A 72,089-nucleotide genomic window follows, 5' to 3' on the forward strand; every position below is an offset into this window, starting at 1 on the left:
GGGGGGCTGTCGCTGGGCCGGGGGGGCCTTCGTCTGTTGTCAGGGGTCTAGCGCCGGTTACCTGCTGCCTGGCGGTGGGTGACTGTGTGCCGTGGTCGGCCGCGTTCAATCCAGGGGTCCGGTCGGCGGCTGCGGGGCGTCTGGTTGTCAGGGAGACACAGCTGGTAGCGTCTCGGGAGCGCGCACGTTGGGCTACAGCAAGCGACGGGAAAAGAGCCGGCGGCCATCTTGGGGAAACTTTTTATAAGTTGCTGAAACGCTGGAACTGTAAGTACAAACCAGCTAGAAAAGTCATTTACGGGGGGGGGGGGGGCTTAGTAATGTATGCTTAATTAGGGGGACTGGGCAAAAAAAAAAATTCACTGCTTCCTCGAGACATCTCCCTTAAGGCGAGTTCCAAGCCCAACGCCATCTAGTTAGCATTTATCTCCACTGAGGACATTATTGCTGGTTTACGGCTTCTTCAGACGACCATATTTGTGTGTGTAGAATATACGTATGCGCACAATGCAGAGAGAGTAGAACCCCTTGATGTTATGGACAAGGGCATAACTAGATTCTTCTACGTGGGGGGCACTACTACAGCTACAATACTGCCCCCTATGGACAAGTACATAACTAGATTCTTCTACATGGGGGGCACTACTACAGCTACAATACTGCCCCCTATGGACAAGTACATAACTAGATTCTTCTACATGGGGGGCACTACTACAGCTACAATACTGCCCCCTATGGACAAGTACATAACTAGATTCTTCTACATGGGGGGCACTACTACAGCTACAATACTGCGCCCCATGGACAAGGGTATAACTACACCCTTCTACATAGGGGGGGTGGCAATACTACAGCTACAATACTGCCCCCTATGGCTAATATAATACTGCCCCCTATGGACAAGGGCATAATTATATTCTTCTACATGGGGGACACTACTACAGCTACAATACTGCGCCCCATGGACAAGGGTATAACTACACTCTTCTACATAGGGGGGGGTGGCAATACTACAGCTACAATACTTCCCCCTGTACAGAAGACTAGAACTGGTATAAAACTGCTCAGATCCACATCTACAGGCCATCTGTAACTATATATGAGGCGACGAGAGCGCTGCAGAAGTGACAATCATCTCCCCAGAGGTCATCGTATCCCCCCACATGACAATGGGTCTCAATGGGATCTTTCATAGATCTTGTGAGAGTGGCAAACATGGGATTCTCACATCCCCAGCATCTGCCAGACATGAATAGCAGACATCTATGTCCCACACAGTGGGCCATTGTTGTGTCCCAGCGAGGCTCTCAGCAGGCGATCCGTGCATCACATAGTGGGACAACATCCCTTTACAGATATAGCAGAGCTAAGGGTAAATGGAACTGACCCATAGAGATAGCAGAGCATGCATGTTCCCACAGAAAGCGCTGGACTACAGACTGATGCATTGTAACAAGCGATCAACGTAGGATGATGTGCTTCTAATGTAATCACAAAGGATGGTCTACACTGGATACAATTGTAACAAACCCTCAGGTGTGAAACATTGTTTAATGACCCTTTTACACAGGCGGACAGTCGATGAAACGACTGCAGCGGCACTGATGTCACGGCTCGTGCAGAGCGTTTAGACTGTATAAAGATATCGCAGGCTTCTCGATCATCGCTTCACCTCCTATATGAAGCGCTGCGAGGGGAGAATTTACACGCAATGAGAAGCCAGCGTTCGTTTTTTCGCTGACTGGAAGTCATAGAATAGGGAGCGATTTTTAGTTTAATTTACAGTGAACGGTAATTATCGTATGTGAGGATTATAATCGCTCAATAAAACGTTACGTGTAAACGGGCCCTAGGGCTGCTTCCCTACCTGCGTTGGGGTCAGTTCCGGGTTTCTGTGTCTGCTTTGTTTTAGGAGGAGAGAAACTAAGAAAATTGGGGGGGTGGGGGGGGGGGGGGGATCCGTGTTTTTGGATGGAAAAATAACGCAGGTGCCTACGTTACCTTATATAAAGACCTCAGCCAACGTATATCGTGAAACCTCACTCAGTACATGCGGTAATACAACATCTACACTCGTTACCGCAGTTGTTTAGTCACAGAAGACAATGGTGACACGAGCAGCGAAGGCGTTCAGTATGGCGGACAGAATGGCAATTTCCACTGCATTTCACGTGTTAGTGAGTAACTGGCGACCTCCTTCCTCACTTTCGCCAGGCCCCGGGTAGACAGAGCAGCCAACCAATCAGCTTCCTTGCTTTGTGTTTATGCCATAACAACCAATAGGCTCACAGCTCTCCTATTTCTGCATCGGCTAGAGCAACCAATCAGCTTGCAGCTTTCTGTTATGGCCAATGCACATCACATGAGTCACCAACCCAATTTTTTTTCTTTTTTTCTGGACAACATAACCAAAAACTCAGATATACAACTTTTTTTTATGGATACAGTGGAAACCCATAAAGAATCATAAAAGATCATAAGACGATTTCTATCCATAGCCGAGATTCTGATATGAACCTGAACGGGCTGTACAGAGGAATACATGAAGAGGCGTATTATTCAGCGCACTGTGTATGTGGGGAAATTAGGCCAAGGCTGGTGTCACACGGGCGTAAACGCGTTTAGGAGTCTATTTGCGCGCGTTTTACTGAACGCTTTGCGCGTTCAAATTGTGTGCGTTTGCGCACAGAAAAAAAAAAAAAAATCACACATCCATCCTGCCATTCATTGAAATGGGCAATTAGTGTCAGCACTGATGGAAGGGGAGCTCTGCTTTTCTGCTCTGCTCAGCTAACAGGAAAGGGGAATCCCCGCAGCCGACCGTCCCAGTCTCTGGCTGGAATGAGTATACGAGTTAGAGGCATTGTCTCCATCGTAGGTTAGAGAACTTATGAAACGCCGGCCATCACCCCAACATCCATCATCTACAATGGAGAGACCCACATGCATGGTCTTCTCTCTGGGGTGCCGATGGGGGAAGGGGTGGGGGACCTCGATTAACTCAATAGGAGGGAGTCCTGAAAGTGGAACTTACTCAGGATATAGCATAAATGTCTCAGATGGGAATACCCTTGCGGCTCTGGGAAGTGGTTCAATGTGACCCTCAGACCAGAAAAAGTTGCTCTCCCCTATTCTAGACACTGGATAAGAGGCTGCTGAATATATGACCTAATCATCACAGTAGCCCCTGAACAATGTCAGGTCAATTAGGCCCATAGTTAATTAAAAGGATTGTGGGAGGGTCCAACTGCTGGGACCCCACTGATACTGAGAACAGAGGTCACGAATGTCCTTGCATTAATGCAGTGGATGACCCACATGCACACCATTGCTCTATTGATTTCAATCAAAGCGTTGCAGATTGCTGAGTACAAGAACTCTAGAACTCCCAGTGAAACAAATTCACATGGGGACCTTCAAGACCCCAGTGCTCTTTGGGATTCCCAGCGGTCAGACCCTCCCCAGCCATAAAGTTAGCCCCCATCCAGCGGGTATCTTTATAACTTGGCCCTTTTAAGTAGTAATACGTATAGATGATGTCAAAGGGCTTTCCAATGTGTGATATTTGTGGTGAAGGCCTGAGTTCCTGATGTTCTCCATTACAAACCAGTACGCATTCATTGCACTGCCACATGGTGCCGCTGCACATCATACATGTACATTCATCCAGCGCCGATTTCCTGCAGATTTTGTCGCACATCTGCAGCGAATGTCACCCTTAATTCAATGCAATGAGTGAAATCTGCTGCAAATCAGCAACATCTGAAAACACCCCAATACCAGCGACCCCCCTTCATTTTGCATCTGTATTAAGTAAATGCATAAATGCATAACGGCCCAACCGCAGGTTCCCGGAAAAAACTCCAGACATCATAGGAATGTATGATGCTTGGAGTTCGGGGCAGGAGACCCGCGATCGAACCAGAGTGCACATCCGTAATAGACGCAGAATGGCAGCCAAAAGCTGGCAGTGTGTCATCGGCCTAAGGGCATGTTTAATAGGACTAGCCTTTCCAGTTGTTATGGCTTCAAAGTTTCTTGGAAGCTTTCCAGACAAGACTTGATTATGTCTAGAGGACTATTCGGACATTGTTCAAGAGGCTCATCCTCCATGGAGGAAGAAGTGGAAACGATGACAACCCACAGAAGGCCCAGCTAGACTTTACCACCCAACTGGTCCACAGGGATACAATGTCACAAGTGTCATGTGACATGTCAGTGTGATGCAGTCCTGTTTCTACCCTACATTGGTTGACCTACAGCTATACAGCTGCATACATTAAGGCATAGGCTAGAGCAGTGTTCCCCAACTCCAGTCCTCATGTTTCCTCAGTGTTGCACAGGTGATGTAAATATTGTCGGTGCCTCAGACATTGCCACAGGTGTTCTTACCATAGGATATCCTGAAAACATGACCTGTTGGGGGCGCTGAGGACTGAAGTTGGGGACCCCTGGTCTAGAGAATAACATACAGATACTGTGATGTGAACAGAGCCCGATACTTTGGGCATCTCATGCATTGCAAGCTGTTGGGGGGCACTGCAGCCTTATAGCTGGTGACCGCACAACCCTTCCACCTCCCAGCATGGCGAACCCGCGCCCCTCCGCCCAAGAATCAGACAAGTTTTTCTTTTTATATATTGGTTTTTATTCCCTTCTAAAATTGCCACCATTTCCAACAGTCACAAACCATTAAGTCACAGACCGGTTCGGCTATTCGCTGCGCCTGTGAAGCTCTCGCCCGCTAGTCTTAGAACATGCTGTATAGAATTTTCAATAAATATAGAACTACAAGCCCAAGTTATGTACAAACATCTTAGGCAAAAAAATATTATGTTTACAAATCTATATACAATAAAAACAAACAAAAATGTAAACAGTCATATCACAACGCCAACGAGAAGAATAAGCGGGACGGGGGCGGGATTCTTCGGAGGGGGTGGGGCTAAAATTAAGTGTGCTTTAAAACAACTTGTGGGAACAATCCAAGAGAGAAAAGCAGTGGTCGTATGAGAGAAGTACCCGTGTAGCAAACTGATCGATGCCCTCATCAGTCGAGGGATGGGGAAAGGGGACGGGCCTGAAAGTGCTTGTTGCCTACTGGATTTGTAAATGGAGGCAGGGGCCTGTTGACTCCATTATAAAGTTTTCAGCTATCATGGTATCAAAAAAAAAACAAAAAAACTGCAAAGCCTCTCTTTTAACCCTTGCATGTTGTAGTACAACGGGACTTGTAAAGTATTAGAAAAAACACGATTTTTGTACTTGCCGTAAAATTTTTGTCTCGTTCATAGCTTAGACCATAGGTTTAGCTTACTGCCATGGTCAATGATCCGGCCGAGAAATATGGTTCCTTTCCTCCAAGAACGGCGCCCCATCTGTGCCTACTACTTGTATTTGGTATTCAGTTAAGCCCCATTCAATTCATTGGAACAGAGCTGCAATACCATCCACAACCACTGGCAAGAGAGGTGCTGTTACTGGGAGAAAGCAGCCATGTATTCTAATCCTGCACAAGCCCTTTAAAGGGGGTTCTTTGCTTTCGGTCCCTTCTGACAACATGGGCAAACTGCTTGGTTGGTCTAAAGATACGTGCTATACACAGAAGGCCATGTTGTTATATATAGGTAGAGATGACCTATATAGAATGGCTCTATGTAATCTACCTTCAGCTATGTGGGTGACCAAAAGTGAAATATGCGCTCAATCAGCTAATCAATGCCCTGCACCATACTGAATATTTCCTGTGCATTAGGGGTGCCCATGCATGCCATGTGGCCAACTTGCAGTACGTCTGCTGTGGGGCAGATATTCGGACATGCATGGGCACCCTAAGCCCATGAAATCCACGCTGGAAAAATCTGATGCGGATTTCGCTTGTGACAAAAATTAAGTGAGCTTTAGGCTATTTTGGTCAGGAACGCTATATTTTCTCCTTAAGGAGACACTTAGAAGGCGAGTGAGGAGACTTCTAAGGCCATTCATGCTCCTCTGGGTAATATGCAAATAAGGCAGATGGAACAATACCCCTGCAGCGCCACCTATTAGAAGGCAGTATTCCTGCAAGTCAATGTTAGATTCTTTATACAAGCCTTGCAACAATGACTGGGAATTGAAAGCCAATCCAGAATCCATACACAGACAGCTGTTTCGGGGAGTTTGCCCCTTATCAGTGTGCAGTAGGCTTCCGGCTTGGCTAGCGAGAGGCCTGCGATATGGGTCAAGAAAGCACCTAGAATATGAGAGTCTGTGTATGGATTCTGACTTGGCTTTCACTTCCCAGTCATTGCTACAAGGCTTGTATAAAGAGTCGAACACTGACTTGCAGGAAAGCTGCCTCGCAATTGGTGGCGCTGCAGAGGTATTGTTCCATCTTCCTTATTTGCGTTAGGCTATACGTTCACACGGGAGAGAAATGCTGTGAAACCCCTTTAAAAAGGAGATCATCATTACCGGACACTATTCTATAGCAAAAAACATAACTTATAAAAATTGAGTAACTCTGTAGACACTTTGCTTACCTTATGTCTTACACTCCATTCACACCCAGAGCTGCAGACTGGTGGAGATACTAATAGGCACCACAGCAGCCAACAGATACCATGAGAGCTTTTAATTCTGCTTAGGATGTGACTGAGTATAAAATGCGGCAAGTAATGCCAATTCACTCCATGTTATACGCCATTGATTTTCCAAGTGGTGAGCGAATGGGTACATCATCTGTGCGATGGTGCTTAGCGATATTGACCGTCTAACCCGCAAAATGCTGCCTGCGCTATTTGTTCGGGAACTGGGCACAACCGTGTAAGTTGTATGTACATATCGGGGCGTGTGTTGTGCATCAGGCATCACAGGGATAGAGGCACAGAACAAAAGGCCGGGGAGGTATACGGTTTTACAAAGGATCACAGCCCTGTTGGGTGACTTGATTGACGTTACATGGTCAACACTGTTTAAAAAGGCGGTGAGGAGGGGAAAAAAAAAAAAAAGACGACAGACACTCTGACAAGCCGACCCTGTAATATAGACCTTGGGGTGGAGTGAAGGAGCGAGTCGGAGGACCCAAAGTCTGGTGCATCCTTAGCAAGTGCGGACCGCCTACGACCGTCTTTCACCTGCTGCGTTGTAAAGCCTTGGAGGGCAAGGTACGAGCGGAGGACATACTTTAAGCCATGAGTGGTTGTGCCGAGTCTCCAGGATGATAGCACAGCCAATTCACAGCAGTACAGTAAACCGAGACACGAAGAAGTCGCAGAAGCCGTGTCCGGGGGGTTATGAAGCATCCAAAATTGGCGGCGATAAAGTATATATTACGCAGCCTCAATTGCAGCTCAAGTAAATATAGTTGAACCCCTTTTCCCGTCCCTGGTGGGAGCAGCATCTCCTCCCTCGAGAAGGCAGTGAACAGGATAAAGAGTAGCGAATTTGGAGCTTTTTTAGACAGAAGGTCATGAGTCCGATCTCAGGGTCTCTGTGCTCATACACTGAGGGGAAGCATTCCGGGGGGAGACGCAGGCCGCGAGCCTAGGATTCCAGGGGGGTCGTATCCGTTCATTGCCCTGCGGATAGAAAAGAAGGAAGATTAGTAAACTGATCGACTGCAGTTAATCTGAGAAAACTGGACACTTTCTGGAGAAGCAATTCAGGTACCGCCCCAAATACAAGCAGCAAGTTTCAATAAAGAGGACCAACATCTACGAAAAAGAGTTTGGAAAGAATATAAAAATTGTCATTATTACCCGCTTTGTCTCCATAAAGAGTAAGTTCACCAAACCATGCGTAAAACACAACGGGGAAACTCCGCCATGAGGATTTACTGCAAGTGTCTGCTCAGAGTCAGTCAGTCCCCATACAGCATATTCAATAGAGTAGTTCTAGGTCACTGCTACTAGATATGCCAAGCCGGACTCCATGGAGGGTGTTGGGTTACAGATACTGGCAGCGGACAAAAGGGAACTTTACTGGGGAAAACCTTGTGTGACGGGGCAAGTGGAACTAGTACTTGGGCAGGTGTCACAAATGCGTAGGCGTATTTGCACTGTGTTATTGCTCGCGGGTGTATTTTACTGTATGCATGCCCCGCATATTGGCGCACAGAAATAAATGGCACACAAGCATGCTCCCATTGATTTCAATGGACAATTAAGTTTAGTTTAATATGTGTTTTTTTCATGCGTAATACACAAAAACCACATGTGACCAAACCCATTCAAATCATAGCAATCCTCAAGCTAGAGGCGGTACAAAAAGGTACTGGAGCCTCCATGCCCTCCCGTATCACATCTTGTATCCAAGCTAGAGGCGGTACAACAGGGTACTAGAGCCTCCATGCCCGCCCGTATCACATCTTGTATCCAAGCTAGAGGCGGTACAACAGGGTACTAGAGCCTCCATGCCCGCCTGTATCACATCTTGTATCCAAGCTAGAGGCGATACAACAGGGTACTAGAGCCTCCATGCCCGCCCGTATCACATCTTGTATCCAAGCTAGAGGCGGTACAACAGGGTACTAGAGCCTCCATGCCCGCCTGTATCACATCTTGTATCCAAGCTAGAGGCGATACAACAGGGTACTAGAGCCTCCATGCCTGCCCATATCACATCTTGTATCCAAGTTAGGGGCAGTAAAACAGAGAACTAGAGCATCCAAGCCCACCCGTATCACATCTTGTATCCAAGCTAGAGGTGGTCCACCAGGGTACTATTGCCTTCATGCTCATCCATATCACATCTTGTATCCAAGCTAGAGGCGGTACAACAGGGTAGTAGAGCCTCCATGCCCGCCCGTATCACATCTTGTATCCAAGTTAGAGGTGGTACAACAGGGTACTAGAGCCTCCATGCCCGCCCGTATCACATCTTGTATCCAAGTTAAAGGTGGTATAACAGGGTGCTAGAGCATCCATGCCCACCTGTATCACATCTTGTATACAAGCTAGAGGCGGTACAACAGGATACTAGAGCCTCCATGCCCACCTGTATCACATCTTGTATCCAAGCTAGAGGCAGTGCAACAGGGTACAAGAGCCTCCATGCCCACCTGTATCACATCTTGTATCCAAGCTAGAGACGGTACAACAGGGTACAAGAGCCTCCATGCCCACCCGTATCACATCTTGTATCCAAGCTAGAGGCGGTACAACAGGGTACTAGAGCCTCCATGCCCGCCTGTATCACATCTTGTATCCAAGCTAGAGGTGGTACAACAGGGTACTGGAGCCTCCATGTCGGCCCGTATCACATCTTGTATCCAAGTAAAAGGTGGTATAACAGGGTACTAGAGCATCCATGCCCACCCGTATCACACCTTCTATCCAAGTTAGAGGTGGTACAACAGGGTACTAGAGCCTCCATGCCTGTCTGTATCATATCTTGTATTCAAAGCTAGAGGCGGTACAACAGGGTCCTAGAGCCTCCATGCGCTGGCCATATCACATCTTGTATCCAAGCTAGAGGCGGTACAACAGGGTACTAGAGCGTCCATGCCCGCCCGTATCACATCTTGTATTCTAACTAGAGACGGTACAAAAAAAAAAAAAAGAGATCTAGAGCCTCTATGCCCGCCCTTATCGCATTTTCTATCCAAGTTCGAGGGGGTACAACAGGGTACTAGAGCCTCCCTTCAAGCGGTTAGTTTTATGCAATAAATGATGCTGTTGCTCTGCTATTGTAATCAGTTACTTATAACAATGTTATAATCACACAGAGAAAGTTTCATCCCCTCTGACAACTTCTAGGGGAGGGATTGGTGCTGGCAATGAGTGTATAGATTTCTTTCTGCATTGGGACCCAGCAGCCAGCGAGTCGTGTTCACAGGAGTGGGTGGGCATTGTGCGTCCTGGGGTCCGTGCCCGTATACAGCGAGCACAGAATGGGGGCTGTGTTCTGTCAGAATGAGGTCACAGAAGAGTGTGTGGGAATGGAGGGTTAATCTGTACCAGCCCCTTGGACGTTGCAGGGTTCCCACTTAGTCACAAAACCTGTAGAATATATTGAAGATGTCTCCAGTCTGAAAGATGGATGTTTTGTTTTCAGGACCTAAAGACATTGCTTGCTGCAGTCGGTGGTAAAAAACTGGGAGTGTAAATGAATGACCATTCTCTTTTTGAGCAGTGAAATAAATTCCAGGTATGGTCTACATGCGGACACTCACGTGCCTTTCCACGGATGCACCAACTGAGCCTTTAAGACCTCTTCCTCTGAGCTTCCTCCTGAGGTTACACAAGATGGTAATGTACTTATGTAAGACCATTAGGTCATCTAAAAGGAATGACACAGCGGTCTCCCGTGTTGATAAGGCTCACGCTGCGGACACTTCACTTGTGGTCACGTTGGAAGCCTGACACTTAATTCCCCGACCTTGCTTCAACCGTATAATCTTATTACAGCTGAGAAGACAAGAGCGGCCAAGTTGGGATTTCTACGCAGAGAAAGCAGACTGGTACTGAAGATAAAATGACAGTATAGGAAGCCTGCGAGAATTGTGCCATCACACAATGTCAGGCGGCTGCCCTGAAAGCCTGGCTCTAGTCCAAAACCAGTTCCAATTTGATTAGCGACCCCTTCATCACAGTAAAAACAGATGCTACTGGATTGATGGATTGAAAGCCATCACCCAGCTCACACCAAGGGCCCTTTTACATGGAACGAGCTGGCAACGTCATCCCTAGCTCATTCACGCTCGGGCATTCCTCAGGCACTTCTCCTTCAGTGTTTCGCTTTCCTATGTCAATCACTGAGCAATTAGTGTTTAAATGGCACGAGACAGCTGAAACTGAACAAGCGAGAACCTCACGATTCTCCTTCGTTGCTCAGTCGTTTGCCCGCATATACACCGGACGATCATCATTCAGTTTTATTAATTTGAATGAATTTCTGAACGATCATTCCATCTAAAAAGGGCTTAATAAAGGGTGCACCGATCAAGAAACCCTCCCCCCACTCATACACTAGTGGTGGCCATACACAGATACAAGTAAGCCGATGGTGGAACAATCATTGAACGACCAACTGAGCGAATGTTACGACGGTGCAGCCATGTATACTTTAGTTCATACTGACGTTAGTTGGACAAACTCGTCCTGTCAATGACTGGGTCAGTGTGATCAAGGGCCAGTAAGCCCAGCGCACCAGTCCCTGATGGTTCCATACTGGTCAGACACACCGCTGGAGACATTATCATGCATTCAGCGAGCTAGGAAACCACTAAAATCCAGAGGTTGTCCACCCACAGGAGGCATGCACTACCATTACAGACCAGGGTCAGATGTACAGCCCTGCGTGACGAGGCACAGGAGCTATTGGCAAAACCACAAGAAACATTCTGCAAAAGCAGGAGCCTCGGCAGGAACCATTAACCCCTTCAGTGGCAGGTTTATTATTACTATGTCAGCGCAGCAAGCCCTGGAGAATATCCTGAAGTCATTCGAAGTGGCGAACGTGGCGCAATAACTGTGTGTCCTCAGCACTAGAGCTGTCCACGGAAATCTTCGGGGGTTTAACTACATGGTCAGTGCAGCAAACCTCGGAGATTTCCCAGGTGTGCCACTAAAGGGGTTAATACAGGAAAAATGTAAATTGCTTCAACTTTAACCCCTTAAGGATCAAGTGCGGTAAATATACAGAGCTTGGTCCTGGGCTTTAATCTTCACCGATAGCAGATGTACGGTGTGGGATTAAAGCCTCTGCTCCAGCAATCAAGCAGGAGCAGGTCGGGTCCTCAATGGTTAGTCCCAGACGAAAACCCAAACAAGAGACTGTTTTAAACTGCTTCTGTCTTCTCCTTTTCTGGGTACATAGGGCTCAATGAGAGCTATGTAGTAAGTGGAAGTATAACTTCTAGTATGTGACCGCTGTTTCACCTGCTACAGCAGAGCTGCAGGTCCTAACAGACCCTGATTACCTTTGGTAGTGATTGATGTCACACTAGGGGTAGGTTTTCCCCAGTAACTGGGACTCGTATGAATGTGGCTCCTACGGACACCCCAGCTACAGTGGGAAAGAGTCAAATGTGACCATGTGAATGTCCCCCAGAGGTCTTATATGACATCATGGGGGTGATCGATGGTAAAAAAAATAGTTACAAAAATAAAATATAAAAAAAAAAATAAAAATGTACAGAATAAAATAAAAATATATGCATAAAAAAAGAAAATGATCCACCGCGATGCGAGCCAAAGCCATCGCCATGTGTGCTCTGTAATCCAAAACTATACAAATTATATAGCAACAAGTCTGAAACAAAATGAGGAACCCAATCCCATGCTGTATTTTAATGTAAAAAAAAAAAAAAAGTTAAAAAATGTATCTTTTACCTCTTTACCCCCAATTAAACTAAAAAATGGGGGGGGGGGGGGGGGGGGAGTCTGTGAGAAAAAGATATAAAAAAATAGCCCCATATGCGACGGGAAAAAACATTAATAAAATTTGGTAGCTGAAGGAAAAAAAGAAAACACCACATGGGTAAAATCTCTAAAAAGAGCCTGGTCCTTAAGGGTCATTAAAACTGTAAAAAAAATGTTTTAGGAAAAAAAGTGTACCGAGATCTGTTCCAGACTGTGGATCCTCCTGGAAGATATCTACCACAAGGGGCGCACTAGACAGGCTTCAACATTTCTGCTCATTCTTCCTGGGTGAGCACCAATATCCATGCCTTTCATTATTTGTATTAAATTTCTGTGTGCTTCATATGGTCCTTGGTTTTAGCTAGGGGAGTGCGAGTGCGGCAGCATAAGGCCTCCCTCATACAGGGCGTTTGCAGAAACGCAGCGTTTTTCAACGCGGCGTTTACTGCAGATTCTGCCCCGTTTCAGCAGCGCTGGCATACGTTTTGGCTGAGTTTTCAGCTCGGCTGAAAACGCAGCCAAAAATGCTGAAAAGAAAAAAAAAAGTAATACTCACCTAGCCGCTGCTCTCTGCCGCTGATCCGGGCTTCCTCGGCACTCCCAAGTCTATTGCCGGAGGCCAGGTTTGAGAACCCGGCCTCCGGCAATAGAGCACTGTGATTGGTTGTCGGTGCTTGCTCGATGCCCAATCACAGCCCTTCATTGACTGTCTCAGCCAATCAGAGCTTGCTGGCGCTGATTGGCTGAGACAGTCAATGAAGGGCTGTGATTGGGCATCGAGCGTGCCGATAACCAATCACAGCACTCTATTGCCAGAGGCGGGGTTCTCAAACCTGGCCTAGGGCAATAGACTTGTGAATGCAGGGGAAGCCCGGATCAGTGGCAGAGACCAGCGGCCGCAACCCGGACTGCAGCGGCTAGGTGAGTATTGCTTTCTTTTTTTCCTCTAGCCTAGCTGGGACTGATTTTCCGGGTAGGGCTTCTGTTACAAGCCCTCACCCCGAAAATCGGCGAGCGGTTAACGCTGCCAAAAACGCGGCACCAAGTGTTGCTGCGTTTTCAGCAGTGCTAAAACCGCTGCCTATTCATTTTAATGGGCGACGCAGGGCTGAAAACGCCCCAAAATAGAACATGCATCGCTGTCAAAGCGCAGCGTTTTCAGCACTGCCTTTTCAGCCCTACTGAAATGAATGGGAGTGTTGTACAGCGTTTAGCGCTGGGCTGAAAAGGCAGCGCTAAACGCTGTATAAAACGCCCTGTGTGAGGGAGGCCTTAGGGGCTCTTCTCTGTACGCCAATACTATTAATCAAAATGGGGGTTAGATTCCCCTTCAATTGCTCAAATAAAGCACGCCTGTCTGGAATTCCTGCTCCAAACTTAGGAGCATTTTTTTTTACAGTTTGACACGTAACTTTGCAAATACTCCGCCTCCTCTTGTACCAATATAGAATGTTACTACCTCTTATACTCCGTTCACATCCAGAGCAGCATTCAACTTCTTGCTAAGGCTCCAGCCAAATCCCCCTGATCCCCTTGCTGGATCCCAAGTTCACAGCAGCCTCTACACAGAAGCCACATTCACAATAATGGATTGCAGATTACAGTCCACCTAAATAGTTTGAGGGCAACTCGTGGGACCGCGACGGCAACTCGTGGGACCGCGACGGCAACTCGTGGGACCGCGACGGCAACTCGTGGGACAGCGACGGCAACTCGTGGGACCGCGACGGCAACTCGTGGGACCGCGACGGCAACTCAAGATCAGTGCAGTAGTACTAAACAATGCCTGTGCAAAATGAGCATAGAGCTTTACCTCGCAGCATGTGGTTTTATTACCAGAACCTATACAATGTGCCGAACACAATGCTGGGACTTCTAAGGATGCACAACGCACTTCATTAACCCCTTAAGGCAAAAGCGCGTTGAATATATAGAGCTTGGTCCTGAGCTTTAATCCTGGCCGATAGCACAAAAAGGCACAGTATTAAAGCCTCAAACAGGAGCGGGTCAGGTTGCCGGCTGTCAGACACAGCTGAGGAGTCTGAGAAGGGAGAAGCATTTTTTAACCATTTCTGCCTTCTCCTTTCCCGGGTACACAGCGCTCAATGAGTATTATGTACTAAAAAGTGAAAAAGTGTTTCTTCCACTACACGAGCCGGCGATCACCGGGAGCCCCCTGTTACAGCGGAGCTGCAGGGTCCTAGTGGGCCCGATCAGCTCTGACAGTGACTATTCTCACACTAAGGGGAGTTTTTTCCTGTAACTGGGGATCCTATGGATGCGGCTCCTATGTATGTCCCAGCTACAGTGGGAAAGTGGGAGATATATATATATATATATATATATATATATATATATATATATATATATATATATATATATATATAAAAAACAACAAACAGTGTGAATGACTCCTAGAGGTCTTATCTGGGAGGAGGGGGGAGGGTCATAGATGGTATAAAAAAAGCTACAAAAAGTAAAAATAAATAAATAAACAGTACAAAATAAAAATATATACATAAAAAAATAAATTAATATTTAAAAAATAGCCCTATATGTCACGGAAAAAAAAAGCAAAAATAATTAAAGAAAATAGGGCAGTAAAACCCCACATGGGTAAAATCCGTAAAGTGTCTGCTCCTTCAGACACTTGGTCCTTAAGTGTTCACTCCCCACCGGGCGCAGCCTCGATAGTACCCGGCGTCAGTCAGAAGCTGTAACAGTACACACCATCTATAAAGAGCCGCCCCATGCAGTTAGTCTTGGCTTTACGGAAAGAGGAATGGTTATTATGCAGCGCCACACAGAACACCAGCATGCAACCTTATCACAACGGTCAATTACCCATAAACAAGGTGGGGAATATGATCTTTTCCTGCCTAGTGGGGGGAAAAGAAAAACAGATTACTCCAGCCATCCTGAAGCAGTTCACATGGCACAGAACTACCTGACAGCCACCTACCTGAGGGTCAGGACTGGAAAGTAAAGCACATCGTCAATGCTACTTAAGTGGAATGTGTCATCAGAAAATGACCTACTGGTTAAAATATTGGCAACTTTTTTTTTCTTCAATTTCCCATATTATGTATAGCTGAAAAGAATCCTGAAATCCTGCAGTTTTCAATTTGGCCACTAAGCCCAAGACTTCCTGTTCTGTAGAGGACAGCCATCGCACACAGGATCATAATGAAAGTGAACACCAATATATAAACAACATAACATCAGCTATTCACAATAGGTGATCCTACAAGCTCACCTCCTCCCCATCCCTGCACAGATCCCAAAGCATGCTCACTACATATTCCAATAGGACTCAATGAGTCCACCCATCAATGGTGTCTACTATACAAAACAGGGTATGTTAGACTATTATAAGGGTGGTTTCACATCGGTGGCAGGGATTACGCTTTCCTGCTCTGTTCGGGAAAATCCCACAGCCAACTGGCTCCACCCCTGGGCGAAACAGAACAGTGATAAGGGGATCCGCCTGCTTTCCACGCAGTTGCCTAGTTTTTGGATGGAAGAGAAATCACTGCATTTCGCGCCTTTTCTTTCAGTATTTTCAGCCGGATCTGCGTCTGAACCTACAGCCGGAGATCCCAACGCAGATGTGAAGCGGCTTTAGGCCTCAAGTCCACGAGCAGGTCGGATTCCGCATCCAGGAGCCTGCAGCGGAATCAAACCCTGCCTGCGATTGGCCAACCTGCATACCTGTCCATGTCTGTACTGTGGATGCGTTCGGAAGGGCTGGCCGGTGCTAAATGGGGCAACGCAGGGATGAACTCTTACCCCTGATGAAATGTCTCCATATTGTTTCTACTATCAACTCCGTCCCCCCGTGCAAATTAGGTGAAAAGCAGAAGTGGTAGAGTCATGGCTGCCCGGCAATGGATTGGCCATGCTGATCTACAAAACTCAGGAATGCTAACTTTTCTCCTTAGGGAGAGCACCTAAAAGGTGAGTGAGTGAGACTTCTAAGGCCATGCATGCTCCTCTGGGTAATATGCAAATAAGGGAGAAGGAACTATACCTCTGCAGTGCCACCTATTGGAAGGCGGCATTCCTGCAAGCCAAGCCTTGGCACACAGATGCAGAGTATGCGTCTCTTTATTACTAAGTAGCTGTTTGCATTGCAAATGTATTCATAATGAATAGTTACATAAAAATGTCAATTTGCACTGAAGATCCCTTTTAAGTAGGAAGTGGAAACACAATGTGAATGAGACCCCGCAGGGGCGGACATCCAGGCAAATATGTATTACACACAAAGGGGTTTCTGAAATATCACAAGTCATCAATGTGTAAACTCACCCTTTATCAAAGTATGTTGTGTGAACTGGATGGGAGAACTTTGTTCCGCTGTTTAATATACTGCTATTGCTGCTACTATTGCTGTTCAAGCTACCAGGGACGTAGGATTTCCGTGAAGCCTGATCCTTGGCAAAGTTCCTGCATGCTGCAAGCTTGGATTCTAAGGCCTGCGGAGAGAAGGACATCAGAAGTGAGTTGTACGCACCTAGGAGTTCGGGGAAAAAAGTCTAGAATGTTACATGTGGGACACACATATACCACATGTCCGAATAAGGAGACCCCTATGTTCCCCAGGGCGCATGATCAGTTTCCCCCTCAGTAAACGAATGGGAGCTAGGAAAGCCGTTCTCAGCACTCGTCACTAGATAAGACATACAAGTGTTTAGTAGGAAAAATCTGTTCCGGGCACATGTATGGGCAGGTACCATTCTTCCCCGAAAATCTTATTTTCGGGGAGGCTTGAAATATAAGCCTACCTCAAAAATAAGCCTTAGCTGCATTACCTTAAGAAAAAAAGGATGAATACATAACCTAGCAGGCTCGGGCCAGGTCCCTCATGCTGCTGTCCAGAGCTCCGGCGTGGTTCCCACTGTCCTCGGCCGCTCATACAAGATCACTTCCTGGTTATGGGATTCATAAATCCCACCTCCAGGAAGTGATGCCTGTGATTGGTTCTCCGAGCGCTGCTCAGCCAATTACAGCCATTGCTTTATGAATCGGAGGCGGGATTTATGAATCCCATAACCAGGAAGTGATCTTCTGTGGCAGCCGAGGACTGCAGGAACTGCGCCAGAGCCTTAGAATCATAGTATGGTAAAGTTGGAAGGGACCTCCAGGGTGATCTGGTCCAACCCCCTGCTCAGTGCAGGATCACTAAATCATCCCAGACAGATGTCTGTCCAGCCTTTGTTTGAAGACTTCCATTGAAGGAGAACTTACCATGGTAACCTGTTCCTTGGAGAGCAGCGGGAGGGACCTGGACCGAGCCTGCTAAGTAAATATAAGACATCCCCCGAAAGGAAGACCTACTGCCTCTTTTGGGGCAAAAATTTATATAAGGCAGGGTCTTATCTTCAGGAAAACACATCATTAAAAAAGGTCTTTGGTTTGCCATGTACACTAGTTGAGCTAATAAACCGCCTGCCTCCATTACACGTGTGAAGGTCCTTTTACATGGAATAATCATCCTTCCAACAAGCGAAAGTGAGCGCTAATTTTTCATTCTAAACACAGTCAATGATTGAATGATGAATCGCTTACTCTATGCAGGGATTAAAAAAAATATTGGCTTTTTCACTATTTGTTCAATTTAAATACCGATCGTGCAATCCTTCATACAGCGGATATGAACGAGCCAATGATGTGTCAGGCTGCGTGTGTGAACTTGAACATAATTGGGGGGGAAAGGCTGAATTGGATGGACATGATCATTCAAAGAAGAAATCTGCTCGTCTGAACGGACCCCAAGCAGTGGGTTCACTGTTAAGATTTGGCACCTGGTGATTAATAGGCTGACCATCTCTCCTGTGCACCAACAGGCAGTATTACAACTGCTGGAAGCTAAATAAGAATTCAATGTAAAATGAGAATACTTACACCCACTTTTCGTAAGAGGTCCCCTACAATGTTCAGGGCAGAGATCCTGGCGGACGGAGTTAGTGGGGTGGTACCAAATCCATTTGGTATACCTATGAACAGTCCATACAAAAAACAGGATACTTAAATAACATTAAACCAGAATTCACAAACCTTTACATCTTGGTTTACTGTCTCAGGACAAACATTAAAGACTACCAATGGGGGCTGCCAATGTGTGTTTGCTAGGGGATCAGAGCACTGCCCCCTGCAGACTGCGAGAATCAAGTGGCAGCGTGCCAGGAAAGCACCATGTCATGTTGTCCCAATGGCTTCCCTGTCTCTGGAGGCCACATAGTTAGCCCATTATCAGCAGTTGACAGTATCTATCTATATGTACGTCTGATGTAGGTCCATTAATGCAGAGCGGCGTCCTGGTGTTCCACCTCGGCAGAGGAAGACCTACCTTTCGGAGAGGTAAAGCTGTTGTCGGAGATCTTGCCCACAGGGGTAGCGGGTAAGGAGAGTGAGGCTTGCACGGCAGAATCCATCTTCTCGCAGTCTAGAGTCGGGGAACTGGGTGCGGACTTTCTTGTCCCATCGGTCTGTCTTTCACGTACTGCGAGTTCCTGCCGTAAATCTACCAACGAAATAAATATCAAATTTACACGGATTTCACTAATTAGAGGAAACATTGACAGCGGCTTCAGGATAGAAAGATCTGATGATTAAAGAGCCATCTGGTAAAAATGTTCCTACAGGACCAAAATAATCTCCTTCTTTGAAGTCCTGCCAGGTTGTGAGCAGCCTGCCACCAGCTAAAGCACCGCCAGACAGGCCGAGTATATACTGTATATACTGAGGCAGAAAATGTTACCGATTGTGAGAACAGAAAGTTATCTTATCGTAACCCTGAAAAAGCTATTAACTTAACAAAACAATACCCTAAAGCAATCAGAGTGTAAATAAAGCACCCCGATAGGACACTATATCCCGATTCAAGGGTGGAGAGGAAGAGGCCAGCTTGGTCTATGCTATTATATGTACGCCCCTCTCTCAAAGCCATGATCCAGGAGAAAAAAAAATTAACACAGTTTTAACACATTGTAAATAAACGGAAAATCTGCACTACTCGTATACTGCAGTTTATAATGAGGATCCCACCAGTCAGCTTTGCCTGTGATCTGATCTGCATGATGTCTATTAAAAGTGGCAGACGGCACAATATGTACAATCAGAGTGCGGCTTTTCATGCAGCTCTCCGATTATAGCCGAGGCTAAATGCTGACATTTGGTCACCTTTGAATAATGGTAAAGTTATGGCATTATGGCCTCATGCCACCCCGGCTGGTCGGATGCCGCATGCGGGAGCCTGCAGCGGAATCAGACACAGCCCGCGGCCAAGGACCGTGCTTATCTGCCCACGCCATCAATTTTCTTCACTGCGTATGTGTGCAATAGCGCCAGCCGGCGCACCGCCGCACTGGCACAGGGGATTTTTTTTTTAACTCCTGCTTTCCCGCAGAATCTGTAGCTCATACTTGCGGACAGGCTGTGGATTAGATGGCTTCCAATGGAACTTTCCGTGCAGGAACCGCACTAAAATGGAGCATGCTGCGATTGGTTTTCCAGATCAAAAGGTCAGTAAAACAAATCTGCATGTTTTAATTTATGTATGGACGCCCATGCTTCCCTATGGGCGGCTTAATTTGCGTATCCTCTGTGTGGGATTCCGCAAATCAGATCCACCTGTGGACATTGCGCCTTAAGCCATCTTTTGAGCGACATGTTTGGATGTAAATGTGCCCATCTTTCACTTTTCAGCCACATGATGGATTTCAGTTCTGCATGAAATTCATCGTTTGGCAGAAAAGCTGATAATACGGACTGCACGCTGTGTTCTACCCGGGGGCGCTGATAACTGCTGATTACATTGTCACAGCTGGCAGAACAAAGGGAATGTATTCAGCGAACAGCGGGTGGTCTGCTCCCTGAATACAGCTCCTGGAGGCTTACATAGCTGCTAATTGGTACTAATAGGCATTAGTACCAATTAGTAGTGTATGCAAAATGATCGCTCAAAAGCCACATAAAGGCAAGTATCAAAGATATTTCGAAAATTGAAGGTGTTGTGGCAAGTACTTCTGAAGCACAGCCAAGGAAATACAAAATTTGTGCATTCTGTCCATACCAGAAGCACAGGAGGACCACGTTCTCCTGCCACTCCTGCAGCAAGGCCATTTGTGGCAAACACACTGTTCCAGTTTGCAATGAGTGCAAGGAAGGAGTTTATTTAGTTTGACGATAGTTTTTAGGTAAATTTAATTGATGTCCTTTCATATAAGTTACTTTTTCACTAATAAATAAAATCTTGAAGTTTAGTTTTGTTAGTCTGTGAGACTAATATGTGGTGATCGTGATCTAGGGTTAATGTGCCTGTACAGTGCCCCCTATTGGAGAGTACCAGATGTTGGAGGGACACACCTCTTTACAAGGAAAACAATCAATTCTTTCATACCTTGCCAGGAGGAATTAAGGCGGTTCTGCACAATGTAGATGTCAAAGACAAGACACCACAAGATTGGTAATTCAGGGGGTGCAAATATTTAGTAAAAAACAGATAAGGCCAGGCTCACACGAATGGGTTGGACTCCGCATGTGGATTTGCACAGCAGGGGGCCTGTGATTCATTACGGAAAGTAATTGCGAATGGTCGCAGAAGATCGTGGATGTGAGCGTTTTTTTCGCACGGATGTATGCGTATAACCAGCGTATTGTCCACGCAGAAAGAAGAATGCAGACAGGGAAACTGCAGAAAGTAGTAGAACATTGTTCAGGTGAGCGAGTCGGCCTCCATGTCTGCTTTTTCTTTCTCCTCTTCTAGACGTTTCTGCCACCCTGTACTCAATGTTTAGCGCGTCTGGACGGCGATTCCCTTGCACCCATAGACCTCAATGGAGTCCATCTGCGCTAAAATAGAGCATGCTGCAATTTTTATTCTGCACGTGGAATCCGCAATTCTTACCCACGAGTGACCCGGTGAAATATCATGGCTTTCAATGCCCTCAAATCTGCCTGTATGAGCCCGGCCAAAGTCAGAAAAGCCAATGGATCGTTTGTGATCATAACATATGTATCACATGTTTACGTAAACCGATAACAAAACAGTTCCTCCAGTTTGATCCGGACTCAGAGCCTCCTGCTGCCCGGATGTAGTGCTTCCCATTAGACAGCTATATTTGGCAGCTTGTTAACACCTTTGGGTGTGTATAAGGAAACGTTCACATAAAGAGTATTGTGTCCACGCCGAGACGGCAGTGAGACTCCAGATATATAATCTTACCTCGTGCCTCATCCTTTAATCTCTGTACCGACACCAACAAGGACTCCTTCTCATCCAGTTCACTCTCCAAGAATGCATTCCTCTCAATAGCCTGATTCAAGCGCTGCTCAAAGTCTTCCAGCGACACAATTGTGGCCCTGCAGATGGGAGGTTGGGAAGAAACAGTTGCCATCAGTCTCTTCTCTTACATACGTCCCTTTTCCCGAATCAGCTGACATTACAAGATAGATTAAAGGTCGTCTTGTTGCAGCGTTTAGTCTGTAGTGAATTAAACAATGGCGCTGCTGGAAACTCAGTACCTTAAGTTGGTCAATCACCTTAGACGGCTGTGGGCCTGATCATCAGACAACTATTCTTCTCCAAGCGCCAACTCCCTCAATTATAGCGGGGGAAGGGGGGAGAAACGCCACTATCAAACTCTTCTGGCAGCAACTTACCTTCCTCCGGTCCAAAGGACAGGGCATGTTGAAAATGAACATACGTGATCCCTTTATCTGCAGTCGGGATATCCCCGTACACTTTAGACAGTTCCACTGAAATCGTGTTCAGCCAACTTACATCTAATGTACGAGCATCTTAATGGGAGACTTATGGCATGTCTATAGGATATGCTAAGGCAGTGATAGATGGGACCTATGGGACCCACACCCATATCTAGTTTTGGCCACTCATGGCCCTCAGTCCAGCTCACCGAGTAGAGTGCACTATGCTACACCATTCCCACATCTCCCAACCACTGTACCCAGAGACCCCCTCATCTATCAGACTATTATGGTATACGCCTGGATATACCAGAAAAGTCTGACACTGCAATAAGCCCTTGAAGTAACGATCATTGATCCGTTGAGTCGCAGTAAAGCCAACAATCCTCTCATTTGATGTAGTTGAGAATTGCTTTACTGCAGTGTTGTGAATGTGTGAAATGCATGACAACTACAACTGATATATTCATCCTCTATGGCTACTACCAAAGTGACTGTCCTCTAATTAACCTCCTAACATCATTACCTCGGGGAACAGATGTTAAAATGTTAACATCCATCACAGCCTTGGTTCCTGGTTTTCCGCTCTCCTTCCTACAAGAGTTATTACAAGTATTCACCCATTCCAACTCATTTCCCGGATCATTGCTTTGTATCATTAGAGATGCAATGACTATTAACTTTGCTTACACAACTGAATGTGTGTTGCACCCCCTGCAGCTGATTGCATAGGTTGGAAAAACTAATTACAATCGTGGGAGACACACTTATTAGTCTATGCTTCTAGCTCGTCAAGGTTGACCTAGTGGGTAATAACACTCCCTGAACAGCCCCCTTGATTTGTCATTGTGGAAGGGGACCAGTAAAACTGTCCTCCCCTTCAGTTAAGACTGATTTGACTCGTGTGGACAAATGAGAACCCAAGAAGGGGAACGGCCATATTTGCTCACTCCCACGTCCCAGTCATTCACGGCGATTGTGCAACTTACCGTTTGGCCCTCTCCAGGTCATCGTTGGCCTGTTCCAGTTCCCTCACGTACTTGTGAAGTTGGTCCTTGATGCTCCGGGCGCGACTCAGCTCATCCTCCAAGAGAGACACCTGCTTGTAGCTTTGTGCGTACTGATGCTCAAGTTTCTCCTGTAAGGAGGGACAACGTAATGCTTTTTAGTTCCGAGCAGTGGCCTCCAACCTACGGCACGCCAGCGTTGTATGCGGCATGGGACCCCTGGATAAGGGGGCCTCAGAACTTCTCATTTCTTTATCCAGTGATTGATGCATCACCCAACCCATCGGCTGATGGAGAAAGGTGCACAAGTGCTCGTCAGAAGACATTTGACCCCATGATTTACGATTACAGGACCCCCTCACCCCACCATCTCTTATACATGTATGTGCTGGCAATGCCAATCCATACAGCTGTACACCCTCAATCTAATAAAGGAAAATGGTTTAATCAGACTTGCACCTTTAAGGATTCCACCTCATATTTAAGTCTTTGGTTATCTGCCAGCAAATCTCTGTTCCTCTGCTCTGCCTGCACCAACTGAGTCTCCAGTTCGGCCTCCAACTCTCGGCTCCCTTCTTGAAATTCCACCAACTCGTCACGTGCTTCCTGGTAACTAAGGGTTAAAAAGAATTAAAATAAAATGAACCGCTCATTTAGATGAAGTTCACACAGGACATTACTTGTGGAGGGGGTTTCTGACCAAAAGTTTAAGGAGTTTTCCAAATTAATATTTTTTTGTCTTAAAACAGTTGTCAAGGATGAAAAGGACTTAAAGAAGATCTATTTATTGCCTACAGACTCCCCCGCTCTAGCAGCACATCGATGGTTCTCCCCACGAGTTCTGTTTACATTAGGTAGTCTGTGATGTTCCAAATAGAGGCTGACTGCTGCAGCCAATCAGATGTCAGAGGCGGGCTGCGATTGGTTGCAGTGGTAAGCCTGTATACAAAATACAAGATGGAAACAGCCTGCAAAAAAATATTACCTTGGAAAGCCCCTTTAAAAAAAGGATGGTACGATACAGGCGGCATTTTTTCCTTCCACAGAAATAAATTGTCTGTATTGCAGCTCAATCCCATTTATCTGAACACTGCAATACCAGGCAAAGCCTGCGGACAAGAGGGGTGCCCTTTCTAGAGAAAAAAAGTAAGTAAATCTTTGACTCTAGTCACTTTGTGCCGGGCATGTGGATGTGTGTGTACTACCACCCGCACAGGGGGTTTTTGAGGTTGCACTACACCACGTGTCAAACTGAAGGCCTGAGGGCCGAATCTGGTCCACCACATTATTTTATGTGGTCTGTGAGCTCTGGACGTAGAAGGACCTACTCTCCACCTTCCCCGGAAGATGCAGCCAGCACTTGGTAGAAGGGGCGATGCCATCTTGGATTCTGAGCTCGGACGTGTACCGTTCTGTGCAGCAGCTCCCAGGTGGTGGCACAGCTCAGACCAGGCACCCGAGCCACCTGCCAAGATAGGAGGCTTGGTGCTAAAGAGGCAGAAAGGGAGAATCTCCATAGAACTCCATAGCCATGTTACGGAGTAGTTACAGTTAGGGTTCGTTCACATAGGCATATGCAGTTTCAGTCTGTGAAATATGCCACGTTTTTAGACAAACTGGGCGTATTCACAACATATTTGGACTTTCTTGCATTTTATTTGGTGCGCGTATTCACTTGAATTTTCACGTGCGCAAAAAAGTTTAAAAAAAAAAAAAATGCAAGAAGGTCCCACAGATTTTTCTGCCTACATGTATAAGGAGGATTTATTACAGACATACATGATCCCACTGACTTTAATAAGCAGTTTAGGTCCGTGATGCAGACTATAATAGGACATGCTGCAGTTTTTTTCACGAGCGAGAAAAATACCTGTTCGAGTACGCCAATGCAAATGAACGGCGTTTGAAGCCGTCCGTATTATGTATGTAAAAAAGGACACGCATAATACGGAGCTCAAATACGCTGGTGTGAAAGAGCCCTTATAAATGGCCCTTTGAAGGCAACCATAATGCTGATGTGGCCCTTGGTGAAGTTGAGTTTGACACCACTTTGCTGCACTCTACATGTAGTGTGGACTTCTGTGCTGGTTTTACCCCACAACATACCAGAGTTATCATACTTAAAGGCAATTTTAAGTCCCAACATCACAGAAGAATTTGGGAATATAAGTTTATATCCATCTTTGAGACTATCAGAAACAGTATAAATCTTGGAGGGGGGCTTCTACATCACTGGAGATTATGAGATATGAGAAACCCAGAGAAGAGGTAACATGTTGGTCTGGTGTTGACCCCCTATCATCAATTTAGAGACTATAAACTTTCACATTCCTTGTCACTGGACTAATTATTTACTGTTATGCTCATCCCTCCCTGGTATTTAAGTGCTATTAATCCCAAAATGTCTGTGCCCTCTTACCCTGTCTCTGGTATTAATCTAGTGCAAATTAAGTACCCCATGTTTGTACATTTCCATGTGATCATGTATATTTATTAAATAGGTCTTTAGATTTGTTCCATATGCCTTAAGCCTCATGTCCACGGGAAAGATCAGGCCCGCTACGGATTCTCCATGGAGAGTCCGTAGCGGGTCCCTCCTGCCCCACGGACATGAGCGCTGAAATCAGAATATTCTCACCTGCTGCGGGCCATGCGTGTCTTCCCATCTTCACGGCCGGATCTTCTTTCTTTGACCCGGCGGATGTGCTCGGCATGCTGGCTGCGTGCCACGCGCATGCGCCGGGCCGAAGCAAGAAGATCCGGCAGGGAAGAAGGGAAGACAGGTACGGCCCGCAGCAGGTGAGTATATTCTGATTTTAGGTCTCCCACGGATCCGGACGGCTTCCATAGGCTTCAATAGAAGCCTGCGGGAGCCGTCCGCGCGGGAGACCCGCACCAAATGGAGCATGGTCCGGATTTTTTCCTGCACGCGGATCCGCGTCTGCAGGGAAAAATGACATCCGCAGGTATTTAACTACCTGCGGGTGTCTAATGCATCCCTATGGGGCGCGGATCCGCGTGCGGGAAAAACGCTGCGGATTTAAAATCCGAATTTGCAAGTGGACATGAGGCCTAAGGAAGGACCCTGCATAGGTTCAAAAGCTCGCTATAACACCATGCATTTTTGTTAGCCATTAAAAGGTATATCTACAAGATGACTTGGTTTCTCTTACCGAGTACAATCACACTTCGGTTTTACTCCCCTGTTGGTCCCAGTAAGGTATCATAATAGTAACATATATGGCTGCTCGCAGCTTTCCCTATCATTAACAACTGATCGCCGGCAGACATAATGGCTCAACCCATTAAATGTCCACCGAGTCAGGCATCACATACCTCTGCTTATAGGTCTTAGACAATTCTCTCCAGTAGACAATTTCTTCCTTCGGGCTCATGAACTCCGGGACTTCTTCATTGTCCATGTCTAGAGAAATCTAAGAAAAAAGAAAAGACTTTCATCACGGGAGGAATAGAAGTATGTGAACCCTGGCATCACAAAAGCACAATGCAGAATCTGACTCCAGTGCGAGCGGCTTTGTCATGTGGAAATAAAGTTTTGCTTCTTTTCTCCTAATGAGGGAGAGATTTATCAGGAAGCCTTCGGACTGGCACAGAGCTCATGAATGAGAGTCAGAGCCAATTAGGAATGCCTCCTGCCCCGCGGGCTTATGTCTTCAGAGAGAAATTAGGAGATGCCGTCGTCCTTGCCCCTGGAAGCCGAGACGAGGACAAAACGAGAAAACCTATAAAGATGTATAAATACACATATTATAGAACATTTCCGAAGCGCACAATGGCGGCGGCTCACTGGAGCCAAGACGTGTAGTCCCAGCGCCCCCTATGGAGTGCCATGATATTCGTATGGCTTGGATGGCTTCCCAGTGTTGTAGAACTACTAATCTCAGGATACCCTGACAGCCTGCAGCTGGAGAGCAACAGGTTGTTGACCCCCGGCTTACCTCATCTGTCAGTGATTTTACACGTAACGAGAAATTGTTCGCCCGAGCAAACGATGTCGCAGTTTGCCCAGGTGGTCAGTTAACTCCTTATGGACCAGACACTTTTTAGGGATTTTACTGCCCTGTTTTTTTCTCCAGCTACCAAAATTGTTTTTGCTGCATATATATTCACACACACATTTTTTTCATTTCACACTTTTCCACTGTAGTTGAGGCATCTATAGGAGCCCCAGTTATAGGGGAAAACATCCCCCTGTAGTGACATCAGTCACTATCTTAGCTGACATGGCTCTGCTAGGACCCTGCAGCTCTGCTGTGGCAGGTAACACACGGCAATCACGTGATTGCCGGGTTGAATGTCTCTCTGTACTACATAGCGCTCTTGGAACGCCATGTAGCCTGTAAAGGAGAAGGTAGAAACTGCTTTTACCTTCTCCTCCGGGTCCTCTGCTATGTCTGACAGCCGAGGATCCAATCTGCACCCAGATGGATTGCACAAGCTTTAACCTCGTGCCATATTTTTATCATCAGCTGGATTAAAGCTGAGGACCAAGTGTGGTATATATTTGCTGCGCTTGGTCCTTAAAGGGTTAAACACAAAGATAAATCGTTAATTCTTTCTTTTTTTTCCTTTTTTTATAAACGGGATGGTTCAGCCCTCTGTACCAGTGAATAAGAGCGACTGAACAATCGGCATTCAAACCGATTAGCGAACAAGCCAACAATCATTTTTAGGCTTGCATTAAATGATCAAAAAGCGCACAGATGATCATTTATCGCTGGCCGTGTTTACACTGGATAATTGGTCAAATTCTAACAATCCAGCGATTTTTTGAATGATAATCGTTCAGTGTAAAAGCACCTTAAGACCCACCTGAACTAATGAGAGGGGATGACCAATCAGGGACACAGAGGGGTCTTCCCCATACCTCGTTGGGTCATGTGACCCTTCTTGAGTTCTTACAAGTGATGGGACCATTACTTAATGAACTTGCCTTCCAGAACTGAAGGAAAGCTGGATGAAGCCAACGCGAGGACTCCTGATGGGGTTCTCTCTCCTCGACTCGCACACTAACAACATTCAGGAGTCTGTAGAAGTCCTCCTCTATGGGAGCCGCACCGTGCTGGCTGTCACCCAACTTTGCCGGAAACAGATGAATAGAATTTATGCTAGCAGCTTGAGGACGAGTCAAGGACTCCTATTTACTGGCCATGTTTAGAACTCGCTCGTTAAAGCCGCTTAGCATTTCTTTCCCATATTCCCCCGTTTCTAATCCTATATCAGTGAAGTGTTCCCATAAATCCCCATTTAGCATGTACTGAGAGGAGGATTCCCCGATGGTCATTACGTCAGGGCAGCATTCCTGGAGACGAGCGGCAGGAATCCGAGCCGTGGAAGCCGCCCTTACAGAACAATGCAGAGCTATCTCACACTCATTTCCTGCCCGGGAGGAGAAGTCACCAGATGTTATTTCTGATGGCCACTTCCTTTTTCGACTATCCCGCTCAAAGTGACATCATTAGAACTACGTAGCCTAGATTTTCTTCTTGGGTTTATGAAATTCCCATAACGGGCAGATACGAGACTGCATGATAAGGAGAGGAGGTCACTACTGACCGACAGATGGCAACAGATGGGAGCACCGAAGAATCTTTGTACATAAGGGTGTAAGAGGGGGTGGCCTGCATGGGCAAGGGGCACCCAATTTATCAGCAGTAGGGACAATGGCCTTACTAGCCTGCAGGGTTGTGATACTACAGCTCACTAATTCCTTCACAAAGCCTTTAAAAGGGGTATTCCCATCTCAGAAAGCCTATCTCAAGGTGTTCGAAATCACAAAACACTGTACTCACCCATGAGATGTTTATTTCCAAAATGCTCCGTTCTCCACATACTGCAGATATTGATTCCTCTGGTTGTTTACTGCTTGTTGCCAAGGAAACCGACCAACTCTTCTAAGGAAAGAAATGGCAGAGCACAACGTAGGTAGTGGCCGGGCCGGGGGCTAATGAACACGCACCTCTTGGCCTTCACATTTAGATAAAAGAAGTGCACAAGTACCGGCGTCCTCTGCTATTTCTTTCCATAGAAGAGGTGGTCCGTTTCCTTGGCAACGAGCAGTAAACAAAGAGGGCAGAGGAATCAAAATCTGCAGTATCTGGAGAACGGAGCATTTTGAAAAAAAAAAGTGTGAGTGCATTGTTTTGCGATTTTGAACACTTTTAAATAGGATTCCCAGGATAGAAATGTCCCTTTAGATTTACACGTCTCTGATCACCTTCAATATGATCACAACCTCTGTGGTCACCTGTCAGTGTCTGCAGCATGGGGAGGAACTTGAGAAGCCCAGGCAACAGGTTTAATAGATTTCTTAATTTGTGGGACGTTAGGACCTATTTTCAACACCTAACAAAGAAACCCATCCATTAGGTTTGCCACGTAACTCTTATCAGACCCTGCCTGACGTATCCACTGCACTGTTCTAGCTTACCGACTGCAATGGTGGCCATTAGCAATTGTCACCGGCATCTGCTTTGGATGGCAGAGGACCTTCTACCAGCAGGTCAGGGTTTGATTTTAAGGAAAAGATTCTATAATCATTATAGGTTTCAGCCATTGCTGAGCCGGCTGCACCTGATCGGGTCAGATTCCACATGAGAAGGCTCCCAACGGAATCTAGCCCTGACCATAGCCGGCATCCATGTGTACCTGTCACGTTATCTGCATAGCGGATGGCTGTGGTGAGCCACCAGTCATGCGCAGTATAGATTTTTTTTTAAATGTTTACTTCTCCCACGAAGTCACTAGGCTTTGACGCGCAACCCGCAACCTATCCGCAATATCAACTGCGGATGGCCCGCGGGTCGGAAAGCTTCCATTGATTCCATGGAAGACGTCCATGCGGAAACTGCACTAGGTTAGAACATGCTGCGATTTTTCCTCCGCTTGCGGAAATCGTGATTGGTTTACGCAAGTCAGCAGAAGGATGCGCTTTTACATAGCACGTTATCAACAGTATTTGCTGCCTCTCCATGCTGCGGACGCCAACCTCGGATTCCGCAATGCAAATCCATTTGGGTGCAACCGGCGTAAGGGTGGGCTCACACGACCGCATCTCGCAGATACTTGATAGCGACTGATAAGAATGAAGCACGCAGGAATCTCCTTGGAGGCCAGCAGACGCCCATGTTAGCATGGTAAGGAGTGTCTGCGTACATAGAGAGAACAGTCTAAGGCCCATTCACATACGAAGTGGCTTAGGAACTTGATACTCTTCTGCTTTTGAAATAAGAGCTCTTCAAGACATGTTTAGACAAGTTGGGGGGACTACAAGCTCAAGCATGCCTGGACAGACACTACTTGGTCCAGACAGTAACACAGACTGCATAGATTGCCATGAGTAGAGGTCAAAAGCTGCAAAGAATAGTTAGGATAGCCAACAAGACGGGCAATTAGTATCGTCCCACCGGTGGAGATTGGAACCACTCGTCAGTGGCATGGACACTGGACGAACTTATATCTCCTCTCAGGGGTGGTAATTCTTCATTGTTACAGCTGATCACACAATCTAGATGTCCAACAGTCGTCAAAACCATCAGCTTCTTAAAAGTACAGTGGTGCCTTGGGTTAAGAGTTTAATTCGTTCCGTGACGGAGCTCTTACCCAAAAAACACTTGTAAGGCAAATCAATTTTCCCCATTGAAATGAATGGAAAAACCTATCCATTTTGGATCGCGAAGCTCTCCCACTGATTTCAATGGGGATGCCGTTGCCCCATTGAAAGTAATAGGACGCCGGCACCCCCGCAGTGATTTTCAGGGAAGGGCTTAAAATATAAGCCCTTCCCTGAAAATCATCCCTAGCTGTAGTAAAAAAAAAATAAAATACTCACCTGTCTGCCGGGGCTCAGGTGCGTCTAGCCGCCGCTTGTTCTCCCTGCACTGCTCTGAAGCTTTTCAGCAGACGGGAATTAAAAATGCAGGGAGAACAAGTGGCAGCTAGACACACCTGAGCCCCGACAGTGGTGGACAGGTGAGTATATATTTTTTTTTACAGGGAAGCGCTTATATTTAAAGCCCTTCCCCGAAAATCACAGCAGGGGTTGCCGGCAGGCCATTGCTTTCAATGGGGTGACTGGCAGCAGCGGCCCCATTGAGAGCAAGGTTCTTAACCCAAGTTTTTGTTCTTAAATCAGAGCAAAAATTCAGGAGAGAGCCTGCTCTCAAGTCAAAAATCTTGTAAGCTGCGGCACTCTTAACCCAAGGTATCACTCTATAGAGTAGTCACACTTTCTTCTTTGGAGCACTCTTGCTCCGTTGGCTGTTTTCAGCTCCTTTCGGCAACTAAAGACGGCCCTAAAAGCGCTATAAGGGGCCAACTTCAGCGGCTGGAAGGAGCCAAAAACAGCTGACGGAGCAGAAGCCCCCTGAAGACGAAAGTGCGGATACTCTATATATCTAAGAAGCTGATGCCTTGGACTTTTTGACATACTGGAGCCACTTTCGCAGCTTAGTTGAAGGCTGAGCCAAGTGCTACATTGGAGGCTGATGCATCATCTATGTATCCAAATAATATACCTCCTCGGTGACCTCGGCAGGCGAGTATGAATATAATCACATCGTAAATGAGTCAGCAATGCTCTGCTCAGCCATAATGTAACTTTCTGATGGGAATTGGAGACGGTGACTGTGCTGGTGTACAGTCATGGGAAAGAGATTGGGTCTAGGCTATAACCAGGTCAGCACTTCTGGCAGTCCCATAATACTTCACTTCCATGGAGAAAGTATGAACTACACCCCTTATTTAAACCTACACTTGGATTTGCATTAAATACTGTCCACTATATAAAGCAATGTACTGCTATGAGATTCCATAGTGCACAGTGTTAGGGTGGTACGCAAGTGTAGCAGTCTGGCTCTAGCCTTGATGGGACTTCATGGTCTCCATGATGTGTCCCACCCTAGCCTGAGCAACAATGATGATTTTCATATGTAGAAAACAAGCCAAAAATGTAGACGCCAGAGATCAATATGTAAGGTAAACGGCGCTGACGGATGGTGGAACGCAAAATTGTGCAAATTTAATGGTGGTTCCACATATACAGATGGGCAAGATTTTGGGCACAAGATGAACTTTATCGAACCGCAATGGTGATGGAAAGGAACTATTATCGCCATTGAAGTCATTTTCTAAGCCCTTCGGCTCCTGGAGCCTGTCTAGAGTTCCTATGAAGGTTATTTATGGTGAGACCCATAGACCATGTCTACAACATCACTCCCGGATGATATATATGCTACATGCACAAGTCCCCAGAAATACCATCTCAACCAAGTTCAAGGATCGTAAAAATACAGTAGATATTACGCAGCAGGCCAACCGCCCCTGTACCCGGCCAACCGCCCCAGTGCCCGGCCAACCGCCCCAGTGCCCGGCCAACCGCCCCAGTGCCCGGCCAACCGCCCCAGTGCCCGGCCAACCGCCCCAGTGCCCGGCCAACCGCCCCTGTACCCGGCCAACCGCCCCTGTACCCGGCCAACCGCCCCTGTACCCGGCCAACCGCCCCTGTACCCGGCCAACCGCCCCAGTACCCGGCCAACCGCCCCAGTACCCGGCCAACCGCCCCAGTACCCGGCCAACCGCCCCAGTACCCGGCCAACCGCCCCAGTACCCGGCCAACCGCCCCAGTACCCGGCCAACCGCCCCTGTACCCGGCCAACATTTTCAAGGGCCCAGTAATAAGAGTTAATACATAAGGATGGAAACCAACGCACACAGTGCAGTAATATTCTAGACGCACAGGTGACCCGGCTAATACTACGCAAGTCAGGTTACATTCACACGGTGAGTGCGATATCAGGTCGAGAAACTGAGCCCAATATCGCGCTTCCAAATGTGTGTTTTTCACGGCGAGGCGAAGTGTTTTTGATTTTAAAAAAAAGGCATCACATTACTTCTGGGAAATTGCAATCTTCAAGCGCATGAAAGGATCACAAGGGTTTCCCATTGAGCTCACATGCAAGTACCATGCAATGTCTTTCAAGGTCCCATTGCAAACAATGGGTGAGGCGTTCCGATGGAACGCTGAAAATGGAACATCCCCCCCCCCCCCCATGCGATATAGTGAGAGAAAAGAGTCGCTCATGTGAATAAATCCCTTCACAAGAATGCATTCTATATTTGCGCGGGTTTTGTGCGCATCGCACGAAGAAGATGCAACCAAGCCCTTACAAGTGGCGTAAAACAAGGAAGACCAATATCAAGATCTGGTAAACTCCCAACACGGCAGCTTCTGACATGTGATACTTCCCCAATTGGTATGAAATCCCCAAGTCCTGCGGGGAGGTGAAATACGTTCAGACATCAGTGTGTATTATTTATTATCAGTGGACGCAGAATAACGAGGGGAAAACTATAAAAAATACAAAAATCACATGGTTCGAAACCATGAAGACGGCGCATCCAGGGCAGTGCCCAGTACAAAGAGGGCTCTATATGCAGCGGGTGGCCTGCAGCTCCAGCAGTGTCATGGTTAATCAGGCTTTTGTGAGGCTGCGAGCTATTCCATGTACATGTGACCGTCATCCTACAGCCCGGAGACCGCCGGTCATCAGATACTGCGCCCTGACCAACTCCCTTCCAGAAGCTCCAGCTCTCCCTCTTATGAGATATGGGCATCTTCTTAACACCCAGTACCAAGCTTCAGAGTGGCATCCCTAAGGGTAGGGTACAACACGTGCCAAAAGTGACCGACTCAGGACAAGCCTTCATAAAAAGTATGTACTGGGAGGTCACGGGACGTACTTCTATACAGAGCAGATATCAAGAACATATCACATCTGCTTGCAATGCCAGACATGCTCACAATATGGCTTGGAGCTCCGGAGGGTCACCGAGGGGCAGCGACGCCCGTGGATAGTCCTCCCAGCTTAGGACATGAAGAAAGTCTAATTTCACCACAACCAACCAACGTTACAAAATAGCATTTCCGCGGTTTCCATCACCAAGCAGACAATAGTTAGTAGAGGACGGCCAACTCCAACGTACAGCAAGATGTGGATCTGAGGACATCAAAAGACTTATCGGAGCAATGCAAGTCAACTGAAGGTCCTCGAATGAAGCTCTCCAACCTGCGGCAAAACTCTCACAATGCTTCGACAGCAATTAACAGAGAGCCGCAGGTGGGGAGAGCCCAGACCACCCATCAACAGGTCATCTTATCCCACGTGCCCCAACAATGAGCATCTGCCCCATGGCATTTCTGGCTACAACTGCTGCACCCCAAAGGAGTCAGTGTAATGATCGGACTAGAATGCGTCCCTGTGGGCGCTCCATGTCATGGGGTTTGTTTAGGGGTTATTCACCAGGACTAACCAACTACTGCTCAACTCCAAGGACACATGTTGTCCCTACAGAGCAGACAGGACCAATCAATTCCCCCTGCCCAGCTGGGACCTGGAGTTCCCTGTTCACGTCCTGATTACTGATAGGTGGAAATGAAAGAGGACGTAACGTTTATCAATAGCGGCGTACGGGTGAATGCAGACGGCCGGGTCAGATTCCGACTGCGAGATTCTCGCAGCAGGATGGGACACGTGCCCCTGCAGTGACCAGCGGCTTACCTGTTCGGTGTCTTCGCTGTGCTCTGAGGATGTGTCAGCTGGCGCACAGCCGCACATGCGCAGTGCAGAGCTGGCGCGTCTGAGGTGATACGGCAGTGTGAGCCTCACACTGAAATAGGACATACCGCGATCTTGTTTCCGCGCGATCAAAATCACGGCTGTCTGCATAGGACTGCACAAGCCAATGCAATCCCATGGCAACGGCGGAAATTCCTGCATTCAGCCTAAGGCCTCATGGATTCCGTGTCCACCCTACGTACTTCCTCCGTAATGTGGATGTGCCTCCGGCACACATGCGCAGTACAATCTCCCCGCGCCGATGACAATGCTCATTGCAGAAGTGTGGCGGCAGGGACGGCTGCCATTGACTTCATTGGAGGCCGTCCCTGCGTACCTGCTCTCTGATACAGACATGTGCAGTGAGATTTTTTTTATATACAATATATTGCGCATAGACAGCGTATCATACGCAGCCCATACAAGTGTATGGGGCTCATGCTGCGAGGTACGCAGAGAAACGGAGCATGCTGCGATGTATTCCCCTTGCAATACGCTCTATCCACACGCCGACGGGCACGGAATAATCAAGCTCCATTGACTCAATGCGGTGAAAACACGGGCATGAGCCCTTAAAGGGCCATTATTGGCCCTCAGTGAGCCTACGTTCTCACATACTCGCCAATGCGCATTTCCCACGGTGAAACAAAGCGATTTTTTTTTTTTGTAATAAAAAAAAAAAAATCACATTGCATCACTTCTGTGAAATTGCGATCCTCAGGCGCCCGTTTCAAGTTTGCGTCATATTCACGCACCAACATAAATTAATAGCGCATTACGTGCGCAAGTTAGGGGCTCATAATACCCAGCGAATTGAATCAATTAAAGTACGCTGATTTTCCTTGATCTAGTGGCGCTCGCCTATATTCATTGCGCAGAATCCGTGCATAATAAATAACGCGGCATGGCCTATTGCACCGCGTACTACACGCGATTTAACCCTATTGTTCTCTATGGGCACTCCATAAACGCAGATCATATGCAATTACACGGCGTACATGCCGCGTTTATACGCAGCGTCACTAGGCAACAGAGCAGTCAGTGGAGTCACCGGACCAGCGGCTTGGCGCTCACTAGAGGCTGCCGCTGGACATCGACGGCGTGATGTATTCCGGGGCGAGGGGCGCTGCAGCTGCTAAAAATCGACTGCAGATACGCAGCCAATTGCTGGTCGAAATCTGCGGTTGTGATGCGGTTGTCTATGCGGAAAAACTGCGGCATTTGCTGCAGTGGCCGATCCGCAGTATTTCCGCCCCGTGTGAACATACACGAAGCGCCCAAAACAATGGGAACTGCCATTTAAGGTTTTCAAATGTAAAATAATATTTTTGATACCCGCTTCCTCCACAGTGCCCGCCTGTGAAGTCCACATGCTCTGCTATACAAGTCTATGGGAGAGCGCACACGTGGGGCTCTGAAAATAGTCAGATTTACGGAGGGCACTGCAGGAACCAGGAAGCAGGTGAGAATGAAGAATGCCATCCCCTAATAGCTCCATAAGTTAGTTTACGGTGCTTTAGGCAGGTGCCAGGCGCCCTTCCTCTGGTAGCTCATCGATAAAACAGAGCGGGATAGCTATATACTAATATCTAGCAGGTAGTATTACAGTGTAGTCTCCCTAGCTATATACTAGTATTTAACAGGTAGTATTACAGTGTAGTCCCCCTAGCTATATACTAGTATCTAACAGGTAGTATTACAGTGTAGTCCCCCTAGCTATATACTAGTATCTAACAGGTAGTATTATAGTGTAGTCTCCCTAGCTATATACAAGTATCTAACAGGTAGTATTAGTGTAGTCCCCCTAGCTATATACTAGTATCTAACAGGTAGTATTACAGTGTAGTCTCCCTAGCTATATACTAGTATCTGACAGGCAGTATTACAGTGTATTCCCCCTAGCTATATACTAGTATCTAACAGGTAGTACTACAGTGTATTCCCCCTAGCTATATACTAGTATCTAACAGGCAGTACTACAGTGTATTCTCCCTAGCTATATACTAGTATCTAACAGGTAGTATTACAGTGTAGTCTCCCTAGCTATATACTAGTATCTAACAAGTAGTATTACAGTGTAGTCTCCCTAGCTATATACTAGTATCTAACAGGTAGTATTACAGTGTAGTCCCCTCTAGCTATATACTGTACTAGTATCTAACAGGTAGTATTACAGTGTAGTCTCCCTAGCTATATACTAGTATCTAACAGGTAGTATTACAGTGTAGTCCCCCTAGCTATATACTAGTATGTAACAGGTAGTATTACAGTGTAGTCTCCCTAGCTATATACTAGTATCTGACAGGTAGTATTACAGTGTAGTCCCCCAGCTACATTCTAGTATCTAACAGGCAGTATTACAGTGTGGCCCCCTCTAGCTATATACTGTACTAGTATCTAACAGGTAGTATTACAGTGTAGTCTCCCTAGCTATATACTAGTATCTAACAGGTAGTATTACAGTGTAGTCCCCCTAGCTATATACTAGTATGTAACAGGTAGTATTACAGTGTAGTCTCCCTAGCTATATACTAGTATCTAACAGGCAGTACTACAGTGTATTCCCCCTAGCTATATACTAGTATCTAACAGGCAGTACTACAGTGTATTCCCCCTAGCTATATACTAGTATCTAACAGGCAGTACTACAGTGTAGTCCCCCTAGCTATATACTAGTATCTAACAGGTAATATTACAGTGTAGTCCCCCTAGCTATATACTAGTATCTAACAGGTAGTATTACAGTGTATTCCCCCTAGCTATATACTAGTATCTAACAGTCAGTATTACAGTGTAGTCCCCCTAGCTATATACTAGTATCTAACAGGCAGTATTACAGTGTAGTCCCCCTAGCTATATACTAGTATCTAACAAGCAGTATTACAGTGTAGTCCCCCTAGCTATATACTAGTATCTAACAAGCAGTACTACAGTGTAGTCCCCCTAGCTATATACTAGTATCTAACAGGCAGTACTACAGTGTATTCCCCCTAGCTATATACTAGTATCTAACAGGTAGTACTACAGTGTATTCCCCCTAGCTATATACTAGTATCTAACAGGTAGTATTACAGTGTAGTCCCCCTAGCTATATTCTAGTATCTAACAGGTAGTATTACAGTGTAGTCCCCCAGCTATATTCTAGTATCTAACAGGCAGTATTACAGTGTGGCCCCCTCTAGCTATATACTGTACTAGTATCTAACAGGTAGTATTACAGTGTAGTCTCCCTAGCTATATACTAGTATCTAACAGGTAGTATTACAGTGTAGTCCCCCTAGCTATATACTAGTATCTAACAGGCAGTACTACAGTGTAGTCCCCCTAGCTATATACTAGTATCTAACAAGCAGTAGTACAGTGTATTCCCCGTAGCTATATACAAGTATCTAACAAGCAGTACTACAGTGTATTCCCCCAAGCTATATACTAGTATCTAACAGGCAGTATTACAGTGTAGTCTCCCTAGCTATATACTAGTATCTAACAGGTAGTATTACAGTGTATTCCCCCTAGCTATATACTAGTATCTAACAGTCAGTATTACAGTGTAGTCCCCCTAGCTATATACTAGTATCTAACAGGCAGTATTACAGTGTAGTCCCCCTAGCTATATACTAGTATCTAACAAGCAGTATTACAGTGTAGTCCCCCTAGCTATATACTAGTATCTAACAAGCAGTACTACAGTGTAGTCCCCCTAGCTATATACTAGTATCTAACAGGCAGTACTACAGTGTATTCCCCCTAGCTATATACTAGTATCTAACAGGTAGTACTACAGTGTATTCCCCCTAGCTATATACTAGTATCTAACAGGTAGTATTACAGTGTAGTCCCCCTAGCTATATTCTAGTATCTAACAGGTAGTATTACAGTGTAGTCCCCCAGCTATATTCTAGTATCTAACAGGCAGTATTACAGTGTGGCCCCCTCTAGCTATATACTGTACTAGTATCTAACAGGTAGTATTACAGTGTAGTCTCCCTAGCTATATACTAGTATCTAACAGGTAGTATTACAGTGTAGTCCCCCTAGCTATATACTAGTATCTAACAGGCAGTACTACAGTGTAGTCCCCCTAGCTATATACTAGTATCTAACAAGCAGTAGTACAGTGTATTCCCCGTAGCTATATACAAGTATCTAACAAGCAGTACTACAGTGTATTCCCCCAAGCTATATACTAGTATCTAACAGGCAGTATTACAGTGTAGTCCCCCTAGCTATACACTAGTATCTAACAGGTAGTATTACAGTGTATTCCCCCTAGCTTTATACTAGTATCTAACAGGCAGTACTACAGTGTAGTCCCCCTAGCTATATACTAGTATCTAACAGGCAGTACTACAGTGTATTCCCCCTAGCTATATACTAGTATCTAACCGGTAGTATTACAGTGTAGTCCCCCTAGCTATATACTAGTATCTAACAGGTAGTATTACAGTGTAGTCTCCCTAGCTATATACTAGTATCTAACAGGCAGTATTACAGTGTAGTCCCCCTAGCTATACACTAGTATCTAACAGGTAGTATTACAGTGTATTCCCCCTAGCTTTATACTAGTATCTAACAGGCAGTACTACAGTGTAGTCCCCCTAGCTATATACTAGTATCTAACAGGCAGTACTACACTGTAGTCCCCCTAGCTATATACTAGTATTTAACAGGTAGTATTACAGTGTAGTCCCCCTAGCTATATACTAGTATCTAACAGGCAGTACTACAGTGTATTCCCCCTAGCTATATACTACTATCTAACAGGCAGTACTACAGTGTATTCCCCCTAGCTATATACTAGTATCTAACCGGTAGTATTACAGTGTAGTCTCCCTAGCTATATACTAGTATCTGACAGGTAGTATTACAGTGTAGTCCCCCTAGCTATATACTAGTATCTAACAGGCAGTACTACAGTGTATTCCCCCTAGCTATATACTAGTATCTAACCGGTAGTATTATAGTGTAGTCCTCCTAGCTATATACTAGTATCTAACCGGTAGTATTATAGTGTAGTCCTCCTAGCTATATACTAGTATCTAACCGGTAGTATTACAGTGTAGTCCTCCTAGCTATATACTAATATTATTCATTAGAAGAATTACACTTGGTAACGCGATTTTTCGTGTTGAAGAAAAGGTTATTTGTTCCGTTCACTGATTGTAAAATATCGTGGAAAATAACTTTCATTTCGTAAAAAAAAGGTTGCCTGTGTGGTGCGGACCCCGTGTGTACTCAGAGATGAGCAAGCGTACTCGGTTCGGGTGTTTTTGGACTCGAGCACCGCTTTTTCCAAGTAACTGACTACTCGGACGAAAAGATTCGGAGGGGGGAGCTCTCTCTTTCTCCTCCCCCCCCACACACTCATCTCTGCAACCCCCCCCCCCCCCCCCCCGGCGCCCCCCGAATCTTTTTGTCCGAGTAGTCAGTTACTTGGAAGAAACGATGCTCGAGTCCAAAAACACCCGAACCGAGAAGGTTCGCTCATCTCCAGTACTCATGCATCATCTTAGTCAGCAAAGTTTGGGCTCAATAACTTCAGAACCGTTTGTTTGTTATCCAAATAACGTGAAATAACCCCGATTTCCTGGACACACAAAAATAATTTCTCTTTGTTGCCCAGTGTTCTGTACGTACTTATATGTGGCAACTAAGACTTATTTGGCTCAGGAATTTCTGTCGTTTAGGATCCAATGGCTGCCCATTTGATTTCCCTGATTGGGGTCTAGACATCACAGGATGGGGGGGGAGGGGGGGGTGGTCTCCAGATCCGGACCCCCGGAGAGGTACGTATCGCAACATACAACTTCTGCAATAGGCAGTCTAGCGGGGAGCTTACTAATCCTCGTCACGTTATAGAAGTGCTGTGAGCGGTCCAGGAACACGGCGCGACATACAGACATACCGATAGCACAGAGCAGACAGTCCTACACACCCCCACTTAAAGGGATCATCACACATGTGCACTTTAACGACTGCTAACGATCATCATGTATATATTACTGAAACCGCTGCGCCAGCCGTCAACGAGAACCCCCATCATACACGGCGTTACTATACCGGGGTACGAGACCCCCCCACCCTCCTGCCAGAAACCAACGCTCACGAGTACCAGATTTCGATGTATCCGACCCAAACCTGCAGCATATTTTGAGCTGTCAATTTGGACGCGATTCGCACGAAAACCCACATTATCTTGCAACACATCCACAGCAGATTCCCCCTTTGCCCGCTGGGCATCCACATCCAAGTCCGCGCCAACGATGTGGGTTTTGATGCAGTTTTTGGCACTGAATTTGACATGGATTTTTCGAAGCGGCAAATCCACACGCAGTCATTATAACACAAGCGTTCGGAAAACGCCGCATTTTGTAACAGCATTGAGAGCGTTTTTAACGCACCCCATTTCAATGGGCGACGCAGGGCGTCAAAAACACGCTGAAAATGGAAGATTGAGCGTTCGTTTTAGCAGCAAGCGGTGACCCGGCCTATCACACGCAAATGTGAGCGGAACGCGCAAGGCAAGGTAATCGATTGATGCGCAGTAGCTCGCGGGCAAACGCGTAATATTTGGTACAATACGCTCCTGCGAGCCCGGCCTACCCACCACATGTGAACGTACCCGTACAGCGATAAGTCGGCGGCCCTCCGGACAGCGTCCCCTTCACCGGAGATCCTGCGGCGTTACCACAGCAACTCCCATCCATCCGTACGCGGTGAAAAGTGCGAAGAAGGAACTGCAACCAACTTTATTGACAAATTCACTGCCAAGACTGGTGGAAGCTACGAAGGAAACAGTCAGGATGCAGGCGGTGGGTCACGGCGGCCTCCGGGGAAACACGGTCACCACAAAATACTGCGAACACGAAGCAGATCACCGACGTCCGAGGAGAGGCATCCTGACAGCCATCCCCAGGTCCGACACACTAATCCCACACGCATGACCGGCACACGCCAGCAGCATCTGCACCGGGATCAGACGTGTCAGCTTACAGCCACAGACACAACAGAGCAGGGAGTGATCCCCGGCTCAGCCAATCACAGGGGAAGCAGCCTACACCCCCGGGCCAATCAGAGGTGAGCAGGGGTGGGAGCAGGGTGACAGCTTGTAGAACAGAGGTAACAGGTGACAACCAGAGCCAGGTAACCAACACAGCTCTGCTACACCACAGTATTGTCTGCCCGCTGCTACATATCTATGTCAGATTGTGGGGTTAAAGGGACTTAAAAGTATGGCGCACGGTTACTGCGGCACGCAGGCGGCGTCCCCCCAGGATACGTCCTGTGCAGGGGCATACAGATCAGGGGCAGCACACCGGACCGCTGACCGACAGGGGAGAAGACCCCGCAGAGTCTCATTGGGGGGAAGCGTCCGCAGAGCTGGGGCATCAGTGACAACGGGAAGCTGAAGTACCGGCACATCAGGGGTACTGCAGGATCTGTTCCGTCACCTCCACATGGCAGGTCACCATGACGTCACCTACACGGACTATATATACTAGCGGGCACAGCGGGCTCACTGACCGCCTACCGACTGGTGCGCAAAACTGCCCCACCAGAAAACAGACCGCATCCGCCTGGTGCGGATGATTCCATGCATGGCACGGACGACCCGACGCATGGCAGCGGCACGGACAACCCCATGCATGGCCCCGACGCGGACGACCCCACGCATGGCCCCGCCGACCCCCGGCGCGGACGACCCCACACATGGCCCCGGCGCGGACGACCCCACACATGGCCCCGGCAACCAAACGCATTGGCCCCTGGCACGGACGACCCCACGCATGGCCCCGGCGCGGACGACCCCACGCATAGCCCCGGCGCGGACAACCCCACGCATAGCCCCGCCGACCCCTGGCGCGGACGACCCCACGCATGGCCCTGGCAACCCAACGCATTGGCCCCTGGCACGGACGATCCCACGCATAGCCCCGGCGCGGACGACCCCACGCATAGCCCCGGCGCGGACGACCCCACGCATAGCCCCGCCGACCCCTGGCGCGGACGACCCCACGCATGGCCCTGGCAACCCAACGCATTGGCCCCTGGCACGGACGATCCCACGCATGGCCCCACCGACCCCTGGCGCGGACGATCCCACGCATGGCCCCACCGACCCCCGGCACGGACGACCCTAAGCATGGCCCCACCGACCCCCAGCGCGGACGATCCCACACATGGCCCCGGTTCCAAGTCACCATCTGCTTAGTGATGGGCACAGAACGTCTCCAATGGGGTCAGTGTTGCCCGTTCTGTGCCACCTGACAGCTACATGGGGCCGCACAGCAGTAGTGATTGTGTATATCTAATGATCTGGGGACCCCGAAGCCTCCACACCCACACTGCTCCCCGAAATATCACCCCATCCCATTATCCCCAGTCTGATCTCCACCCCATACCCCAAATCTGATGCTCCATCTGATCCCCCCCTTTATTCCCACTGTCACCCCAAATCTGATGCTCCACCCCCCAATCACATCTCCCCTGTCACAGCGGTGATGCTCCACCCTGTCCCCCGTCTCCCCCGGTCTGTGCCTCCTTCGTGTCCCCGCACATCCCAGCCTCCCCCCGCCACACACGGGCGTACAGCCGCACACAACCCGCTGCGCCCCCACACGGCCGCTTACCGTCACGGAGGCCCCGCTGTCCCGGCCCGGTCGCTGAGCGGCGGTTTCCGGTAGACACGAAGCGTCATACGTCACCACCAGGCGGGGGCGTGTCCTGCTGCCAGCACAGGGGAGAGCCCCGCCCACCGTCATGTGACGTGCTGCCGGCTGACGCCCTGTCAATCTTGTCTGTATGCACAGTGGGCGGAGCTGCCGGCTGAGGCTGGAGGAGTACAACTCCCAGCAGTATAGAAGGGATCGGCTCACGAGCCTGACCTCGGTGACAGGCCCCATACATGAACCCTCTCCATGACGTCATGTCGTGACGCAGTAGCCTATAGTGTACATAACGTGTCCTCCTCCTGCTGCCAGTATGATAGCACCATGGTGTGAGGGCAGAACTAGGACCCCTCTGAGACCCCGACCAGTGCGGAGAACAGGGGGCCCAGATGAGCCGCCGCCGGCAGCAGCTCTGTGAGGACGTAGTGGTGCGACTGGTGCTAAATACTGGGTTATTACCGGTGGTCTCCCCATGGGACACTCCTAAGGCCGCAGTCACATCAGCTGGGACCCCCGGAGGTTCTGTCGTAGATCCGCCATAAAATACAGCGCTTATTTGCCCGTTCAAATGCCAGGCTGCTGAGCGGAGACCGAACGGACGCTGTTATAGTCAGTGGGGTCCGTTATAGTCAGTGGGGTCCGTTATAGTCAGTGGGGTCCGTTATAGTCTGTGGGGTCCGTTATAATCAGTGGGGTCCCTTATAATCAGTGGGGTCCCTTATAATCAGTGGGGTCCGTTATAATCAGTGGGGTCCCTTATAGTCAGTGGGGTCCGTTATAGTCAGTGGGGTCCGTTATAGTCAGTGGGGTCCGCTATAGTCAGTGGGGCCCGCTATAGTCAGTGGGGTCCGTTATAGTCAGTGGGGTCCGTTATACTCTGTGGGTCCGTTATAGTCAGTGGGGTCCGTTATAGTCAGTGGGGTCCGTTATAGTCAGTGGGGTCCCTTATAGTCAGTGGGGTCCGTTATAGTCAGTGGGGTCCGTTATAGTCAGTGGGGTCCGCTATAGTCAGTGGGGCCCGCTATAGTCAGTGGGGTCCGTTATAGTCAGTGGGGTCCGTTATAGTCAGTGGGGTCCGTTATAATCAGTGGGGTCCGTTATAGTCAGTGGGGTCCGTTATAGTCAGTGGGTCCGTTATAGTCAGTGGGGTCCGTTATAGTCAGTGGGGTCCGTTATAGTCAGTGGGGTCCGTTATAATCAGTGGGGTCCGTTATAGTCAGTGGGGTCCGTTATAGTCAGTGGGGTCCGTTATAGTCTGTGGGTCCGTTATAGTCTGTGGGTCCGTTATAGTCTGTGGGGTCCGTTATAATCAGTGGGGTCCGTTATAGTCTGTGGGGTCCGTTATAATCAGTGGGGTCCGTTATAATCAGTGGGGTCCGTTATAGTCAGTGGGGTCCGTTATAGTCTGTGGGTCCGTTATAGTCAGTGGGGTCCGTTATAGTCAGTGGGGTCCGTTATAATCAGTGGGGTCCATTATAGTCAGTGGGGTCCGTTATAGTCTGTGGGTCCGTTATAGTCTGTGGGTCCGTTATAGTCTGTGGGGTCCGTTATAGTCAGTGGGGTCCGTTATAGTCAGTGGGGTCCGTTATAATCAGTGGGGTCCGTTATAATCAGTGGGGTCCGCTATAGTCAGTGGGGTCCGCTATAGTCTGTGGGTCCGTTATAGTCTGGGGGTCCGTTATAGTCAGTGGGGTCCGTTATAGTCAGTGGGGTCCGCTATAGTCAGTGGGGTCCGCTATAGTCAGTGGGGTCCCTTATAATCAGTGGGGTCCGTTATAGTCAGTGGGGTCCGTTATAGTCAGTGGGGTCCGTTATAGTCTGTGGGTCCGTTATAGTCTGTGGGTCCGTTATAGTCTGTGGGGTCCGTTATAATCAGTGGGGTCCGTTATAGTCTGTGGGGTCCGTTATAATCAGTGGGGTCCGTTATAATCAGTGGGGTCCGTTATAGTCAGTGGGGTCCGTTATAGTCTGTGGGTCCGTTATAGTCTGTGGGTCCGTTATAGTCAGTGGGGTCCGTTATAGTCTGTGGGTCCGTTATAGTCTGTGGGTCCGTTATAGTCAGTGGGGTCCGTTATAGTCAGTGGGGTCCGTTATAATCAGTGGGGTCCATTATAGTCAGTGGGGTCCGTTATAGTCTGTGGGTCCGTTATAGTCTGTGGGTCCGTTATAGTCTGTGGGGTCCGTTATAGTCAGTGGGGTCCGTTATAGTCAGTGGGGTCCGTTATAATCAGTGGGGTCCGTTATAATCAGTGGGGTCCGCTATAGTCTGTGGGTCCGTTATAGTCTGGGGGTCCGTTATAGTCAGTGGGGTCCGTTATAGTCAGTGGGGTCCGCTATAGTCAGTGGGGTCCGCTATAGTCAGTGGGGTCCCTTATAATCAGTGGGGTCCGTTATAGTCAGTGGGGTCCGTTATAGTCAGTGGGGTCCGTTATAGTCTGTGGGTCCGTTATAGTCTGTGGGTCCGTTATAGTCTGTGGGGTCCGTTATAATCAGTGGGGTCCGTTATAGTCTGTGGGGTCCGTTATAATCAGTGGGGTCCGTTATAATCAGTGGGGTCCGTTATAGTCAGTGGGGTCCGTTATAGTCTGTGGGTCCGTTATAGTCTGTGGGTCCGTTATAGTCTGTGGGTCCGTTATAGTCAGTGGGGTCCGTTATAGTCAGTGGGGTCCGTTATAATCAGTGGGGTCCGTTATAGTCAGTGGGGTCCGTTATAGTCTGTGGGTCCGTTATAGTCTGTGGGTCCGTTATAGTCTGTGGGGTCCGTTATAGTCAGTGGGGTCCGTTATAGTCAGTGGGGTCCGTTATAATCAGTGGGGTCCGTTATAATCAGTGGGGTCCGCTATAGTCAGTGGGGTCCGCTATAGTCTGTGGGTCCGTTATAGTCTGTGGGTCCGTTATAGTCAGTGGGGTCCGTTATAGTCAGTGGGGTCCGCTATAGTCAGTGGGGTCCGTTATAGTCAGTGGGGTCCGTTATAGTCTGTGGGTCCGTTATAGTCTGTGGGGTCCGTTATAGTCAGTGGGGTCCGTTATAGTCAGTGGGGTCCGTTATAGTCAGTGGGGTCTGTATGGTGCCGTTCAGTTCCATCCTAAGACGGAGCATTTGCACCATAGGGATTCCCCTTTCCTGCTCCCTCCTCAGAGCAGGAAAACGGACCTCCGACACCAGTGTGAGACCCCCAGAACTCCGTTTAAGGACACTCAGAGACAGGAATTTGATATCAATGGAGACAAAAAGTTTTGTTGTACATCATCAGACATGTTTCCCCCCCATCGGTGATCACTGTGACCTCCTTTATCACCGGACACACATGGAGCCTGCAGTCACGTTCCTGACATACATGTTGTAGTGGGTCAGGACTAACAGATGCAATGACTTCTGGGATGCCGCACAGTGGGGGCACGTAGACCCTGAGGCTGGGTTCACACAGGGAGGATTTGCAGCGGAAATTTCGTTTGGAATTTCGTCGCGGCAAATACGCCTGCGGCCGCTAATCCTGGGATTGGCCAGCCAAGGGATGGCGAATCAGTCGCGGCAAAGCCAGCAGAAGCCGATGTTGCGCCGCGGAATCCTCGACCGCAGCATATCCATTCTTTTTTTTTTTCCGTTGTGGCCGCGTTCCCCTCTATGGGAGCGCCGGCTGCAAACGGAAAAGTGTGCGGCCAAGCTGCTCCAAAACCCATGGCTAAGTGCTGCAGGTTTTGAAGCAGCGCTTTCCCGGCGGAAATCTTGGTTTTTTTCACTGCGGCCAAACCACAAGATTTCCGCCCGGAATACGCTATGTGGCAACCCAGCCTCATACTGCCCCAGAGGAAGCTATCACAAGATGTAAAGGTCCGGGAAACATGGGGGCCGAGGAAGAAGTCACTATGGTCATCACCTGCACAGCCGACCCATCTGTGTGGTAGTCGCCGCTCACTTCTGGCGGCATTGTGATAATGGGGTGGGGGTTCTGGTGGGAGTTACGGTTCCAACTGCGGCAAAAGCCTTATCTGTAGCGTCCGGGTACAAAATACCCCGGATTGTTTCCTCATAGAGGAAGAAGGGGCCGCACACTTTATACAGGTTATAGCGCAAATCCCATTCACCGCGGGGGAGTCGCGCGTACGCTCCACGTAGACCGGTGGGGTTCTCACCCAGGATTATGACATTACCTGAAAGCTGGAAGGCGGCTTCATCTCTAAACACGAATCATGACACATCCCTGTCCATTAGTTTCCATACTTTCACAGAAAGAACGTCGCCGCGCTTTATCGTCCGGTTTCACGGCCGGTAACCATTGCAATCAGTAGGGATAATAACATCACAAACATTTGCGCAGAATCTCCCTCCCACACAGCCGGCGGCGGGACATCCGATTCTCTGCTCAGTCTGACTGGATTTCTAGGACTTTGTGTGACGCTTGCCCGGACGCTCCGCTGTTTCCTCGCTTACTGGTGGACGTCCGGAAGGTTTTCGCTCACAGATGCAACCTTCTTTTTTACTATTGGAGGACCGCTTACGAATTGTGCGCCCACTGGGCGAAATTCACCAACCATTGCTCAAAAATGACGTTGCACACTAATAACAGACTTTAGATGTGAAAATCAAGGACATAAAACCTTCGCCTGTCTTCACTGGCAGCCATTTTGTCTCATATCCCCCTAGCGACGACAGTAGCGGCAGTATTAAACATTTTGGGCCTCATTTGGCAAAACTGTCTAAGGCCGCTCTCATATCCAACGCGGGCGCATTGTCATTGTGCGACACGTGATGCCAGTAGCCCATTGATTAGCATTTTGCCACTTATACCAGTGGGTTTTCTTTGCACACGTGTTACACATAAAATAAAATAAAAATCGCAGCATATTCTATCTTGGCACATATAACGCACGCGTACATGCCAAGATCGTATGTGGGGATTGGCGGCATGTAGTAGTACACATCATTGCGTACTAGCTGTGCACAGCACGCTGGCACACACGGTCATGTGAGCCCGGCCTAACAGTAAGACGGGCCTTGTTGCCCATAGCAACCAATCACAGTGCAGCTTTCATTTTACCTCACCAACTTAAGAGATGAACGCTGCGCTGTGATTGGTTGCTATGGGCAACAAGGACGTCTTATGGGAGACAGTTTTGCTAAATTAAACTTTTTGAGTTGCTGTTTCCATTGATATCAGATTTCTGTATCTGACTGTCATTACACGGAGCTCTGGGGGTATCACCTGTAATAAAAATGGATGCGGCAGGACTGTCTGCGGGTGGGAAATCTGAACATACTCTGTTTCAAGATCAATGCTTAATTTCAGTGAATGGAAACATCTCTGTTTACAACCAGAGTCTGAAGGCCCAAAGTGGTTCTGGGCATAAAAGCTGGCACTACAGTGGGCAGACATTTTACTGATTTGAATAAGTAGTGTTTTCAAAGGGTTAAATGGGTTTGGACCACTGATGTCATACTGTCACTATACAGAGGGTGATGCCTCGCATCAGATATAGTGGCGTTCATCCTGGGCATGAATGCTGGCATCAAAGTGGGCAGGCCCCTGACTTTTGGTGATTTGAATAAACTAGTGATTTCAAAGGGTTAAAAGAGTTTTGTCCACTGACCTAACACTGTCAGCATACAGAGGGTGATGCCCCGCATGAAAGCTGGCATCAACCACAAGGATCCATGCAGTGCCGTGCCTGCAGTTACAAGCGCCGGCCACTACATGGGAGATCGTCGTGGAAGCTTCCGCTCTGACCTCTGTGTATTTGCGGCGCTGACTGCATGCGCCAGCTCAGCTGATCGGTTGGGGTCCCAGGCAGCGGACCACAGCCCACCAACTATTGATGACCTATCCTGATGATTGGTCATTAATAGTATTTCCCTGGAAAACCCCTTTAAAAAAAGGTCTCATTAAGGGCTTTTACCCACTAGCGTTTTTTTAACGCTGCGATATCGCTGCGCTTTTTTTTACTGAAAATGTCAATGGGACTTTCTAATGTTAAAATCGCATTGCACAAAAATTGCAGAAGCGCAAACATCGCGATTTTTGCGCGATGCGATTTTAACATTAGAAAGTCCCATTGACATCTGCAGTAAAAAAAAACACTAGTGGTTAAAAGCCCTACAGGATGAGGGAAACCAAAAATACATTTATTGCAAACAAGAAACTGAAAGAAAAAGAAACCAAATTCAGCATTGTTCTCAGCTGAGGGTTTGGTACAGTAGTATCCAGTCTCCACAATCCTTTTAGGCCGGCCGCACACGGCCGGGTCAGATCCTGCAGCGGGTCCTGCCCGACCAGAGACCCTGCTTACCTGTCCAGATCTGTGCTGTGGATGTGCCGGCCGGCGTGCTGGGCACATGCACAGTGCTGATAGTGCTATGCCATTGCTAGGCAATGACGCGAATTCCTCTGCCCGTCTGCAATGTCATCTGTCAATCCGCATTCAAATAGAGCATGTGGGCGATTTTCCATCCGCAAGCAGAAAATGGCAATTGATTTCCACTCATGTTCATGGAGAAGCGATTTTCAATAGCAGGCTAAGGGGGGTATTAGTGTATCTTGACTCCACCAGAAGCTATGGGTTTGACAGGAGAAACGCCCCTGTCACACCCCCAGCTCCCGAGTGGCTCAATAATACCGCTGCTGCCAGTGTATTGTGTCCCTCGCTCGTCCCCACCTGCTTACCCTGAAGCTCCTGGCTGCTTTGTGTCAAAGCAGAAGACGGCACCGGTGTCACCCTTATGCCGCTGTGTTACAGCTCGGTGGAGCTTTGGCCACTGACTCCTCCGCTGGGGCTTGTGTCGGGGGGGCCGCAGCAGACGCTCCCCGCCCATTTCTCTCCCCCCCCCCCCCCCCCCCATTGCTGTGTGACTGCCCGAGGGAGCTCAGCTCAGTCACTCCTCTGCTGGAGCTTCTGCTGGTGCCGCTCCTCACGCTCCCTGCTGCTGCTGTGTGACTCCTGTGCTGCCCGTTCTGCTGCTTATGCTCACTGTGGCTGTGTCCCGCTGCTCCTGCTGCTGAGCCACTTACATGGCCTCAGCTGTCAGTGGGTCCGCTGCTGTGGCTTCACCCCTCCATGCTCTGCCAGTGTCTCCTCCACGGCCTCCAATTATATGAACAGCGCAGGAGACTGCAAAGGGAAGAACGTCCAGCAGCAGACGGGAGATTTCAGTGGAGCCTACAGCCAACATTATCGCCAAGGCATATGATGACTCCCACCCATTCTCCTGGCAGGGGCGTTGGTTGGAGGGTGTGCATCTTGACTCCACCCATTCTGCTGGTGGCGTCAAGATACACTAATACCTGCTATGGGCAGTATGTGCTGTGGAATCCGGAGGCAGACGCCCACTCCTGATTCCGCCATGCAAATATGCCCGTGTGCATTGGGCCTTATGAGTCTGCACTGCAGACTGATACATTGTAGCAAACGATCAGAACAGGAGAGAGATTTGTGCAGATATGTTAACCCTCAGCTGTGAGAAGTGGTGATGAATTACAAAATTACTTTTCATGGCAGAGATGAGAAAATCTGTCCATCTGTTTTCACCTGTCAGAAACAGTCGAGTGCTTCAGCCCAGCGTCATTTCTGTAACTCTCATAGAAGTTAATGGGAGCTAGGGGAAGAGCATAGCGCACTGTGCTACGTTGTTTCTGTAGCTCCCATTCACTTCTATGGCAGCTCCAGAAATGGCGCTGGGCTGTCTTTGTAGGCTCCGGCCGGGTGATCGGTAACTGGAGCAGTGGTTTCCGCATCTCGGCTATGAAAAAACAAAATCAAATACCCCTTTAAAAGGACACATGTATGAAAAACAAAGTTCAACATTCCTCTTCAGGTGGTCCCCACAGACATTATATTGTAGAAATCAGTAGGATCTGCTGAAACAAATCTGATCTCTATAGCTAATCCCCATCTGGGGGCCGAGCATGTGGCCCTGTAGCACAGCTAATCTCCCCGCTTGTCTTCTGCATCCCGATGTTTTCTGCATGGAGCCCCCGGCTGTTATACAGCTGAGCGCTCCGTGCCAGGTATGGAGAATAGAGCTGGACCGCTCTGTTCTTCATACCCAGCCCGTTATCAGGGAGCAGAATACAGCTGAAACAATAGTATCAGCTGTATCCCGCTGTGAATCTCTGATAAGGCTCATTGTTGTTTTTCAGCATGCTGGAAGACGACGATGAGCGATGGGAGAACAAAAAACTGCACAATGTCAGTGCAGTTACACACAACGATTATCGCTCAAAAGACGGCTTTTGAGCGCATTTTGAGCGATAATCGTTGTGTCTAAATGGGCCTTTAGTTGACAAAAATAAACTATTAACATTCTATTTTTGAAAGATTCCTACTTTGCTGAATTTTTCCACACCTGCCTTAAACTTTTGCACGGTAACGTGTGTGTATGTATGTAAAATATATATGCCTTAGCGCAGTAGTGGAGAACCTATGGCACGCAGAGTGCCCTCTCTGCTGGCATGCGCGCTGGTGGCTGCTCACCATGGTAGTGAATACGCAACTGCCCAGCCGGTATTCACTCAGCGGTGCTGCTAGTGGCGCTAATCCCAGGTGCACAATGTGATTTCAGGGTGCCCCTGGGATCCTCCTTCCCTGATCTCTTCTCTTTGGTTTCGCAAGAGCGGAAAGGAGGAGGCGTCTGAACGCACACACTGACGTCACTGCGATCAGTGCCAGCAGCAGCGCCAAGCAGAGGAGCAGCGGCGCTTCGACAAGGAGGAGGGGGTACACCAAGGAGGAGGGGGTAAATATATGGGTCTCACTATTACTACTGGGGCCGCTGTGGGGGTCACTATTACTGCTGGGGCTATTGTGGGGGTCACTATTACTACTGGAGCTGCTGTGGGGGTCACTATTACTGCTGGGGCTACTGTGGAGGTCACTATTACTACTGAGGGGGTCACTATTACTGCTGATGCCACTGTGGGGGACACTATTACTGCTGATGCCACTGTGGGGGACACTATTACTACTGAAACCACTGTGAGGCTCACTATTAGTACTTTGGCTAATGTGAAGGTAACTATTACTGCAGAGGGCGTCACTATTACTGCTTAGACCACTGTGGGGCTCACTATTACTACTAAGGCCACTGTAGGGGACACTATTACTACTGAAACCACTGTGGGGGTCACTATTAGTACTGGGGCAACTGTGGAAGTCACTATTACTGCCGAGGCCACTATCGGAGTCACTATTACTACTGAGGCCACTTTGGGGGACACTATTACTACTGAAGCCACTGTGGGTGTCAGTATTACTGCTGAGGCTACTGTGGGGGGCACTTTTACTACTGAGGTATATTTACAAGTGGCAGAAATGCTGCAGAATGTCCTCAGTGGAAATTTCTGTGGCAAATTCCGCAGTATTTCCGCATGCAGAAAGCAGTCAAAATCTGCACCGTCTATTTTGAAATAGCCCTGTCCTTTTTATAATGACGGAGGTAAAAATCATTCGTCGTGATAAGCCTCGCCCCCTGATGTGTTGGCACTTTGCGATAAATAACTGGGTTTTGAGTTGGGTTGCAGTTTGGGCACTCGGTCTCTAAAAAGTTCGCCATCACTGCCTTAGCGTGTTATGTGTCACATTATAGCCAAAATACTGCCACCATGTGGTTGGATGACCACATGATGTGCTGAAGCATTTATTTATGTGGGCCAATAGTGGGGGACTTGACACCTAATTGTTTATACTGTAAAGGACATTGTGACTTGCACTCACAGGCCAGGGGGGGAGAAGGTTGAGGGAGAACAATGTCACGCCACCCACTCACCAGTGTAGCAGAGAGCGGCACCCAATACACTCACAGTCAGCACCCACATTGAAGCAGAAATGTACAGCATGCTGTGGGTGGTACCAAGCAGTGGGGCAGAAGGAAGCATTCTTATCCGAACTCGCTCTAGTATACCCTGTGCTCTGTACTCAGCAGTGTGGCGCAGAGCAGCTTCCAGAAAAGCCTACGGAGGCTTAGGAAAATTTTCACCAATGTCTACAAAGGTAGGCCAATGGGGCAAGATGCAAAGGGACCTCCACAGTGTGTGTGTGTTTTTAAGGCCCACACTACAGGAAGATATACTGTATGTGAGGGACAAGAGTCTCTATAGCAGAGATACATGGAGGAAAAACCAATAATTTGTTGACCGCAGCACATGACAAAGCAATTAGCCTGGTTCCAAATTTTTTAAAAATTCTTTATGAAAGTAACTCGAAGCAGACACATCTGTGGAAGAAGAGCCACATGGGGACACTGCGTGTAGACTATGAAAAATGGCATAGACCTTGGAGACTGGTTAATATGGTTATTATTTGAGAACTTGGTCCATGGGAGAAGATATGCCTAAGCGTCCTGTTGAGTGGACACCAAATGCCGCTCTATCTGGTCATTGGACTGAGGATGGTAAGTGGAGGAAAAGTCTAATTTGACATCCATCAGATGACATAATGCTCTTCAGACCTGAATTGTACTTCGTGATCAAAGACAATGTGGTGTGGAAGTCCACATAACCTGAAAATGTGTGCTACAAACAGATGTGCCAGGCGAGACAGAGGGCAGACCAGAAAGAGGGACGCAATGAGTCATTTTAGAGAATCTATCTACAGCCACCCAGATTACTGAATTACCAGAGGAATTAGGCAGATGGGTAATGAAGTCCATGGCAAGGTGTGACCAGGGGGACTGCGAATGGACGGAGGGAGGGTGGAGTAGACTTGCAGGGTGCAGAAGTGATGGTTTGTATCTGACACCAACTTGGCAAGCAGAGAATTTCTTATATGTCTTTAGCAATAGCTGGCCACTAGCAAAGAAGAGAAAGAAGTTCAAGAGTCCTTTTATAACCTGCATGTCCAGCTAATTTAGGGTCATGCCCCCAGGACAAAGTGCCAGACCTCTGAGCAGCAAGAACAAAGGCATTTCCTGGACAAATGTTGCATAGACTTGTGGCATCAACAATGTTTCGGGATCAATGGTGAATTCAGACACAGGACTGTCGTCATATGCATCAAAAGACCTGGGAAGTACATCAGCCATCGTGTTCTTAGCCGGATAGAGAGGTAGAAGGAAGTTGAACATGGCAAAAAACAATGACCAATGAGCCTGACAAGGATTTAAATGCTGTGTAGATTGAATATCAATCACATTTTTATGTGAAAGGGATGAGTAAATCTGGCTTCAATTTGGCAAAGGCCTCTTCGGCCTCAGATGACCAATTTTTAGGGTTTGAAAACTCAACGAGTTGTGGCGGATAGTGGAGCAGTCAGAGAGGGAAACTGTGGTATGAACCGACAGTAATAATTTGTGAATCCCAAAAAATGCTGGATGGCCTTCAGACTCTGATGTTTAGGCCAATTGAGAACAGCAGATAGTTGTTTTTCTGTGTCCATAATAGGGTCTTGAGCTGAAAAGATGTATCCCAGAAAGGGCAGACTGGATCGCTTTAACAGGAATTTTTGAAATTTGGCATAAAGACTGTTTTGACGTAGACAATGTAAGATTGTCCTCACATGTTTGCGGTGCAAAGAAAGGTCACAAGAGGCTATATGTCATCTAGATAGACGATCACAGAGGAATACAAGAGGTCTCCGAACACATCATTCTCAAATTCTTGAAATACAGTAGGGGCATTACAAAGACCAAGCGGCATGACAAGATATTTATAATGTCCTTCCCTGGTATTGAATGTGGTTTTCCAATCATCACCCTCACGTATTCTGATGAGATTGTATGCTCCATGGAGATCAAGCTTGGATAGTTCCCTGTAATCTGTCAAACAGTTCAGAAATTAGAGGTAGTGGGTATTTGTTCATTATGGAAACACTATTCATGCCTCTGTAATCAATGCATGGTCACAAAGAACCATCTTTCTTCTTTCCGAAGAAGAACCCTGCGCCAGCTAGAGAAGATCTTCAGATGAAGCCTCTCTCAAGATTCTCCTTGATATATTCAGACATGGCTTGAGTCTCCGGAAGAGACAACAGATACACTTGAACTCTAGGAGGAGATGCGCCTGGCCATAGGTCAATTGGACAATCGTATGGTCTATGTGACAACAGGGTCTCAGACTCCTTCTTACTAAAAACATCTGCATACATAGAGTATTGTTAAGCTAGACTTGAAAGCTCAGGAGGAATTTGTGGCTTAAAGGGGTTTTCCAAGGAAATACAATAGTTGATCAACTGGGCTTGGTCGCTCGGGATCCCAACCAATCAGCTGAGCAGGCGCATGCTGTCAGCACCACAAATACACATAGGTTGGAGCTGAAGCCTCTGCGGCGACCTCCCATGTAGTGGCCGGCGCTTGTAACTTCAGGCGCGGCTCTCATTTAAATCAATGGGAGCCGTGCCTGCAGTTACAAGCGCAGGCCACTACACGGAGGTTGGCACAGAGGCTTCAGCTCCGACCTCTGTGTATTTGCGGTACTGATAGCAATGCATCCGCTCAGCTGATCGGTTGGGGTCCCAAACGACGGACACCAGCTGATCAACTATTGATGACCAATCCTGATGATAGGTCATCAATAGTACTTCCCTGGAAAACACCTTAAATAACTGCAGACACAGTTCACAGACAATGGGTATAGCAGCGGGTGCTCCACTGTGAGATTTGCCCAGTATACCAGTCAATGTAAAAGTACTCTAATGCACTGTGATCAGTTCTGAGTCCGCATCCATGGTTCGGGACCAACCACAAACGTTATATAACATACTAACTTCACAGTACCTGCAAATAAATATGGCTAGCACATAATATGGCAAAACGGTGCAATATGTTGGTGCACAACCTAACAGTCCCAGTTATTGACATCATGACCTTGTCATTCCACAACAAAACCAATGTTAAGACAGTTTGGTTCACAGGGGCCAAGGGAGTAGCAATAGGGTGCTGAAGTCACTATTCGGCCCTGGAGCCTTAGGGGGCCTAAAGGCCCCTCCATCACATACCCTGTTTCCCTGAAAATAAGACATACCCTGAAAATAAAACATAGCATGATTTTCCAGAATTTTTGAGGATACAAAATGATTTTTTAGGCTTTTTGAGGATACTTGAAATATAAGCCCTACTCCAAAATTAAGCCCTGCTAACAGTTAATTTAAAAAGTCAATTTAAATAGTGTCCAGGCAGCTATACATGTACAAAAGTTAAACCTTTTTGAACAAAAATTAATATAAGACACTGTCTTATTTTCAGGGAAACACGGTAGGAAGACACCAGTATTATAAATAGCATATAGCAGATAAGGGGCCCTGTTACAGATTTTACATTGGGGCCAAAGAGCTTCTAGTTACGCCTCTGGATAAGGGGGTGCAATATATGGTATCAATATCAACCTCTTTACATGGTTATCACATGATAACCCCAGATAGGCAGGTTCAGCAGACAGCATCACACTTACTAGGGTTAGATATATGATATGAAAACAAAATAAGCAACTAAAGCTCGTCATACAATACATTATTATTAGCTGTCGGCCTAACAAACCATTCTTCCCGACAATACTTATTTGGTCGACAGCTATTCCTCTGGCAGTGGCTTATCTTCAGGCATGCTCAGTTCTTTATTTTCCAACTGCCATAGAGTGAATGAATGTTGGCCATTAGATGGTCAACCAGTCCTGCCAAATTTGGTGGGTTTATCCAACCTACGTCTAATGTGTGTGGCCACCTTCAGGGTTCACGGAATGAGGGCTTTTTTGGAAAACACTTTGAGCATCCTTAGTAAATGCTGGTCTAATAATAGGCAGTTCCGAGGGTTGGGGCCATTCTTTCTTTTGCTATAGGCACCTATAACGCCCGTGTACGGCCTTGGCCCAACCACTGGCTATAAGTAATGTTGAAGTCATGTTAGACCTCATAGAAATGAATATATTTTGAATGTGGACTTGATGCAAGAACGTGATGAAGTTGACCACAACAGGGGTCACCCCAAATCAGCTGCCATGATACAAGGTGAGGCTTCAGGCATCAGAATTCACAGAGTAGCGCTAATGTTACTGCTCAGGGCCCTCCGTTATCTCTATTTTCTAAAAACAAGAAACCCACTTAAATGAACTCAATTGAAAATAACACTTTCAACTTGAAGGGGGCAGCTTGGACCTTGCCCCAGTTCATGGTCAAATTTCAATAGAAAAAAAGCATTGAAAATGTGATTTTAGAATAAAACGTGTTTCTTTTTCTGCAGTATGTTGTGTATTTCTTCCCAGGAGGATTGCCCAGAGACTGTGAAGGAATCTTTTACTACTGAAAACACATGACGGCATGAATAAAACATTGTGCTGCATCCTTTGTTGCCTATTGCCTCGTAGCCGCCTCACACTGCCAGATCAACAAGGGAATGAGTCATTAGTGGTGAAATGGTATCGTCACTTCTCATGTGTCATATGATCCTTGCCAGCACCATCAGCAAAGAAATGAGGAACAAGGCTTATAGAATAAGGACGTCGAAATACTTAAAAAATGTTCTGCATCTGCAAGCACAGACAACTAAATGTACAATCTAAGGTGGGAACATTATAGCTAGTAGGTTTTATTACTTCTCTTCTAAATGTCCCTCCTATCATGGCAGGATGGAGAACAGATTTCATATTCTTTTCTACCCTGTGCTCACTGTCACCCCTTGCTGATTAATGTTCTTGGTGTTATGTGAGGGGCTGAGGAATGGAACTAAGCGCTCCCACCCACTGGCGGTTTTTTTTTTCTTGCGCTGCAAGAGAGAGCTAGAACACTCGCCTCGCAGGGCAAGAAAAACGTAATATCGCCAGTTTTGTCAATGGGGCCAGCGGTAACAGTGCTAGCCCCTTTGAAAACATAGGGAGAATACCGCAGACGTCTTCCACAGCTGTGGCAGAAGTTTCCTTCATCTCCGCAGGGACCGCGGGGATAAAGGAATCCTCTGCCACAGCTATCACAGCTGTGGCAGAAGTTCAGGATGCTATCCCATTGCTTTCAGTTTTTTGGGGAAGGGCTTGAACTATAAGCCCTTCCGTGAAAATCATCCCTAGCTGGTCAAAAAAAGCTAAAAAAAATCTTTACTCACTTGTCCGCCTCTCAGGCGCATCCTCTGTCTGGCTTCCCTGCACTGCTGTCCAGCACTTTCAGCAGACGGGGATTTAAAAATCCCTGCCTCCTGAAAGGGTTGTGCTGATTGGCTGAGCGCTCAGCCAATTACAGGCAGCACTTAGCTATTTGCCCGATCCCCGCGGGGATGAAGGAAACTCCTGCCACAGCTGTCACATCTGTGGCAGAATTCCACAGTATTCTCCCTATGTTTTCAATGGGGCTAGCGCTGCTGCCGCTGGCCCTATTAACAACACTAGCGATATTGCAGCTTTTTTCTTGAGCTGCAAGTGTTTTCACTTGCTCTCGCAGCGCAGGAAAAAAACACCAGTGGGTGGGAGCCCTAACAACTACTTTGATCTTATTTCTACCTTGAAAAAGTTGTTGTCAAGTTCATTGGCCTGACAAGCCAGGCTGCATACTACTACTACTATACAAGAAACTGGCTATAACACTGTCCTCCATGGTCAAGAATATAACTACATTAATACTGCCACTTATGTACAAGCATAGGACTACTATAATACTATCCCCAATGTATAAGAACATAACTACTATAATACTGCCTACTATGTACAAGAATATAACTATTATAATACTACCCCCTATGTACAAGAATATAACTACTATAATACTGCCCCATGTGTACAAGAATATAACTACTATAATACTGCCTCCTGTGCACAAGAATATAACTACTATAATACTGCCCCCTATGTACAAGAATATAACTACTATAATACTGCTCCTGTGCACAAGAATATACCTACTATAATACTGCCCCCTATGTACAAGAATATAACTACTATAATACTGCCTCCTATGTACAAGAATATAACTACTATAATGCTGCCTCCTATGTACAAGAATATAACAACTATAATACTGCCCCCTATGTACAAGAATATAACTACTATAATACTGCCTACTATGTACAAGAATATACCTACTGTAATACTGCCCCCTATGTACAAGAATATAACTACTATAATACTGCCCCCTATGTACAAGAATATAACTACTATAATACTGCTCCTGTGCACAAGAATATAACTACTATAATGCTGCCTCCTATGTACAACAATATAACTACTATAATACTGCCCACCATGTACAAGAATATAATTACTATAATACTGCTCCTATGTACAAGAATATAACTACTATAATACTGCCCCCTATGTACAAGAATATAACTACTATAATACTGCCTCCTTATGTACAAGAATATAACTACTATAATTCTGTCCCCTATGTACAAGAATATAACTACTATAATACTGCTCCTATGTACAAGAATATAACTACTATAATACTGCCTCCTGTGTACAAGAATATAACTACTATAATTCTGTCCCCTATGTACAAGAATATAACTACTATAATACTGCTCCTATGTACAAGAATATAACTACTATAATACTGCTCCTATGTACAAGAATATAACTACTATAATACTGCCTACTATGTACAAGAATATAACTACTATAATACTGCTCCTATGTACAAGAATATAACTACTATAATACTGCCTACTATGTACAAGAATATAACTACTATAATACTACCCCCTATGTACAAGAATATTACTACTATAATACTGCTCCTATGTACAAGAATATAACTACTATAATACTGCCTCCTGTGTACAAGAATATAACTACTATAATACTACCCCCCTGTATGCAATAATATAACTACTATAATACTGCCCCCTATGTACAAGAATATAACTACTATAATACTGCCTCCTATGTACAAGAATATACCTACTCTAATACTGCCCACTATGTACAAGAATATAACTACTATAATACTGCCCCCCTGTATACAATAATATAACTACTATAATACTGCCTCCTATGTACAAGAATATAAGTACTGTAATACTGCCTCCTATGTACAAGAATATACCTACTCTAATACTGCCCCCTATGTACAAGAATATAACTACTATAATACTGCTCCTATGTACAAGAATATAACTACTATAATTCTGTCCCCTATGTACAAGAATATAACTACTATAATACTGCTCCTATGTACAAGAATATAACTACTATAATACTGCCTCCTGTGTACAAGAATATAACTACTATAATTCTGTCCCCTATGTACAAGAATATAACTACTATAATACTGCTCCTATGTACAAGAATATAACTACTATAATACTGCCTACTATGTACAAGAATATAACTACTATAATACTACCCCCTATGTACAAGAATATTACTACTATAATACTGCTCCTATGTACAAGAATATAACTACTATAATACTGCCCCCTATGTACAAGAATATAACTACTATAATACTGCCTCCTATGTACAAGAATATAACTACTATAATACTACCCCCTATGTACAAGAATATTACTACTATAATACTGCTCCTGTGTACAAGAATATAACTACTATAATACTACCCCCCTGTATGCAATAATATAACTACTATAATACTGCCCCCTATGTACAAGAATATAACTACTATAATACTGCCTCCTATGTACAAGAATATACCTACTCTAATACTGCCCACTATGTACAAGAATATAACTATTATAATACTGCCCCCCTGTATACAATAATATAACTACTATAATACTGCCTCCTATGTACAAGAATATAAGTACTGTAATACTGCCTCCTATGTACAAGAATATACCTACTCTAATACTGCCCCCTATGTACAAGAATATAACTACTATAATACTGCTCCTATGTACAAGAATATAACTACTATAATACTGCCTCCTATGTACAAGAATATTACTACTATAATACTGCTCCCTATGTACAAGACTATAACTACTATAATACTGCCCCTATGTACAAGAATATAACTACTATAATACTGCCCCCTATATACAAGAATATAACTACTATAATACTGCCCCCTATGTACAAGAATATAACTACTATAATACTGCCTCCTTATGTACAAGAATATAACTACTATAATTCTGTCCCCTATGTACAAGAATATAACTACTATAATACTGCTCCTATGTACAAGAATATACCTACTATAATACTGCCCCCTATGCACAAGAATATAACTACTATATTACTGCTCCCGGTGTACAAGAATATAACTACTATAATACTGCTCCCTATGTACAAGAATATAACTACTATAATACTGCTCCCTATGTACAAGAATATAACTACTATATTACTGACCCCTATGTACAAGAATATAACTACTATAATACTGCCCCTATATACAATAATATAACTACTACAATACTGCTCCTATGTACAAGAATATAACTACTTTAATACTGTCCCCTATGTACAAGAATATACCTACTATAACACTGCCCCCAATGTACAAGAATATAACTACTATAATACTGCCCCCTATGTACAAGAATATAACTACTATAATACTGCCCCCTATGTACAAGAATATAACTACTATAATACTGCCTCCTATGTACAAGAATATAACTACTATAATACTGCCTCCTATGTACAAGAATATAACTACTATAATACTGACCCCTATGTACAAGAATATAACTACTATAATACTGCCTCCTATGTACAAGAATATAACTACTATAATACTGCCTCCTATGTACAAGAATATAACTACTATAATACTGACCCATATGTACAAGAATATAACTACTATAATACTGCCTCCTATGTACAAGAATATAACTACTATAATACTGGCCCCTATGTACAAGAATATAACTACTATAATACTGCCCCCTATGTACAAGAATATAACTACTATAATACTGCCTCCTATGTACAAGAATATAACTACTATAATACTGGCCCCTATGTACAAGAATATAACTACTATAATACTGCCTCCTATGTACAAGAATATAACTACTATAATACTGCCTCTATGTACAAGACTATAACTACTATAATACTGCCTCCTATGTACAAGAATATAACTACTATAATACTGCCTCCTATGTACAAGAATATAACTACTATAATACTGCCTCCTATGTACAAGAATATAACTACTATAATACTGCTCCTAAGTACAAGAATAAAACTACTTTAATACTGTCTATATAAACAATAATAAGAATATCAGGGGAGATTTATGAAACTATCTAAAAGAATCAGTGTCTTTCTTGCTCAAAATAACCAATCACAGCTCAGCAGAATACAAAATGAAAGCTTTTGGTTGCTATGGGCAATTAATACAGTTTCATAACTCTGCCCCATATCTATGATCTAGGCATTTGGTGGCTCTAGTTTCTGACACAATGTTGTCACTTGTATTCTTGTACAAGTATATTTTAGTCACTTGGTCTAAGAATATAAAAGGATTCAGTGAAGGAAATGAGGAAGCGACTTTCACACAGAAGCAGTGATAACTCTTCCTACAATCACAGGAAATGTATAAACAGGATGTAAAAAAAGAAAAAAAGGTTTGTAAGAACAGGAAAGACCAGAAATTTCTGATGCTGGGGGTCCCAAAGGTTGTGTCCTTACCGTCTAAACATGTTTTAATGTACATTAATGGTTTATCCTGAGTATAGGGCCTAAATGTTAAAGTCCCAGAAAACCTCTTTAATACCTAACAAAGGTCTGCAGGCCTGTCATTACGATGTGAGGGAGGAGCTGAGATGAATCGCATAGTGAGCGTACATCATAATACAATCAAAAATATCAAAATTCAGGACTGACGTTATAAATTGCCAAATATGTATATATTAAAAGGCATGCGCATAAGGTCCGTAGTGACTAATAAAAATGTTCCATCATTTCGGTTACAAAGGATCCAAATTCTTACGATGAGGATATGAAATGATAAAACACAGATAAAATCCAAACTAAAAACCAATAACATCCATAAAATAAGCCTCCCCACAAAATGCACACTTTGTTAAATATGATACAATAAACTCCGAATAAGCTACAAATAAGCGGCAAATTATATATTCCCATTAAGTCCAAAACGACCTATAGAAGTTAAACAATCATTTATTTGTACCCCGGAATGGTCATATTTAGGGATGAGCGAGTATGCTCGCTAAGGCACTACTCGCTCGAGTAATGTGCCTTACCCGATTATCTCCCGGCTCGTCCTGAAAGATTCGGGTGCCGCTGCAGGGCGGGGAGCTGCAGGGGAGAGCGGGGAGGAGCGGAGGGGAGATCTCTCTCTCCCTCTCTCCCGCCCGCTCTCCCCTGCTCCCCGCCGCAACTCACCTGTCAGCTGCGGCGGCACCCGAATCTTTTGGGACGAGCGGGGAGATACTTGGCTAAGGCACATTACTCGAGCGAGCAGTGCCTTAGCGAGTTTACTCGCTCATCCCTAGTCATATTCATAGTATAACCCAACCTGCAAACAAGAAGCCTTGATTCGTCTACATCGACAGAAAAATACAACTTTGGCTTTTGGAATGTGGTGACATATCGTTTTCATAAAATTTGCTATTGTGGAAAAGTAATAAACCATAAAAAGAAAACTATAAATATTTGTACTTGATATCATCGTAATCCTACAAACCCATAGAATAAAGATAATATACTTCAAAATGATACCTTTGACAATTGTAACTTGTCTCACAAGAAACAAGTCCTTGTACAGCTACATCAATGGAAAAATAAAAAGTTGGCTCTTGGAATGCAACAATGAAAGACAGAAAAAAAGCTTTATTGTAAAAGTCCAATATAGACCAGTCATAAAGAAGTGGTGTAGTGGCCCAGGACTCCATCCTGGTCCCCTGGATGTCATACATGTTTGTACTATGTAGATGCAATGTGCAAAGCTTGTCCTGTCATATGCAGTGTGTGTGTTGCACAGCTGCAGCGCTTGAGAGGTTAACTCTTAATAAAATCATTGCCTGCATGTAAATGTATCAGTCTGCCATGTCATGAGGTACAAGTGAGGGTATAAATAGGAGTGTTTGAGAGTGGGAAAAGGTCTTTCATCTTGTCTACCTGAGAGGGTCTAACACAGAGCCACAAGGAAGCACCTTCAGCTTCCATGTAGGTGAAGATGGAGGAAGAGGAGCAATATCCTGTAGCGTTTGGAGTGTGGATGTGAATGGAAGGAGTCCCACCATCAGAGAGAGAGAGCCCTATGAAAAGTTCTAAACAGGTACCAGTTCACACTACAGGCTTTTCCTGTGTGGCCGTCCACAGTTAGGATCACTGCACAGAGGTACTATTTTGTGATACTCACACGTCCTGCCGTGTGGGGTGTTTATTGTCTAAGCCTTCCTGTCAATAATTGTCTGCAAGAGAGTCTGCGGAGTGACCCTCTTCCTACTCTGGAGTGCTCCCAATCCAGGACCTAGTGACATACAGATAACATGGACTGCAGGACCATATTCATCCTGTGTATCCTCCCTGACTTCTGAGTTATAGCCTGCTGATGTTTTAAAGTGATTTGTACCTGCATCACCTGTTGAAAAAGTTCATTATCAAGTAAAAGTTATACCGGGCCCAAACCGTTCCTGGGGACCTGAGGTACTATACACAAGTCTCTGTGTTCATTTCTCTGCCGCATAGCATACTGGTGTATGGGAATGGTGGCGTCACGAGTGATAAGTACTACTACCCCCATCAACCCGTTTATTGGGTTATTCCCTATCATAAGGGTGTTGAAGCTGGCCTGCTATCCTGCTCTAGCCTTGACTGCGTGCCATTCCTCCAGGACCAGAGCCTGGTAAGTGCTGCAGTGACAAGCCAACACTTATCCCTCCCAGCTCTTCACGCTAGCCAGGTGCCCAGGGTCACTCCTCTGGGGTGTTGCAGTGGACTGCACTGAAATCCTAAAGATTGAGGGTTGATCCTGCTCCCTAGATGTCACACTCCCAGAAGTCCAGGAAGCTGAGTATACTAAGATGTTCAATTCCCACACTGTAGAGCTGCTATAGTTGTCCCTTCCGATGACATGGAGGGAGTAAAGTAATTACCAATGATTTTCTTGAGTTCACCTTTAAGTTCCTTAGCTTCCATGTCAAATCTATAACTAGGCTCCCAACCTACCATATGCCATTAATAATGGCCTCTTCTTATGTGGCTGAGGGCCTTTGGGCCCCCTCAGATACCAGAACTTGGGTGTGACTACTACCTCTACACCCCTATTTACAAAGGTTTTCCCATCTGAGACAATTATGGTATACTAGTGTTGGTCAGTGAGGCTTCAGGAGCTACGACCCATAATGGACCACAGACGTTGGATGCCTTATTTCCATTCATATCAAAGATATGAGCGTTCTCATCTTTTTGTATTTATGGATAGACTTCTAATAGGGATCTGGCATGTAAATGGGTTGGAAAAAGTTAACATTTTCATTGAAGATTAGTTTTCACGTTTATTTGAATCTAGTTGTATAGGGCATACTATACTTATATAGGGTGTTGACCAGTAATAGGAAGACTCCATGTTTTCAAAGTGTGCTTGACCAAAGCCTGATTGCTAGTGTAGTGGCCCAGAGATAGGACACCTCTAATTGGCGTTCGTCTACCGCAGTTGGATTGTCTTTGTGCTTTTGTGTGTATGTGGGTCTATGTACTGTGTTCGGGTTGGTGTCATCATTTTTGGTGGTGTTGGTAGGTCTGTCTCCCTAACCTGCTCTGTGTAGAGTGATTGGTCGTTAAAGAGGTTGGGGCGGAGCTAGTAGTGTCAAGGGAGAGTAGAGATGTAGTCGGTGGAGGAGGACGTGTGAGCAAGTGGCTCTGCTGCTTCTGCCTGGGTAGAGCCTTGGGCCTTTTTCCCAATTGCTATGGGAAGTATCCCCTCTGGGGACTGGAGCTCAGAGACCAGGTTCTGTGTGAGGAGTTGGTGGATAGTATCACACACTTCCCTGCTTAACTACATGTTGGAGAGAAGAGACTGACTTCGCTATTGCAGGTTGGAGGACAAAGTTTTATGTAAGCAATGCCGCTAGAGAAGCAATTTTAGGGACGTAGCAAGTGATGAATGAAGAATAAGTATTGACCCTCCGTGTCTGGAGTGTGCTCTCAAGAGTTCTACCGTCAGATAACTGAGACTGATTATGACTGTACTATGGGAGAAGAGTTACTCCTAATTACCAAAGTGTTGAACTTAAGACTGTTTGTCGTAAGTTGGTTTTGGAAAATTAAAGTTGGAAATTGTGAGTAAAAGAAAACCGTGTGCCTCCGGTTTAAAACTACATCTTTGACTGTGGACTCATTTATTCGACTTGGGTGATTTATCACTCAGACGAGGCACTGGCGTCACGTAAACAGATAAGTACCGAGAGTTCCATTTCATGGCTGCTAATTTTATCCTCTGCGTGCAGCCGGGCCAGACCATGTTTTTGGAGGTACTGGCAGGAGACGGTAGCACCATTGTGACCTTCCACCATCTTGTATCCCTGCTGTCTCTCCCAGCCAAAGGTCTATATGGAAGTCGGCACAGAGGCAGAAATATTTTATGCATATTTTCATGAATAATGCTTTTTTTGTGTGTGCATCGGGATATTTTATTACATTTTTTCTTACTTTTTCCTACGCAATTACACCGCCTTTCATGCCTCTACTGGCATATAGCGTGCAAATTTGCGTATCCCTATTGACTTCTATGAGTGCTTCCTGTGCGGAAACGTTCAGAAAAATAGAGCATGCGGCATTATTTTCTCACACAAACAAAATGCGCAGGAAAAAAGGTGCATGTGAATGAACCCTTCGAAATCAATTGTTTCTATTCTCTGCGTAACGCACATGCAAAGTTTGTGTGCGCAAGTATGCCGTGTGAAGGAGGTCTAACTGTACATCTTTGAGAAGTGAAACAATTTGCAACAGGCCCATGTAAATACTGTAACAAAGTTGCTAGAAGGTTCTAAACCATTTGCTGAATTTAAGTGAATGTAGCGCTGATTGCGTGAGACCGCTTTCACAAGGCCAAGAAAATCGTGCAAGATTTATGCGTTGCGAGAGGCTCAAATCTCACCCCATTTTTTTTAATTGCGGCATGTTCTATCTTTGGGCGTTCCCTCCGAATGGCTGATCCATTGTTTTCAATAGGGCTAGAAAAAAACCTGCACAGCGTGCGAGGTCCATGCGAGTGCGATGCGAGATTTCCCAATGAAAACATAGGAACGGAACGCACAATTTTAGCGGCTTTATTTTAGGAATCCAGATGAACAGTTCTGCAAGACATCCTTCATTCTGAAGCTAAGACGCACATATTTTAACAGACCATGTTTTACGGTAGTTGGACTCCTATAGTGACGAGGGACAGTTAGTTTGTCCTTAATCAGATGTTTGTATAGTACCTGCTGCAAGGGTGACAATTTGCAAATGTTAGGAGATTTCAGCTCTGAATCTAGCAAGATTGTGAATGCAGATCTGGTGTATAATAGGAGATGTAACTAGTACATGATAATATAATGTATGTGCACAGTGACTCCTGCAGCAGAATATTGAGTGCAGCTCTGGAGTATAATACAGCACAGGATCAGTACAGGATAAGTAATGTATGTACACAGTGACTCCACCAGCAGAATAGTAAGTGCAGCTCTGGAGTATCATACAGTACAGGATCAGTACAGGATAAGTAATGTATGTACACAGTGACTCCACCAGCAGAATAGTGAGTGCAGCTCTGGAGTATCATACAGTACAGGATCAGTACAGGATAATTAATGTATGTACACAGTGACTCCACCAGCAGAAAATTGAGCGCAGCTCTGGAGTATAATACAGTATAGGATAAGTAATGTATGTACACAGTGACTCCACCAGCAGAATAGTGAGTGCAGCTCTGGAGTATAACACAGTACAGGCTCAGTACAGGATACGTAATGTATGTACACAGTGACTCATTCATCAGAATAGTGAGTGCAGCTCTGGAGTATCATACAGTACAGGATAATTAATGTATGTACACAGTGACTCCACCAGCAGAAAATTGAGCGCAGCTCTGGAGTATAATACAGTATAGGATAAGTAATGTATGTACACAGTGACTCCACCAGCAGAATAGTGAGTGCAGCTCTGGAGTATAACACAGTACAGGCTCAGTACAGGATACGTAATGTATGTACACAGTGACTCATTCATCAGAATAGTGAGTGCAGCTCTGGAGTATCATACAGTACAGGATCAGTACAGGATAATTAATGTATGTACACAGTGACTCCACCAGCAGAAAATTGAGCGCAGCTCTGGAGTATAATACAGTATAGGATAAGTAATGTATGTACACAGTGACTCCACCAGCAGAATAGTGAGTGCAGCTCTGGAGTATAACACAGTACAGGCTCAGTACAGGATACGTAATGTATGTACACAGTGACTCATTCATCAGAATAGTGAGTGTAGCTCTGGAGTATCATACAGTACAGGATCAGTACAGGATAATTAATGTATGTACACAGTGACTCCACCAGCAGAAAATTGAGCGCAGCTCTGGAGTATAATACAGTATAGGATAAGTAATGTATGTACACAGTGACTCCACCAGCAGAATAGTGAGTGCAGCTCTGGAGTATAACACAGTACAGGCTCAGTACAGGATACGTAATGTATGTACACAGTGACTCATTCATCAGAATAGTGAGTGCAGCTCTGGAGTATCATACAGTACAGGATCAGTACAGGATAATTAATGTATGTACACAGTGACTCCACCAGCTCTGGAGTATAATACAGCAGTAGAGGATGAGTAATGTATATACACAGTGACTCCACCAGCAGAATACTGAGTGCAGCTCTGGAGTATAATACAGCATGTAACTCAGGATTCGGACAGCATAAGTAATGTATGTACACAGTGACTCCACCAGCAGAAAATTGAGCACAGCTCTGGAGTATAATACAGTATAGGATAAGTAATGTATGTACACAGTGACTTCACCAGCAGAATAGTGAGTGCAGCTCTGGAGTATGACACAGTACAGGATCAGTACAGGATACGTAATGTATGTACACAGTGACTCCACCAGCAGAATAGTGAGTGCAGCTCTGGAGGACTGCACAGCAAAATTTCAATATTTGCAGATGACACAAAATTATACAATATAATTAATGCAACGGAGGACAATGTGCGGCTACAAACGGACCTAAATAAGCTGGGGGCTTGGGCAGAAAAATGGCAAATGAAGTTCAATGTTGATAAATGTAAGGTTATGCACATGGGCAGCAAGAATGGATGTTACCAATATTCACTTAATGGGGTACCGCTATGGAAAAGTGATATGGAAAAAGACCTGGGGGTACTAGTGGACTATTGACTAAACTGGAGTAACCAATGCCAATCAGCTGCTGCAAAGGCAAATAAAGTCTTGGGATGCATTAAAAGAGGTATAGGGGCGAAGGACGAGAACATTATCCTCCCACTATATAAGGCACTTGTCAGGCCTCACATGGAATACTGCGTACAATTCTGGTCACCGGTGCTCAGGAAAGATGTTACAGTACTGGAGGGGGTTCAAAGAAGGGCAACTAAACTAATACATGGAATGACGGGACTGGAATACCCAGAGAGGCATAAAAATTGGGACTAATTACTCTAGAAAAAAGAAGGTTAAGAGGCGACCAAATAACCCTGTATAAATACATGAGGGGACAATACAAGGATCTCTCCCAGGATCTGTTTATACCCAGGACTGCGACGGTAACAAGAGGGCATCCGCTACGTTTAGAGGAAAGCAGGTTTCATCACCAACATAGAAAGGGATTCTTTACTGTTAGAGCAGCTAGACTGTGGAACTCTCTGCCTTAGAGGAGTTTAAAAGGGGACTTGATGTCTTTCTGGAGAGGAAGGATATTATAGGCTATAAATCTAAGATTATTTGTTAATCCGGGTATATAGGCAGGTAGGAACTATTAGGGGTTGATCCAGGGTTTAGTCTGATTGCCATTTGGGAGTCGGGAAGGAATTTCCCCCCAAAAGGGCTATTGGCTTCTGCTCTTGGGGTTTTTTGCCTTCCTCTGGATCAACAAAACAGGAGGCTAGACAGGCTGGACTAGATGGACATTGTCTTCATTCAGCCTTACGAACTATGTTACTATGTTATATATGTATACAATGACTTCACCAGCAGAGTAGTGAGTGCAGCTCTGGAGTATAATACAGCCTATTATTTTGGCCAACTTTACATGAGCATTTTTGCACGTGCAAAGCAAAAAAAATACATACCAATGCTCCCAGCCATTGAGATGCCTAATAAGCCTAATGAGTTCAAGGTGTGTTTGTTTTCTGTGCAATTATGGAGCATATCATTCATCCATGGCGCATTGCGCGCAGATTTCTATGTGGACATTTGGTGTGCAAATGCATGTGAAAATAGAGCATGCTGCTTTTTTTTCATGCTGAAAAAGTGCAAGAAAAATGCATATGTAAATGAACCCACTGAAACCGAGGATTTCTATTCTCTGCGAATTCCGCACACAAATTTTGCGTGCGCAAATATGCAAGCAAATCCGCCCATGTGAAGCTGCCCTCGGTCTGAGCACACATAATACATTTACAAAATATTCTTTGTTGATTTTCTATGCAAACTTTTACATTTTGCTCCCAAATGTCCCAGAGAGCGGCCCCCGATGATCCTGGCCGGCGGAGTGTTTGCACTGTCATTATCTTGTCTGCTGGACAGAGGTTAAACGGCCAGGGCTTCCACTTCATTATGTCACACGTAGTACGGCTTCCTCAATAGTCGCCCCATTCATCACTCCCATGTAGGCACACAGAGGCTGCTCTGCCATGAATCCCACTATTATGACACTTTTGTTGTTGGCTCCCTGAGAACCGAGGTAGAAATAAAGCATTCTGGGAAGGAGAGTCCTGGTGCATCCCAGCTCAGGCGTGGGAAAAAGGGCGAGTCACGGACACACAGAGCTCGATTTTCCCATGAGGCTGAAATCCCTGGGACGGGTTCATTTCTAACTCGAGACAGATGACTTTCATATAAATGGGAATGTGCAGAAGTCTGAAAGCCACGGGCTGGGGGGGAAACTTTTTTGCGAAATTGAATTTAAAAGTTTTGTTTTCTTTTTGCATGGGGAGGATTATGACATCTAACAAAAATTATCAGAAGAATACGGTACTTGGGGGATATCGGTCACCACTGTGTAAATTAATTTGACAAATGTTTCACCAATACCTATGTATAAAAAACCCCACTTTTTCTTTCTTAGGCTGGGGTCACACAGGTCGTATTCCCGACGGAAATTTTGCAGTTTTACCGCAGCGAAAAAGCGCAAGATTTCCACCGGGAAAGCACAGCTTCAAAACCCACAGCACTTAGCCACGGGTTTTGCTTGGCCGCATGCTTTTCCGTTGCAGCCAGCTCACCCATAGAGAGGAGCGAGGCTGCAAAGAACAAAAAAAATAGACGTGCTGAGGCCGGGGAATCTGAGTTACAGTGCCGGCTAATGCTGGCTTTGCCACGACAGATTGGCCGTCCTGTGTGGATGAGATTTTTGACAAATTTCGTCTACATGGCTGGCTTATCCCGGGATTAGTGGCTGCAGGAGGATTTGCCGCAGCAAAATTCCGCAAGGGATTTCCGCAGCAAATCTGCCCTGTGTGAACCAAGCCTTAAACTCTTTTGATTTCTCCAAAACATAAATATTTATATTAGTATTCTGGTGGTATAAACGAGCCAATAGCCTGCCAGATAGCCTCAAATAGTATATATTAAAAGAGTAGTGACAGATAACCCACAAGTGCCGAATACAAATCGGGGCATTTACTGAGGCTCAAACCAACCTAAAAGGGCTGTTT

The 72,089-nt window shown here is 46.2% G+C and overlaps 1 protein-coding gene across 3 annotated transcripts; it reads right to left on the reverse strand.

The window, feature by feature from the left end:
• Positions 1-4,624: 4,624 nt before the first annotated feature.
• NDEL1 (nudE neurodevelopment protein 1 like 1) lies at positions 4,625-43,411 on the reverse strand. Of its 3 annotated transcripts, XM_066587813.1 has the most exons (10): positions 43,329-43,411; positions 26,399-26,496; positions 23,522-23,675; positions 23,045-23,193; positions 21,574-21,710; positions 18,697-18,870; positions 18,252-18,343; positions 16,656-16,822; positions 15,189-15,223; positions 4,625-7,559 (listed from the first exon to the last, which is right to left on the reverse strand). In XM_066587813.1, the coding sequence occupies exons 2-10, from the start codon at positions 26,482-26,484 to the stop codon at positions 7,552-7,554; spliced, it is 1,002 nt and encodes a 333-aa protein (XP_066443910.1). In that variant the 5' UTR covers positions 26,485-26,496; positions 43,329-43,411; the 3' UTR covers positions 4,625-7,551. The 3 variants fall into 3 exon arrangements, with proteins under 3 accessions (XP_066443910.1, XP_066443907.1, XP_066443908.1); XM_066587810.1 differs by lacking the exon at positions 15,189-15,223; XM_066587811.1 differs by lacking the exons at positions 15,189-15,223; positions 43,329-43,411 and adding an exon at positions 41,321-41,627.
• Positions 43,412-72,089: the final 28,678 nt, after the last annotated feature.

The sequence above is a fragment of the Eleutherodactylus coqui genome, chromosome 13 (genome assembly GCF_035609145.1).
Source record: "Eleutherodactylus coqui strain aEleCoq1 chromosome 13, aEleCoq1.hap1, whole genome shotgun sequence".
Lineage (NCBI taxonomy): Eukaryota > Metazoa > Chordata > Amphibia > Anura > Eleutherodactylidae > Eleutherodactylus > Eleutherodactylus coqui.

Coding starts and splice junctions, on each gene's coding strand:
- NDEL1 (XM_066587810.1), bottom strand. CDS start 26,484: ATGGACAATGAAGAAGTCCCGGAGTTCATGAGCCCGAAGGAAGAAATT. Junction 23,676..26,398: donor TCTAAGACCTATAAGCAGAG/GTATGTGATGCC, acceptor TTTAACCCTTAG/TTACCAGGAAGCACGTGACG. Junction 16,823..18,251: donor ACCTCTTACGAAAAGTGGGT/GTAAGTATTCTC, acceptor TTCTCTCCGCAG/GCCTTAGAATCCAAGCTTGC.